At 40.6% G+C, this 72,089-nt stretch overlaps 2 protein-coding genes and 1 pseudogene across 2 annotated transcripts; all 3 read right to left on the bottom strand.

Annotated features, from left to right (window-relative positions):
• Positions 1-5,993: 5,993 nt before the first annotated feature.
• Positions 5,994-7,172, bottom strand: LOC133663818 (trace amine-associated receptor 13c-like). The gene is made up of 2 exons (XM_062068519.1): positions 7,000-7,172; positions 5,994-6,804 (listed from the first exon to the last, which is right to left on the bottom strand). Exons 1-2 carry the CDS (start codon positions 7,170-7,172, stop codon positions 5,994-5,996), a joined length of 984 nt encoding a protein of 327 aa, XP_061924503.1.
• A 25,239-nt stretch (positions 7,173-32,411) lies between these two features.
• On the bottom strand, positions 32,412-33,550 carry LOC133663817 (trace amine-associated receptor 13c-like). Its single transcript, XM_062068518.1, has 2 exons — positions 33,381-33,550; positions 32,412-33,222 (listed from the first exon to the last, which is right to left on the bottom strand). Exons 1-2 carry the CDS (start codon positions 33,548-33,550, stop codon positions 32,412-32,414), a joined length of 981 nt encoding a protein of 326 aa, XP_061924502.1.
• A 14,161-nt stretch (positions 33,551-47,711) lies between these two features.
• LOC133663816 (trace amine-associated receptor 1-like) lies at positions 47,712-49,926 on the bottom strand (annotated as a pseudogene).
• Between the last annotated feature and the right edge of the window lie 22,163 nt (positions 49,927-72,089).

Genomic DNA, 72,089 nt, shown 5'->3' with positions numbered 1-72,089 from the left:
CCACCTCAGAGGTGTGGCTTATCAAGATGCTGATTAAACAGCATGATTATTGCACGTATGTGCCTTAGGCTGCCCACGATAAAAGGCCACTCTGAAATGTGCAGTTTTATCACACAGCACAATGCCACAGATGTCGCAAGTTTTGAGGGAGCGTGCAGTTGGCATGCTTACTGCTGGAATGTCCACCAAAGCTGTTGCTCGTGAATTGAATGTTAATTTCTCTACCATAAACCGTCTTCAAAGGCGTTTCAGAGAATTTGCCAGTACATCCAACAGGCCTCACAACCGCAGACCACGTGTAACCATGCCAGCCCAGGACCTCCACATCCAGCAGGTGAACCTCAATGATCACCTGAGACCAGCCACCTGGACAGCTGCTGCAACAACTGGTTTGCATAATCATAACCAATTGTGTTATTATTAATTATAGTAATATGTATGATGTTATGGGAACAATTTTGACCTATAAATATATTTACTTCAAAAAAGAGGCAAAAAAAAAGATTCCTGATGACACAGCTTTATATTTGTGTAGACATAAGTATTATGCTTCTGTTTTTTTTTGTGGAAAATATAAGACAACAGTAGTGGTGTCTGTCCATCCATCCATCCAGTCATCTTCTTCCGCTTATCTGAGGTCGGGTCGCGGGGGCAGCAGCCTAAGCAGGGAAGCCCAGACTCCCCACTCCGCAGCCACTTCGTCCAGCTCCTGCCAGGGGATCCCGAGGCATTCCCAGGCCAGCCGGGAGACATAGTCTTCCCAGCGTGTCCTGGGTGTTCCCCGTGGCCTCCTACCGGTCGGACGTGCCCTAAACACCTCCCTAGGGAGGCGTTCGGGTGGCATCCAGACTATATGCTCAAACCACCTCATCTGGCTCCTCTCGATGTGCAGGAGCAGCGGCTTTTCTTTGTTCTTCCGGCAAGTTGATCCGTGTGGCCCGGGGACATTGGCGCGTTGCCGGACGCGCCGGCAGAGACGGAAGGGCTTCTACTAGACGGCAGGACGCGTCGATCCCGCAAGCTCCTCCCTCGGACCGATACAGGCTGCAGCCAGCCCGGCCGCTCCCTGATGACGTCTTGGACCAGGAATTTTTTTTCCGAAATTGTGTTTCTTTCGATCACCCGGCCCCAAAAGACACTAAATCCATGATATAACTTTACCAAAACATGTTCTTAGATATCAGAGCTAGTCAGTCCAAGTCACCTGGTAAATTTCATGTTCCGCCCCCCAAGACTCAAGCCCCGCCCACGTCACGGAAATGTTCTTTTTGTCCTCCCACACAACCTCAGGTGGGGGTTGAAGAAAGACTTTTTGAACAAATTAAAGGGGAGGATTCTACCCTTCTCCTGTCCTCCCTCCACCCACCCCTAAAGATGGTTCCAGACCGCAAGGAGTGCGTCTGGTATCCGCTCCTTGAGGGGGGGGCTAGGGCTGGGAGCTGTGCTTGTGGAGTGGCTCAGCTGCGCCCAGCCAGTCAGCAACCTCCGGCCCGGCCACCACCACCGGTTCTTCGGCGTGCCAAGCCGCAACTCCCAGCTAGGCCACCTCCACCAAAGCCAAGGCTAGCGACTCTTCCTGCTCCACGGCTAGAGACCCTTTCTGCTCCATGGCCATGGCTAGCGACCTTTCCTGCTCCACACCAAGTGCCAGTAGCTGCTCCACGCCAAGTGCCAGTAGCTGCTCCACGCCTAGTGCCAATAGCTGCTCCACTCCAAGTGCCAGTAGCTGCTCCACGCCAAGTGCCAGTAGCTGCTCCACGCCTAGTTTCAATAGCTGCTCCACTCCAAGTGCCAGTAGCTGCTCCACGCCTAGTGCCAATAGCTGCTCCACTCCAAGTGCCAGTAGCTGCTCCACGCCAAGTGCCAGTAGCTGCTCCACGCCAAGTGGCATTAGCTGCTCCATGCCAAGCGCCGCCATCTGCCGCACCAAGCCTAGCGCCGCCGTCTGCCGCACCACGCCAAGCCTCGTCGTCTGCCGCACCATGCCAAGCGCCGCCGTCTGCCGTACCACGCCAAGCACCGCCGTCTGCCGCACCACGCCAAGCCTCGTCGTCTGCCGCACCACGCCAAGCCTTGTCGTCTGCCACACCACGCCAAGCTTCGTCGTCTGCTGCACCCACGCCTGCCACACTGACAACGTGCACTGCACCCACGCCTGCCACGCCCTGCTTCCATGCCTGCCACGCCGATGACGCGCCCACCTCCCCGTCGGCCACGGATGTGGCAGTTTCCTGGTCGCCCGCCTCGCCAAGTGCACCCACCTCCCCGTCGGCCGCTCATGTGGCCGTTCCCAGGTCGCCCGCCTCGCCAAGTGCACCCACCTCCCCGTCGGCCACGCATGTGGCCGTTCCCGGGTCGCCCGCCTTGCCAGGTGCAGCGGCATTCAACGCGTCGCCGCCACCTGACTCTCCCTCGCTGGTTGCGGGGACACTTGGTTTGGCGACCTACCGCCAAGTCGTGATGAGCTTGTTGTGTATCATCAGTCAAAGGGAAGGAGGCGACACCAAGGCAGAATGCGGTTTACCAGGTTTATTAAAACCTTTGATGAATGTGTGGGGTGTGTATGCTACCACAAGTGAATGAGTGCGGACAATGTGTGGATTTAATAATGTGAGATTTACCAGAGTATGTTGTCGGTGCGTGTTGAATGAATCTTTTGTCAAATCCAAGGGAGAAGGCGAAGAGGCAGTCAGCGGGGAAGCAAGCAGTCGGGGGCTGGAGAGAGGCAACGATGTCCGTGTCCAAGCAGTGGTCGAGAATCGGGGAAGGCAAGCAGAGATCCGGGAGGAGGTCGTGAGGCAAGACACGATCACGGGCAACAGGGAAGACCCTGTGGAAGACACAAAGGACATCAACACGGGAACGAGGAAGAGCACAAAGAAGGCGAGCAAGGAACGAGGGAAGGGTGCCAGACGTGATGCTTACTCAAGAAGATTGACTACGTTCTGGCGAAGGTTTCTTGGGTCCGCTGGCTTTTATGCCGCTCCCTCTCATCAGGTCCAGGTGCGCAGATGCACAATTGCCTGCAGCCCTGTCGCTGCGTGGGCGTGCTGCACCCAGCGCGAGCAGGGGCGCGTCCGAGCGCGCTGCAAGCAGAAGAAGAAGACAAGCGGTAGAAAATGGATGGATGGATGGATGATATTTTTAAATTTTGCATTAAATTTATGATGTTGAGGAAGTGCTTTCCCATGAAGCCTATTGATTTTACTCTGTATGCATTTAATTGAATTCAAGTTTAGGTCAAATAGTATTGTTTAAAAAAAAAGGCAAAAGCAAACCTGTTAGGGGTAAAGAAGATAAGTTTGGCCGGGGTTTTGAGAACATTTGCTACCCGTAAACTTAATTCTTACTATTCTTAAAGTGACCAAGTTTTGAGCAAACCAATGACTTGCAGTTCAGTAAAATATTTAAAACACATCCATGACATTCTGACTACAAAATTGCATTTATATCAAAGTATAGGGGTATTTTCTTAAGCAAATGTTATTAATGAAAGCAAATAATAAGCTGTGATTAATAATAATTAATCAAGATTGTGATTAATCTGATTTACAGCCCTAATATATATAGTGTGTGTGTGTATATATATATATATATATATATATATATATATATATATATATATATATATATATATATATATATATATATATATATATATATATATATATATATATATATATATATATATTTATATGTATGTATGTGTAAATATAGAGTATATGTGTATATATGTATGTGTGCATGTATATACAGTATATGTATGTGAATATATATATATATATATATATATATATATATATATATATATATATATATATATATATATATATATATATATATATATCTGTATGTATGTACATCTATTCCATCCATCCATCCATTTTCTACCGCTTATTCCCTATGTATGTATGTACATCTATATATATCTATGTATGTATGTACATCTATATATATTTATATATATATAAATATATATATATATATATATATATATATATATATATATATATATATATATATATATATATATATATATATATATATATATATATATATATATATATATATATATATATATACATATATGAATATATATATATATATATATATATAGTTCTAAAGTTAGTGTAGTGATATAGATATTAAATATTTAGGTAATGTAATACATTTGATATCGAAATCACTACACTAACTTTAGTTTTTTTTTTTTTTTAAACTATTTATTCCAATTCTGTGTGATGTTAACACAGTTCAATGAGCAGGAGATGTGTTATGTGTGACGTGTGTTAACTCTCTGTGTTGGTTATAACATATTTGCATCATGAGCAAGAAAGGTTGTTCGGATTGGGTCATAAAAATCAATACTTTGCTCTGGACACTTCCAAATAGACCTCATGGTCATTGACCTTGAACACTAACATCGACCACAAGATGGTGGCGAAATTGCAGCAACTTAATTCTCAGGTAAATAAAATTAAACTCAAGACATACTTCAGGCTTCTTATTAAACTGTTGACGTCTTACTGTCCAGACTGAACACGTCGTCGGGCCACACTTGGCCCGTGGGCCGTAGTTTGGACACCCCTGTTCTAAAATGTCTGTAAGGATGACAGGTTTGTTTAATGTAAATCATTGTTACTGGCTTAATAGTTTGGTCTATTATCTGTTATTGTTTCATAAGCCATTAATTGCAAATCAATCATCCTTGTTCTCCCGCTTGTCCCGCTCAAGGTTGCGGGGGTAGGGGAAGTTAGAACATACCTTTCATCATGTTCTTTCATTTAAGCCTTTTTCCTGTAGCTTTAAGTGGATGGATGACAAAACTGTGTCTACATAATGTATCAGATATTTTTATTTCTATTTCTATCATATTATTATGAACAGACAACATGCAATTGGTCATTGATAGAAAACACGTTTCATGTGTTTATTTTTTATTTGAATAACATACTCCATATTTCATGAGTGTATGTCGTCCAACATTTCAGTGCACTAGTCATTTTTGTGTCATTAATATACTATAGTGCAAAATGTATCTCTAGTTTAATTTTGATTGATACAGTTACATTCGATTGAGGAAACATCCAACTAGTTTCTATGGAATGCTTCATGTTTTGTTTTTTTAACTAAGGCAACAATTGTGATGGTTTATTACATATTGTACTAAATTGTTAAATTTTCTATAAAAAAAAAGTGCAGCAAGAGCATTTTGTAATAACTTTTGCAATGTGTAACACGTTTATTACAAAATGCATTCAATAAATTTAGGGTTAGTACATGTGCCTCACAATACAAAGGTCCTGGGTTCGATCCTGGGCTCGGGATCTTTCTGTGTGGAGTTTGCATGTTCTCCCCCGTGACTGCGTGTGAATGTGAGTGTGAATGTTGTCTATCTGTGTTGGCCCTGCGATGAGGTGGCGACTTGTCCAGGGTGTACCCGTCCTACCGCCCGTGTGCAGCTGGGATAGGCTCCAGCACCCCCGCTACCCCATAAGGGACAAGCGGTAGGAAATGGATGGATGGATGGATGATTACAACATGAGGCATTATGAGGAAATCTTTTACATTGTTACATAATGCATGACTATTCCATAAAGGGGTAGGGTACTTCAAAGAATAAAGGTTGAGAACCCTTTCATCCATCCATCCAATATCCACCGCTTGCCCCACCGCTCTAAAATAAGGGAGAGCTTTTCAAAGAATGGTGCACATGACTGTTTCCTCAAAATGGTATGAAAACATTTCAATAGTGCAGTATTTTTTCATGACGATCTCTATCACAAAGTCTAAGAGTCTGTTGTTGCGTTGTCATTTCCAGCAAAAAGATTCATCAAATAAAATTCACTTTATATGGCCAACGTATACAGGAAAGTACATAAATCCCAATAAAATGTACTCTATCTAGAGAAAAGAGATATCAAATAATGACATCAAGCAACTGGTTAACTGATTTATGTGATCTCCACTGAAAATGAATATGACCCTTTTATTTACAGAATGTTGTCCCCCCGGGAGCCAGGCTGCAGTATGTGCAGGGTGATGATGAGTCTTGTGGCTCTTCTGAACCAAGAATAAAACAAGGCATATATCAAAGGGTTTAAAAGTGAGTTGAAATAAAACACATCAATCACAAGCATTAGAAATGTAGCAACAGAGACACCTGTAAGAGTAACAATGTAAAATGGACAGAAACACATGAGGAAGACAAGGACAAGGACACCAAGAGTCCTGGCTGCCTTCAATTCTGACTTCTTTGCTCTTGCAGCGACTTTATGTTGTGGTTTGACTGATGTAACATGAGTGCGCATGGCTCGGGCCTGAGACAAAGCAACCACAAATACTCTCATGTACAGAGTGACGATGATGCTGAGAGGAAGGATGAAGGTCAAGACAACATCAATAATTCCTGCATTGTTGTCAATAAAAACAGAGTACTCTCCATTGCAGGATTGATACTTTCCAGGATGAGCCATTTGATTTTTCAAAATGATGCTGTTGTAGAGGAGAGCAAAGAACCAACAAAAGCAAACACAAAGTTGAACTCTTTTTACAGTGACTTTGGTGTTATAACGCAGAGGATCACAAATAGCAACATAACGGTCAACTGATATCAGTACCATGTTTCCGACTGAGGCAGACGTCATGAAGTAGGTCACATACTTATACAACAAGCACATGACATCACCAAGAGTCCAACAGGATGTTTGTCGCACTATTTCTCCAGGCATCACCAGAAGGCCCACCAGAAAGTCAGAGACAGCCAGAGAGAGGAGAAGGAAGTTGGTGGGAGTGTGGAGCTGCCTGGAAACAAAGAAGAAATAAAGAAGACAACTTATGTACTTAGTGGACTAAAGAGAATTAAAGGCAAGAGATAATTACAGTTCACACAGAAAATGAGATAGGACATTGAAAACGACACATTGAAGACAGTATAAATGTCATGCAACAGGCTACATTAGGAACATGTTGCTGTGAGCTGTGAAAATGAATAAGTGCCTGAAATGGGAGATTGAGATGATGACCAGCAGGTTGAGAATCGCTGTGAAGATGCAGATGATGGACAACAGAACGCTCAAAAGAACACCTTCAGACCAATGAGATGTGGGCTTCAGGCAGGATATGTTGATGAGCTGAGGAAAGCAGAGCTTTGATTTGTCCTCGATCTCCATGGTCTGGAAGAAGAAGCTTGAACTCTGCCAGATTTCTGTCCAAACCTTTTCTTCATAAATCTCATTTATGTCTTCATCTGTGTTGAATCTCCCCTTCAGTGAGCCGACGTCAATGACTTGCTGAGCTCTCATTGGTGGAGCAAACTGCCACTGTTTGAAGTCCCCTGGATGACCGTAAACACACAGCGTAATACATGAAACATAGGTTGTGAGGCGGACCCAAGTGGGCATTGCCCTTTAGGGGGTTGGATGTTTGGCTGGGGTCAGCGTACCAATAACATACAAACATGATGATAATAATAACATACAAGCATGATAATAACAATAACAATAACAATAATAATAGTAACAGGGGTTAGTGCGTGTGCCTCACAATAAGGTCTTTTTTTCTAGTTTAAGAGCAAAAAGTACATAAAAAAATTCCAATATTTCTGAATGTTTAGTTCCAGTGCCAACAATAATCTAGATGTTATGGTCATCATTGCTCACTGCTACACAAGAAGGTAAATAGACTGAATAAAAATATAAACACAACAGATTTGTTATTGCTCGAATTTTTCATGAATTGAACTCAAAGATTTAAAACTTTTACTATACACACAAAATACCTATTCCACTCAAATAGTGTTCAAGAATCTGTCCAAAATCTGTTAGTGAGCATTTCTTCTTTACTAAAATAATCCATCCCACCTCACAGGTGTGGCTTATCAAGATGCTGATTAAACAGCATGATTATTGCACGTATGTGCCTTAGGCTGCCCACGATAAAAGGCCACTCTGAAATGTGCAGTTTTATCACACAGCACAATGCCACAGATGTCGCAAGTTTTGAGGGAGCGTGCAGTTGGCATGCTTACTGCTGGAATGTCCACCAAAGCTGTTGCTCGTGAATTGAATGTTAATTTCTCTACCATAAACCGTCTTCAAAGGCGTTTCAGAGAATTTGCCAGTACATCCAACAGGCCTCACAACCGCAGACCACGTGTAACCATGCCAGCCCAGGACCTCCACATCCAGCAGGTGAACCTCAATGATCACCTGAGACCAGCCACCTGGACAGCTGCTGCAACAACTGGTTTGCATAATCATAACCAATTGTGTTATTATTAATTATAGTAATATGTATGATGTTATGGGAACAATTTTGACCTATAAATATATTTACTTCAAAAAAGAGGCAAAAAAAAAGATTCCTGATGACACAGCTTTATATTTGTGTAGACATAAGTATTATGCTTCTGTTTTTTTTTGTGGAAAATATAAGACAACAGTAGTGGTGTCTGTCCATCCATCCATCCAGTCATCTTCTTCCGCTTATCTGAGGTCGGGTCGCGGGGGCAGCAGCCTAAGCAGGGAAGCCCAGACTCCCCACTCCGCAGCCACTTCGTCCAGCTCCTGCCAGGGGATCCCGAGGCATTCCCAGGCCAGCCGGGAGACATAGTCTTCCCAGCGTGTCCTGGGTGTTCCCCGTGGCCTCCTACCGGTCGGACGTGCCCTAAACACCTCCCTAGGGAGGCGTTCGGGTGGCATCCAGACTAGATGCTCAAACCACCTCATCTGGCTCCTCTCGATGTGGAGGAGCAGCGGCTTTTCTTTGAGCTCCTCCCGGATGACAAAGCTTCTCACCCTATCTCTAAGGGAGAGTCATTTCAGCCGCTTGCACCCGTGATCTTGTCATTTCGGTCATAACCCAAAGATCATGACCATAGGTGAGTATGGGAATGTAGATAAACCAGTAAATTGAGAGCTTTGCCTTCTGGCTCAGCTCCTTCTTCACCACAACGGATCGATACCGTGTCCGCATTACTGAAGACGCCGTGTAATCGCCCTGGGAAGGGAGATGTTTGAGTTATACAGATACGAGGACACAACTTCGTTCTGCCCACGTCTGTAATGACTGCAAGGAGGAAGTCAGGTGTCCCCTAATATAGCGCCCCCTGCTGGAGCCGTCCAGCTCTTATTAATGCTGGCATTACAATAACATTAGCTCCATATAATACAAATAACGGTGCTTTACTGTTGCCATTAATAATAAACAATTTTAAGTTGCAAATATAAAATGACATAGTAATACAACTCAAGAGCTTACTCTGCTACTTACAATGACTGTATTCTACTAGTACCTAAATTTACATCCTGTCACATACTCCCCCTCAAAATTAAATGTTGTCCTCAACATCCTTACATTTATCATTAGATTTTTAACCACCATTAAACATGTGCCAAGAGAAGTTTACAAGCTTGAACTCTTTTGATACATTCTGTTTTTGCACTTCAAACATGAGTAAAGATGGATTTACAGGCTGGAACTTTTTTGATACATTCTGTTTTTGCAATTCATGAGCAAACATGGATCATACTCTGGAACTCTTTTGATACATTCTGTTAGTTTTTTTACTTCCATAAGTCTTCAACAGTGGTAACTGTTGTAAGTGGGTATCCGTCTACGTACCGTACAAGTAAAGGCGCTGGTCGTTCCATGACGACACTGGTTGTGTCCATATCTGAGGTCTTGCATAAAGGAGTGTTTCAGCAATACTGTAACAGGATGGGGATCCAAATGTATCATATCGGAAGATCTTTGGCGGTCTTCGCTGTCGCTGAGGTCTCTCATATCTCACTTCTGCTTCGCTTCCTCTCGTGTTGTCCATTATAAGCAGCGGTGCCCATTCCCCAGTATCAGGTGAATTGTCACTATGAACATCCTGGTTTTCCTGTTGGTTGTCATCAATGTCCTCTAATGGTACAGGTGTTGCAGCTCTGCTTTGGTCAAGTTCACTCGCGTCGTGTATCATGACAGGCGTCCCTTGAGTTGGTTCTGATTGCTGAGCTGGGAGCCGAAGTGGCGAGTGTATGAAATAGTAATCATCCTCATCATTGTCATCCTCTGAACCCTCTTCCACTTTATCGGTCACTGTCATTTTCCTTTTTAGTTTCAAAGTCGGATGCACTTCAGCTTCCAGCGGCAAGTTGATCCGTGTGGCCCGGGGACGTTGCCGCGTCGCCGGACGCGCCGGCAGAGACGGAAGGGCTTCTACTAGACGGCAGGATGCGTCGATCCAGCAAGCTCCTCCCTCGGACCGATACAGGCTGCAGCCAGCCCGGCCGCTCCCTGATGACGTCTTGGACCAGGAATTTTTTTTCCGAAATTGTGTTTCTTTCGATCACCCGGCCCCAAAAGACACTAAATCCATGATATAACTTTACCAAAACATGTTCTTAGATATCAGAGCTAGTCAGTCCAAGTCACCTGGTAAATTTCATGCTCCGCCCCCCAAGACTCAAGCCCGCCCACGTCACAGAAATGTTCTTTTTGTCCTCCCACACAACCTCAGGTGGGGGTTGAAGAAAGACTTTTTGAACAAATTAAAGGGGAGGATTCTACCCTTCTCCTGTCCTCCCTCCACCCACCCCTAAAGATGGTTCCAGACCGCAAGGAGTGCGTCTGGTATCCGCTCCTTGAGGGGGGGGCTAGGGCTGGGAGCTGTGCTTGTGGAGTGGCTCAGCTGCGCCCAGCCAGTCAGCAACCTCCGGCCCGGCCACCACCACCGGTTCTTCGGCGTGCCAAGCCGCAACTCCCAGCTAGGCCACCTCCACCAAAGCCAAGGCTAGCGACTCTTCCTGCTCCACGGCTAGAGACCCTTTCTGCTCCATGGCTAGCGACCTTTCCTGCTCCACACCAAGTGCCAGTAGCTGCTCCACGCCTAGTGCCAGTAGCTGCTCCACGCCTAGTGCCAGTAGCTGCTCCACTCCAAGTGCCAGTAGCTGCTCCACGCCAAGTGCCAGTAGCTGCTCCATGCCAAGTGCCAGTAGGTGCTCCACGCCAAGTGGCATTAGCTGCTCCATGCCAAGCGCCGCCATCTGCCGCACCACGCCAAGCGCCGCCGTCTGCCGCACCACGCCAAGCGCCGCCGTCTGCCGCACCACGCCAAGCCTCGTCGTCTGCCGCACCACGCCAAGCCTTGTCGTCTGCCGCACCACGCCAAGCCTCGTCGTCTGCCGCACCACGCCAAGCCTCGTCGTCTGCCGCACCACGCCAAGCCTCGTCGTCTGCCGCACCACGCCAAGCTTTGTCGTCTGCTGCACCCACGCCTGCCACACTGACAACGTGCGCTGCACCCACGCCTGCCACGCCCTGCTTCCATGCCTGCCACGCCGATGACGCGCCCACCTCCCCGTCGGCCACGGATGTGGCCGTTTCCTGGTCGCCCGCCTCGCCAAGTGCACCCACCTCCCCGTCGGCCACGCATGTGGCCGTTCCCGGGTCGCCCGCCTTGCCAGGTGCAGCGGCGTTCAACACGTCGCCGCCACCTGACTCTCCCTCGCTGGTTGCGGGGACACTTGGTCTGGCGACCTACCGCCAAGTCGTGATGAGCTTGTTGTGTATCATCAGTCAAAGGGAAGGAGGCGACACCAAGGCAGAATGCGGTTTACCAGGTTTATTAAAACCTTTGATGAATGTGTGGGGTGTGTATGCTACCACAAGTGAATGAGTGCAGACGATGTGTGGAATTAACAATGTGAGATTTACCAGAGTATGTTGTCGGTGCGTGTTGAATGGATCTTTTGTCAAATCCAAGGGAGAAGGCGAAGAGGCAGTCAGCGGGGAAGCAAGCAGTCGGGGGCTGGAGAGAGGCAACGATGTCCGTGTCCAAGCAGTGGTCGAGGATCGGGGAAGGCAAGCAGAGATCCGGGAGGAGGTCGTGAGGCAAGACACGATCACGGGCAACAGGGAAGACACTGTGGAAGACACAAAGGACATCAACACGGGAACGAGGAAGAGCACAAAGAAGGCGAGCAAGGAACGAGGGAAGGGTGCCAGACGTGATGCTTACTCAAGGAGATTGGCTACGTTCTGGCAAAGGTCTCTTGGGTCCGCTGGCTTTTATGCCGCTCCCTCTCATCAGGTCCAGGTGCGCTGATGCACAATTGCCTGCAGCCCTGTCGCTGCGTGGGCGTGCTGCACCCAGCGCGAGCTGGGGCGTGTCCGAGCGCGCTGCAAGCAGAAGAAGACAAGCGGTCGAAAATGGATGGATGGATGGATGATATTTTTAAATTTTGCATTAAATTCATGATGTTGAGGAAGTGCTTTCCCATGAAGCCTATTGATTTTACTCTGTATGCATTTAATTGAATTCAAGTTTAGGTCAAATAGTATTGTTTAATAAAAAAGGCAAAAGCAAACCTGTTAGGGATGAAGAAGATAAGTTTGGCCGGTGTTTTAGCCAGTTGAGGCACGTCACTGCGTTGTGCCTCGCCCTCAACATGGATTGTGCGCAATGACTCTGCTAACTGCTGGCCTGCTGTGCAGTGAGACGGTATTGCTATATGAATTATATTATACATTTCCATAGTTTAGTTAGCTGAGGTATATAATGTACAGTGTATTTTGTCAACAACTGTATGTGTGTAACGTATTTTTAGTGCTGAGCGATCATAAAACTGCTGCCAAGACACACTTTGTGAGGCTCGTATCACAACCCCGCCTCCTGGTGCCGGTTAACACTCCCGCCGCAGAATGCATCGCCCGACGGGAGCGCCACACCAACCAAAGCCCACACCCAAACCCTCCACGTGCAAGACCGAATCCACCCAAAAAAAGTCACTTAACAAGAAGCCAAAAAGTGCAAAAACAACAATGCTCGCGTGGCGCGCCGGAGGAGCCGTGAACAGGGACACAACATTAGGTACACCTGCAGAATGCAGCGCGGATTTCATATTTCATTCATTCACAACGCTCCCGCATTTATAAGTAAAGGTAAGACCATAATAACGTTTTTTTAATTAAATGTGCTTTATTGTGTGCTACAGTTTGTAAGTGTAAAGTTAAAGTTAGGTTAAAGTACCAATGATTGTCACACACACACTAGGTGTGGTGAAATTTGTACTCTGCATTTGACCCATCCCCTTGTTCACCCCCTGGGTGGTGAGGGGAGCAGTGGGCAGCAGCGGCGCCGTGCCTGGGAATAATTTTTGGTGATTTAACCCCCAATTCCAACCCTTGATGCTGAGTGCCAAGCAGGGAAGAATGCTGGTATGAGCTTTTAAACATAACCCGTTAACTGCTGCCAATCAAATTGTGAATAAGATACTCTTTAGGGTTCATATGTTTGTAAATCTGACTGTGATAAAGTCAGTGCCTCACCTGACATGAACGTCACCGCACGCCACTGATATATATATATATATATATATATATATATATATATATATATATATATATATATATATATATATATATATATATATATATATATATATATATATATATATTTATATGTATATATGTGTAAATATAGAGGATATGTGTATATATGTATGTGTGCGTGTATATACAGCATATGTGTGTGAATATATATATATATATATATATGTATGTATGTATGTACATCTACATATATATATATATATATAGATGTACATACATACATATATATATAGATGTATGTATGTATGTACATCTATATATATATATATATATATATATGTATGTATGTATGTACATCTATGTGTATATATATATATATATATATATATATATATATATATATATATATATATATATATATATATATATATATATATATATATATATATATATATATATATATAAATATAGTTCTAAAGTTAGTGTAGTGATATAGATATTAAATATTTAGGTAATGTAATACATTTGATATCGAAATCACTACACTAACTTTAGTTGTTGTTTTTTTTAAAACTATTTATTCTAATTCTGTGTGATGTCAACACAGTTCAATGAGCAGGAGATGTGTTATGTGTTACGTGTGTTAACTCTCTGTGTTGGTTATAACATATTTGCATCATGAGCGAGAAAGGTTGTTCGGATTGGGTCATAAAAATCAATACTTTGCTCTGGACACTTCCAAATAGACCTCATGGTCATTGACCTTGAACACTAACATCGACCACAAGATGGTGGCGAAATTGCAGCAACTTAAAGTGTGTTTGTTTGGACACCCCTGTTCTAAAATGTCTGGAAGGATGACAGGTTTGTTTAATTGAAATCTGACTTGAACCTTCGTCTTGCTTCACGTATCTGTATTTCCCGATGTTTGTATTCGCTGGTTATTTTGCTTTCCTTTTTATTCTTGTCTTTACTCTTTTAGGCAAGCATGTTTTCTGTTGATACTGACATATGAGCAGGACTTAGTTAGTATTGTAGCTCACATAGCTGTAATAGCGCTTGTGTCCTCCTATCTCCCTCCTTAATGTGTAATATGCTAGTATATCTCATCTGTGCTAATTCTATCATTGTTACTGGCTTAAAAGTTTGGTCTATTATCTGTTATTGTTTCATAAGCCATTAATTGCAAATCAATCATCCTTGTTCTCCCGCTTGTCCCTCTCAAGGTCGCGGGGGTAGGGGAAGTTAGAACATACCTTTCATCATGTTCTTTCATTTAAGCCATTTTCCTGTAGCTTTAAGTGGATGGATGACAAAACTGCGTTTACATAATGTATCAGATATTTTTATTTCTAATTCTATCATATTATTATTAACAGACAACATGCAATTGGTCATTGATAGAAAACACGTTTCATGTGTTTATTTTTTATTTGGATAACATACTCCATATTTCATGAGTGTATGTCGTCCAACATTTTAGTGCACTGGTCATTTTTGTGTCATTAATATACAATAGTGCACACTTTATCTCTAGTTTAATTTTGATTGATACAGTTACATTCGATTGAGGAAACATCCAACTAGTTTCTATGGAATGCTTCATGTTTTGTTTTTTTAACTAAGGCAACAATTGTGATGGTTTATTACATATTGTACTAAATTGTTAAATTTTCTATAAAAAAAAGTGCAGCAAGAGCATTTTGTAATAACTTTTGCAATGTGTAACACTTTTATTACAAAATGCATTTAATAAATTTAGGGTTAGTACGTGTGCTTCACAATACAAAAGTCCTGGGTTCGATCCTGGGCTCGGGATCTTTCTGTGTGGGGTTTGCATGTTGTCCCCCCGTGACTGCGTGTGAATGTGAGTGTGAATGTTGTCTATCTGTGTTGGCCCTGCGATGAGGTGGCGACTTGTCCAGGGTGTACCCCTCCTACCGCCCGTGTGCAGCTGGGATTGGCTCCAGCACCCCCGCTACCCCATAAGCCCTCCCATGACTCTTGATCTTGCTTTGTTTTTGGACATCTGGGATCTGTCCTTAAGGGGGGTTCTGTCATGATCTGTGGTCTGGTTCATGTTTTTTGTTATTTTCACATATAATAACAAATTTTGTTATTGTTAATTATAGTAAGATCTATGATGTTATGGGAACAAATTTGACCTATAAATATATTTACTTAAAAAAAGAGGCAAAAAAAAGATTCCTGATGACCAGTGTTGGGACTAACTTACTGCGTTATTTTACCTTATTTTTTATGTAGTATCGGCTAGAAACAGAAGATCTGAGTGTGTTTTATTGGAGAGCTGCAGTGTCGTCCTTCTAAATCTTCCTGTGTCACAAGCGGGAGAAGAGAAGAGGCGGTGTGTGTGTGTGTGTGTTTGTGTGTGTGTGTGTGTGTGTGTGTGTGTGTGTGTGGTGGTGGTGGTGGGGGTGGGGGGGGGGGGTGTCTGTGTTTACTAACAAGACATCATGGCGGAGCTGTCACGCCAATTTTCTTCCCATTACAAAAACCTTCCTAGCCCCCATTTACTTCCGGGGTCATTTCCGCGTACGTCATTTCCTCTTACGTACGTCATTTCCTCTTACTGCCCGTCGCTGGGTTTTTTAAAATTTTTTTATAATATAGTCATTTCCTCTTACGTCATTGACAGCGATCGATAGAATCGATAGAATCCAAATCTCCTGAAAATGGTGGTGTAACTGAATGATATTCGTCTTTATCTTTCCCAGGGGACTTATGTCAAACACCAGCAGGCTTCGAAACATTTCAAGCGGAGTGTTAGGGCCGCTGCTGGGAACTTCTGTCTTCGTGGTAACGTGCAAAACATATTAATTAATATATAATACTGTTAAATGTCTGTACTACTTTAAATCAACATTATTGTTGAAACCATTTCACTAATATTAATTAATATATAACAATGTTAAATGTCTGTACTTTAAATCAACATTATTGTTGAAACCATTTCACTACAATATTGTGTGTGTGTAGAAGAGGTCCTGTACCATGGGAACAGAAGTGTCATTTGGACAGAGGAGGAGAAAGTGGTTGTGTTAACCGAAGCCCATGCAGGCCGTTTTGGACCACGGAGGATGCAAGCGAAGATTGCTCCCCGGTTTTATTGGCGGTCCATCACAAAGGACACATTGGATTGGCTAAGCAAGCTCCTAGAAGGAAGATATTTGCTTTTAATTTTTATTTTTAGTTGAAACACTCAGGTTAGTAGTTAGTAGTAGGTCGCAAAGTGTTGTGGAATCAAATCATATCTACAATATGTTTCCCTTTATTACTGCTTTTAGGTGCGCACATGTCCTGACTGCCAGCGCTTTGAAAAATTAAAGACCGAGTCGCCTAAATTGAAGCCCATCAAGGTCGTATCACCTTGGTACATGGTTGGTGAGTGGGTTTATTCACACATCCCTCACCTTTTCACGCACAACTATACAAAAACTCAGTCTACATTCAAATATTTGCTAAACTGAGAACTGGGATTCATGCTCTAGGTGTGGACCTCTTCGGACCTGTGAAAAAGTCGTCTAAGGGGAACAGATATTGTCTCACTTTGACCGATTATTTCACCAAGTGGGTTGAAGCAAGAACATTCCCAAAAAAGACAGCAGCCAATGTGAAGGAGGTATTCTTTATATTTTGGTGTTTCCACTACCCATGGCCATAATCATAAGGGAAAAAGCCACTAAAGTGCATAATTTATATATATATATATATATATATATATATATATATATATATATATATATATATATATATATATATATATATATATATATATATATATATATATATATATATACAGGTATATATATATATATATATATACAATTCTATTGTAATTATTAGTTGTACTAATATAATTTCTGTGGTGCCCCACAGGCCTTGAGGGACATTTTCTTTACTCATGGTTTGCCTGAAGTTATCCTCACTGACCAGGGCCCTGAATTCAAGAAAGAGGTAACTAAATGGTGGTCTTTGACTATTGTACTCTAGGATTGTAATTCAGTCTGAATGTACTCACATGCTTGAATGCAATATTGAATTCTAACCACAACGTTACTGGTAAAATGTTTCATGATTGTCATATTGGTGATGACCAAGCCAGAACTCATTCCCTTGATGTTACAGAGTTATGGAGGTTCTTCCAAACAATATGGTTAGGCTGGAGACCCTGGATGGAAAGCCCAAGCATATGATGACCCCGTATGCATCACTGAAACCTCTGCGCCCGAGTATGTCAAACTGAATGCTGTTTACAGGCATTTTTGTTCAGAGATCTTAATATCCCTCCCCTGTATCATAATATGCCTCCTCTCTCATTTAGGGACTCACCCTGGCTGGCCAAAGGATTCCCCTTCAGCCCCTGTGCTCCCAGGAGATGCTGAAATGCTGACTTCATCATCGGAGGAGGAAACTGCGGTATTTTTTCAGAAAAAAAGTGTTTATGTGTCCATACATGTAGCTTTCTAACTATTTGTATGATTGACACAGGTCCAGTGTCATTGTTTCACGGACCATACATATGCTGGCCCCACATCACCCTGGAAAAAGGAGCTGCACCCCGACCAGAAACAACTGGTGAGCAGGTTTCAAATTGAGTAAAATTTTGACATTGGAGCCAGTATATGATTAAAAATATATACATTTATTGCTTTGTGAAGTGGCCAAGGTTATCTTCAAGTCGAGTAATGTAAAATTTTCTCATGAACAGCTCGAGTATGTTTTGGCCTGCGATCGTCCAGCTATGGAACTGATCGTTAAAGAGAGAGGGGTGTGTTTAACCCGAGAAGAGTTTTGGTCCCTCGGGTTGTCCAGAGACATGGACTCCACGGTCAGTACTGTAACTGTTATGTTTGTTTCACTTGACTGCTTATTCCATGGATATGTATAACTTTGTTACATCTGTAATGTGATGACAGATGGGAAATGCTTGCCTCCAGCTGGCTCAGGAAGCTGCTCAGAGACATGTATGATTTCTTAGAGCTGCACAACAGAGGCTGCTTTTGGTCATTAAAAAATCTGATTCAATGGTTAATATAAAACCTCACATATCCTCATGTTTTTGGATTCAAAACTGTTCCAGGGCAAAGATGTCTTCATTGCCAACATGTATATTGTACCAACGTGGAAGCACAAAGACGTCGATCCAATGTCAAGCCTTCCAGTGAGTACAATGAAATTTGAATGATAATAGCTACACTAATCTGAAATTTCTTTCTAAAATATTCATAAATGTTTACTACAGAGGGATGCACATCTAAAGGATGCACTCCTCTTCCCAGCGTGGAGCAAGCACAACGGGCCAGAGCATTACCTTCTCTGTGTAAGTGTTGAAAAGAAAAATACTGGAGATATCTTATAATTCTTGTGCAATTACATTATTTATGCCTCTTTCTGCATTGACCATTGTAGGTGTTGAGGCCGGCAAAGAGAGAAATTCTCTTGCTGGACTCTCAGTTTGCCCTTTGGCCATCTGGTTTTGGTGATGAGGTGTACAGAGCCATCTTTAGGTCCCTTTATAATAATCCTGGCCACAGTTCCATTTTGGCCACTTTTTGTTCCAGCCATGTTCTGGTTTTGGCTATGGTTCTGTTCTAGTCATCTTTCCCTTCCCCGCTATGCTCATGTTTTAGACATGTTCTTCTTTCGGCTATGTTCCCATTCTAGCCATGTTCCAGTGGTGTGCTACAGGGGTCCCCAACCACAGAGTCATGGACCAGTACTGGTGAAACGTGATTTTGTTCATGCTTTGGCAGTGTTCTAATAGAATTTTCACTTGTTTATTTACAATTTGTCTTCACGTTTTAATATGCCAAGTGGCTTATTGCATTTTATTTTATTCACATTTGGCTTTTTTACTGCAGGAGCATTGCACAGCACATCGTCCCAGGAAGCTGGAGTGAGCTCACTGGAAAAGACATGCAGGTTATAGGTTTACTCTATAAAATATAAATGTCTTGTAGTAAACCCAAAGGCTGTATACATTTTCTTGGTGCTAATGTGTATTACCAGGAGATCCCACGCCAGACCTCGGGGAATGACTGTGGTGTTTTCATGCTCATGGTAAGTTGAGCATTTTTAAAGAAGAAGAGTAGGTTAAACTTCCCCCACAATGATGTGAAACACAGTATCAAATTACAAAAATATTTGGTTGCAATTATTGCTTCCAGAGATATTCCTATTTATCACATTTCCAGTATTGATGTTGACGGCTCTTTTCATCAATTTAGTAGATTATTACAAAGTAGAGAAATATTTTTTTCATTACACAAATATTACATGTGCTCAGAAAAATGACTATTTTCTATTTTTAGTACTCCCTCTGGCTCTGTACGGACACTACTTTTCACTACAGTGTGGTAAGTATTTAGATATTTAAAAGATTTCAAAATAGAGAGGTAAAAATAATGAACTCATTGTTATATCTGCTCTAGCTGGACATGCAATCAATCCGGCGTTGGTGGTGTGTCCTTCTAATGGAGCGCTTTGGCATTGAAGGGTAGGACAACTTCTTGAAATATCTGATGTATTGTTTATCATGATTAGTAACTGCCTGCGATGAGGTGGCGACTTTTCCAGGGTGTACCCTGCCTTCCGCCCGAATGCAGCTGAGATAGGCTACAGCGACCCCCCGCGACCCCAAAAAGGGACAAGCTGTAGGAAATGGATGGATGGATGGATGGATGGATTAGTAACTGTAATCTGAAGAGCTTTTCTTCAATTTCCCCAAAGGCATGGCCAGAGGTTCTGTTATTGGACAGACAAGGCGAGCGGCCTATTGCAGGGCATTCTTCAGCCAGTCTTTAGGGTATCCAGAAACTCAGTCCAGGCCATCGACTGCGTCATCAAAGATTAACTGAATACAGTACTGGTATGCCATGACACAAAAGTGAATAAATTGTATCATACCTATGTTGCTCCATAAAAAAAAATGATTGGAGAAATATGTAAGCTGGGGAAAAAATAACTGGTTCAAAAATAATAATCTAATAACCTTTATTGGTTTGTACCTTGATGTGGTTTAAGAGCTTTTCACTATAACATGTCTACTTCTGAGGTGACCACCACTTGTGATTATAATTGGCGCTTTGTCCTTTATCTGTGTTCCCCATTCTTTAGGTGCAGCTCGCGCAATGTTTGGAACAAAACATTTGTAAACAATAAAAAAACATTTTACATTGCAGTTTTTTGCCTCATTTTAAAGTCTTGAAGAAATACCCAAGGTTTTTCTTTATTATTATGTTCTTATTCTAAATATTGTCGTTTGTCTGACCACGGGTCATCTGACTTCACTGAGGTACATATGTGCACATAAATGTCATTTTAATTTAGTTCACTTACACAGAGAACTAAAAAAAAACTGAATTTAACGAATACATTTAGTTTTAATAAAGTTTGATAATGTTGATTGATAATGAATTAACTTATTGTACACTGTTATTCATTTCCGCATATTTCCACGAGTCAAATGTGCAGTCAGGAATATCCTCAAATTAATTTGTCAGATTAATACTTGTCCGATTAATACAGACGTTTTGTTAACGCTGTATTATAAAAAAGAGTCAAACGAAGTGCTATCGATCGCTGTCAAAGACGTAAGAGGAAATGACGTAAGCGGAAATGACCCCGGAAGTAAATGGGGGTAGGAAGGTTTTTGTAATGGGAAGAAAATTGGCGTGACAGCGCCGAAGTCGAGTTTCTTAACATGGAGATATTCTCACTACTTTTCTTTTGTCGAGCACAAAGAAAATACAATTTTAGTTAAATGTAAGTTGTGTCTTGGATCAAACATCATATCTACTGCCCAAAACAACAATTAAAATCTGCTGAAAAAGCTACAAAAGCAACATGCTTCGACGAAGCTAGTAAAGAGAGACACAGACTCCGATGCCACTTCACCTCCACCTCCACCTCCACCTCCACCTAAGGATTTTAACGGAGGGCCTGCTAGCCAGGACAACGTTGATAGAGCCATTGCAGCGTATGTTGTAGAAGACATGCAGGTTATTTCTACAGTGGAGTCACCCGATTTCAGGTAGCTAATTAGCATGATACCGGCGTCAAACAGCAAATGGCACGGAAAACATGTTCCAAGTACCTGGACAGTGAGGACATAAAAATGGAAAGCGAGCTAAAGAAAACACTCCAAACTCTATCTCTGCTCATCATTCATCACTGAAGGTACACACTTTGTCAATTCTCTTATATACTGTTGCTCTTTCATTCTAGACTTCTGGAGTGTTTGATTATTGGGGACGGCGTGGCGAAGTTGGGAGAGTGGCCGTGCCAGCAATCTGAGGGTTACTGGTTCAATCTCCACCTTCTACCATCCTAGTCACGTCCGTTGTGTCCTTGAGCAAGACACTTCACCCTTGCTCTTGATGGGTCCTGGTTAGCACCTTGCATGGCAGCTCCTGCCATCAGTGTGTGAAAGTGTGTGTGAATGGGTGAATGTGGAAATAGTGTCAAAGCGCTTTGGATTTCCTTAAAAAACAGGTAGAAAAGCGCTATACAAGTATAACCCATTTACCATTTACCATTTTATCATCACATCACTCTAAATGTATAGACTATAAAGTTCACAAACATAAAGAGGGATCCTAGTGGGCCAGGCCAATCTTTCCATATCTCTAAACTAAAACTGGGTAAATGCGTAGAGTGTTCTGGGCTTCAGTACAGTGTTGATCTCCTGAAGACATGGTTTTATTTCACAATTCCTTGAGAGAAAAAAATGCCTGGTTAGGCTTTGTGTATGTCATGTGTGCCTTCCTTGGGTCAAGCCAGGTTTACAGCTTTGTTGTTATTATGCTGTTTGTTACTTATGTATGTTATGTTGCAGCTATTTATAATAGTTTTGTCAATTTGTTCTTGAAATAAATTGGCCCTTTGAAACATATCTTTGTCTTTGTGTGTTGTATGTAGACCACATGGCTTAGCAAAGTTCAGTGATGCAAATGCATGTCAAGTTGATCAACAGATTGTATTATTCTCCAGTGCAATAAAAGTACTGAAATGAAGGCTAAAAGGGCATTAATGGGAGCCTTAAAAAAAAAATAAAGAAAAAAATAAGTAACTAAATAGTTACTTTTCACAGTAACGCATTACTTTTTGGTGTAAGTAACTGAGTTAGTAACTGAGTTACTTTTGAAATAAAGTAACTAGTAATTGTAACTAGTTACTGGTTTCCAGTAAATAACCCAACACTGCTGATCAATCAGTCAATCAATGTTTAATTATATAGCCCTAAATCACGAGTGTCTCAAAGGGCTGCACAAGCCACAACGACATCCTCGGCTCAGATACCACATCAGGGCAAGGAAAAACTCAACCCAATGGGACAATGAGAAACCTTGGAGGGGACCGCAGATGTGGGGACCCCCCCTGGGCGACCGGTGCAATGGACGTCGAGTGGATCTAGCATAATATTGTGAGAGTCCAGTCCATAGTGGATCTAACATAATAGTGAGAGTCCAGTCCATAGTGGGGCCAGCAGGAAACCATCCCGAGCGGAGACAGGTCAGCAGCGCAGAGACGTCACCAACCGATGCACAGACGAGTGGTCCACCCCGGGTCCCGACTTTGGACAGCCAGCGCTTCATCCGTGGCCACCGAACCTGAGCCCCCCTTCCACGAAGGAGAGGGGGCAGAGCAGAAAAGAAACGGCAGATCAACTGGTCTAAAAGGGGAGTCTATTTAAAGGCTAGAGTATACAAAGTAGTTTTAAGATGGGACTTAAATGCTTCTACTGAGGTAGCATCTCTAACTGTTACCGGGAAGGCATTCCAGAGTACTGGAGCCCGAATAGAAAACGCTCTATAGACTTTTTTGGGGCTCTGGGAATCACTAATAAGCCGGAGTTCTTTGAACGCATATTTCTTGCCGAGACATATGGTACAATACAATCAGCAAGATAGGATGGAGTTAGACCGTGTAGTATTTTATACGTAAGTAGTAAAACCTTAAAGTCACATCTTAAGTGCACAGGAAGCCAGTGCAGGTGAGTCAGTATAAGCGTAATATGATCAAACTTTCTTGTTCTTGTCAAAAGTCTAGCAGCCGCATTTTGTACCAACTGTAATCTTTTAATGCTAGACATAGGGAGACCCGAAAATAATACGTTGCAGTAATCGAGACGAGACGTAACGAACGCATGAATAATGATCTCAGCGTCGCTAGTGGACAAGATGGACCGAATTTTAGCGATATTACGGAGATGAAAGAAGGCCGTTTTAGTAACACTCTTGATGTGTGACTCAAACGAGAGAGTTGGGTCGAATATAATACCCAAATTATTTACCGAGTCGCCTTGTGTAATTGTTTGGTTGTCAAATGTTAAGGTGGTATGATTAAACAAATGTCGGTGTCTAGCAGGACCGATAATCAGCATTTCCGTTTTCTTAGCGTTGAGTTGCAGAAAGTTAGCGGACATCCATTGTTTAATTTCATTAAGACACGCCTCCAGCTGACTACAATCCGGCGTGTTGGTCAGCTTTAGGGGCATGTAGAGTTGGTTGTCATCAGCATAACAGTGAAAGCTAACACCGTATTTGCATATGATGTCACCTAGCGGCAGCATGTAGATGCTGAAGAGTGCAGGGCCAAGAACCGAACCCTGGGGAACTCCACACGTTACCTTAACATAGTCTGAGGTCACATTGTTATGGGAGACGCACTGCATCCTGTCAGTAAGATAAGAGTTAAACCAAGACAAGGCTAAGTCTGACATACCAATACGTGTTTTGATACGCTGTAATAAAATATTATGATTGATGGTATCGAATTCAGCGCTAAGATCAAGAAGCAGCAACATAGATGACGCAACAGAATCCATCGTTAGCAATAGATCATTAGTCATTTTTGCGAGGGCTGTCTCCGTACAGTGATTTGCCCTGAAACCGGATTGAAAGGGTTCATAGAGATTGTTAGACGCTAAGTGTTCATTTAGCTGCTGTGCAACAATTTTTTCGAGGATTTTCGAAATAAACGGAAGGCGGGACACTGGCCGGTAGTTTACCATTAGGTCAGGATCGAGGTTAGGTCTTTTGAGCAGAAGATGAATAACCGCTTTTTTGAATGCTAGGGGAACAGTGCCAGAGGAAAGTGATAAGTTTATAATATTTAGCACTGATGGACCTAATATTACAAAAAGCTCCTTGATAAGTTTCCCAGGAAGTGGGTCAAGTAAACGGGTTGTTTGTTTTATCCCAGTTACACGCCATAGCAATTCCTCTAATGTTATTTCATCAAAAAGAGAGAGACTATTTTGGAGGGCAATATCCGTCGTATATACAGTCGTATCTGTGTTAATAGAACCCGGTTGTAGCTGGGATGCGTTGTCTTTGATCTCCTTTCTAATGAGCTCAATTTTCTCATTAAATAAATTCATAAAGTCATCTGCCGAGTGGGTGGAGCTACTGGGAGGAGTCCCTTGTTGGGTTAGCGATGCTACTGTACTGAACAAATATTTAGGATCGTTTTTGTTGAGGCGGATGAGATTTGAGTAGTATTTAGCTCTAGCTAAGGTAAGCATGCGTTTATAATTTATTAGACTACCACTCCATGCTTGATGAAAAACCTCAAGTTTAGTCGCGGGCCATTTGCGTTCTAGCTTTCTACATGATCATTTAAGAGCTCTAGTTTCTTCTGTAAATTAGTTGTAATTAGTTGGTCCATGGAGGCCACGCCCACTTCCTGGACCCCTCACTTCCGGTCATAAAACAATCCCCCACAGCCGCCGGTGGCCCCCTTTTTTTGGTGGGCCTAAATCTCGCTGGCAGAGTCTGTAGGAGTTTGGGCCGCATCAGGTATTCCACAAGAAAAGCTATGTTAAAAAAAATTCTAAGTGGATCAAATGTCTTTTTGACATTTAACACAAAAAAAGATAAAAACATCCATCCATCCATTTTCTACTGCTTGTCGCATAAATAAACAAAGTAAGTAAATACATGTTTGGGGATGTGAAATCTAATTTAATTCCACTTGGTGTCACTGTCGCATTTAGTCGACACACGGAGAGTGCATCGATGCATGGAGAAGGCCATTTCCGCAATGTGCGTCATTTCCGCATTTTTTCTTTTCAGCAGTACGGATAATAGCCTGGTAGCAGTCTCCTTTGTTTTTGCGCTCGATGTTGATTTCTTTAATGACGACATGAACACCATGGCTATTGTAGATGGCACAAAGTACCGGGATAGCGAGCGCAAATAGGCGACTGCTCCTGGAATGTCATCCGCCGTGCTGTTAGTGGAAAAAGAAGCGGAAATGACGTAATGCTGTAGTTGTAAACCCATGATTTGTTGGTGGTGAACCCCAAGATGCAGAGATGGCAGGCGTAGCGCAGGAAAACATGACTTCAATGTCAAAAAGAAATGCAGGGAAAACAGGAACCGGGATAACAGGAGACAGCAAACAGGATACCAGGAAACCAATCATCGAGCACTGACTGGAGGGCGAGGCAGGCATAAATAGCAGCCAGCTGTTTGACAACAGGTGTGGCCAGCAATCAGCAGCAGGTGAGGGGAAACAGCACTCAGGGAGACAAGCAGGAAATGGAACCAAAATAAGGGCACTGACAGGAAATAAACACCAACCCAGGAAACACAACCTGACGTAAATGTGACAGATCGTCACACTGTCATGGACATACTTGCCAACCCTCCCGTTTTTAGCAGAAGAATCCCGATATTCAGCGCCTCTCCCGACAACCTCCCGACAGAGATTTTCTCCCGACAAACTCCCGGTATTCAGCCGGAGCTGGAGGCCACGCCCCCAAAAAAAAAAGTCTGCCGCAGCTGCGATTGGACCTGACCAGCCTCCGGGTACAAGTACTGGAGTACCAATTGCTTGCCAGGGAAGATCTTCCCCAGGAAGCAAGGATTGACCGGTTTTGGGCCATGCTAGGGAGAGATGGAAGATTCCACACTCTCGTGCATTTGATGAAAGCACTTTTGTGCGTGCCACACAGCAATGCATCATCAGAGAGGGTGTTCAGCATGGTTAGAAAAATAGTGACAGAGAATAGAAAGAGAATGGACAATTCAACCCTTAACAAAGCATTGTACTTTCAAGTACAACAATGAGTAGATGAGTGTTGTGTGTGTGTGTATATGTGTAAATAAATGAACACTAAAATTCAAGTATTTCTTTTATTTATATACATAATAAAATAAATAAATATATATATATATATATATATATATATATATATATATATATATATATATATATATATATATATATATATATATATATATATATATATATATATAGCTAGAATTCACTGAAAGTCAAGTATTTATATATATATATATATAAAAAAATAAAACGTGATGGGTCGTGGCGTGGTGAAGCTTGGCGTGGCGTGGCGAAGCTTGGCGTGGCGTGGCGAAGCTTGGCGTGGCGCGTCAGGCGGCGAAGCTTGGCATGGCGGGTCTCGGCATGGCGGGTCTTGGCATGGCGGGTCTTGGTCTTGGCTTGGGTCTTGGTGTCGTGGAGCTGCGACTGTCGGCACTTGGCGTCATGGAGCTGCGACTGGCTGCGACTGGCGGCACTTGGCGTCGTGGAGCAGCGACTGGCGGCACTTGGCGTCGTGGAGCTGCGACTGGCGGCACTTGGCGTCGTGGAGCTGCGACTGGCAGCACTTGGCGTTGTGGAGCTGCTACTGGCGGCACTTGGCGTCATGGAGCTGCGAAAGGCGGCACTTGGCATCGTGGAGCTGCTACGGGTGCTAGCCGTGATGCTAGCCTTGGAGCTGTGACAGGAACTTGGCGTGGAGTGGCTTGACGTGGTGCAGGTACTGGTGGTGCTTGGCGGTGTGGAGCAGCTACGGGCGCTAGCCGTGGTGCAGCGACAGGTGCTAGCCGTGGAGCAGCTAGCCGTGGTGCTGCTACTGTCGCTGGCCTTGGCGCTGGTGCTAGTCCTGGTGCTGGTGTTGGCCTTGGCACAGGTGCAGGTGGAGGTGGCCTAGCTGGTGGTTGTGGCTTGGCAGACCGAAAGACTTGTGGTGGCGACCGTGCTGGAGGCTGTGGCTTGGCAGGCCAAAGAACTGGTGGTGTCGGTCGTGCTAGAGGCTGTGGCTTGGCGTGACGATGCTGAGCCACCCCACCTGAACAGTTCCCAGCCCTAGCCCCCCCCCTCAAGGAGCGGATACCCGACGCGCTCCCCGCAGTCTGGAACCGTTTTTTGGGGTGGGTGGAGGGAGGTCAGGAGGGGGGCAGAATCCTCCCCATTAAATTGTCCAAAATGTCTTTCTGTTTTACCCACCTGGGTTTTATTGGGTGAAAAAAAAGAAAAATGTTGTGATGTGGGCGTGGCTTGAGTCTTGGGAGGCGGGGCATGAAATTGGGATGACTGTGATTGAGAAGCTCTAATTTTCAAAAACAATGTACTGGTAATGCTTTATCATGGACATGGAGTCTTTTGCTGGAGGGAGTGAAAACAGGAACTAAAAAGTGTCCAAAAACCAAGCAAAACATAACTAAACAAAACATGATCACAGACATGACAAGATGACGTGCAGGAAACCTACAATAATGCGTGTCCTTGACCATATTTAGACAAATGTATGCATTTAGAGAAAACAATACCTTAGTTTTTAGTTGTTTACTCTGTAAACCAAAAGCATAACTACTCTTGTCATCTAAGACGTCCAACACAAATTTAGGAACACACATTAAGGTGAGTTGAGTTCATGAAAAGTTTTACTGCACATAAACATTGCCAACTGTTCCCAAACAACACATATGTCATTGTTTTTTTGTCAAGATATAGATAGATGCTGTTTATTAACTGTAGGTAGAGAAAATGAATAATAATAATTATAGGGGTGGGCCAAAGAAAAGGCAAACTAAATAAAAACATACAGTGGGGTGCGGGGACCCCCAGAGGTAGTTGTAGGGTGTCCGCAGCAAAATGACAGATAGTTAATAGTAATGTTAATAGGTCCATTTATACACTCTCAGTTACATTAACATTGATATTATACATGTGGGCCCATAGATATAAATGATGATACATGTAACTTTCATGTAGCAAGCTACTTTTGTTGTGTAGTTTGCTACAATTCTCCAGGGATAGCTTCATTTAATCGAGAGTAACCTTTTTGCTTAGCTTACCATGAATTGATTAACGTGGACCCCGACTTAAACAAGTTGAAAAACGTATTCGGGTGTTACCATTTAGTGGTCAATTGTACGAAATATGTACTGTACTGTGCTGTCCTAATAAAAGTTTCAATCAATCAATAAAAGCTTGCTACATTTTCCAAGTAGGTTGCCCTTGAAAAACGTATTTTTTGAAGTGTTGTGAATGCAGCGCCATGGGAGTAATGTCCGCACGTGCCCAGTAGAAACTAGGCAGCCAGCCAGGCAGGGAAGAAAACTCTCCATGGCAACACTGCTGTAACTTTCACTCGTTGACAAATGTTTCTCTGCTTGCATCAAGCCCGGTCAATGTCCCGCCCGCGAGAGCCATATACCCCACCGTGATTGGTAGGTTTGTTCAGCTTGGCACACAACACTGTATAGTGCCATTCATATAAAACTTGCGGGCCGCACTAACATTAAACTTTTACATTAAGGTGGGGGCCGCAAAATATCATCTCGGGGCAGCAAATGGCCCAGGGGCTGTGAGTTTGAGACCAGGATAAACAGTATGTTGTCCCCAAAGGGGCCATGCTGCAGCTTGTTTAGTGACAATGTGTCCAACAACTCTAAAAAATCTGGGGTAAAACATGATGTTTATACATGGGTTAGAACAGGAGTTGAAGTAAAACAGATATTGGACATACTTTGGCGATGAAAAAAAAGGTTCTTCAAATAAAAACTGTCTAAAACAGACAAAAACATGCGAGGGAAAAACATATTAATAGAAACAAGGTTGAGAACGACTGCTCTAGAATAAGGGAGATCCTTCAAAGAATGGTGCACATATTCGTATTTCCTAAAAATGGTATGAAAACAGAGTTTGCATGTTCTCCCCGTGAGGAGTTTGCATGTTCTCCCCGTGACTGCGTGGGTTCCCTCCGGGTACTCCGGCTTCCTCCCACCTCCAAAAACATGCACTTGGGGATAGGTTGTTTGGCCACACTACATTGGCCCTAGTGTGTGAATGTTGTCTGTTGGCCCTGCGATGAGGTGGCGACTTGTCCAGGGTGTACCCCGCCTTCCGCCCGAATGCAGCTGAGATAGGCTCCAGCACCCCCTGCATCCCCGAAAGGGAAAAGCGGTAGAAAATGGATGGATGGTATGAAAACAACTAGGCCTAGACCGATATTCAAGAAGTCAATTAACCGAACGCTAAATGAAAATTAAGTCTGCAATTTTTCTAGCATCGATAACCGTCATGTACATGCATGTTTACGGGCTTCAAGAGTATTCACTCTTTTCATCGATTTTGGGTTCATATGGGAATAAAAAGAAGGGTGTGAATCTTCTTGTCTTTCATTAGCATCACAATAAGTTAGCCCCTGACCAACAGCGTAGCGAATACAGAGAGCAAAATAATCGCAAAATCAAATACCACTGCACCAATGTGGGAATATTTAAGTTTTAAACTTTTGGAAAAAGAAGAGACTATCAAAACTGAGAAGCCAATTTGCAGAATTTGCGCGAGACTGATGACAACAACAAAAAAATCAAACACAACAAACTCGGATGCTCACCTGAGACAAAACTACCCGACTCAGTACGGTAAAAGACGTTTGGTGAACAAGGTGAGTGTAAACAAAACAGTGCAAAATAGTGTGCACTCACAGAAAGTGTGGATCAAATCACGAGACATCCCCAAAGACATGCTGCATTTAATACTGTTGATAAACTAGCATTCTGAAAAACTCGCAAACGTTTGACAGACATTTGTCATGTTATGTTGGCCTTCCTCGCTCGGAATCAGCCAAACTTTACTTTTATTTGCATATAAGCTGTTTATACATCTGCGTATACTTACATTGCTATACCTATATCATCACTGTGCACTTTTGTTTACAAAGGTCCTAACTTGATTGTGAGTAAAGTAAAGTACAGTACAACTCTACCTATCCCTACATGTTCAATGTTAGAGTGCAACTTTGTTTGTCAATACTTTATTTAGCCATTTTATTTTTTGTTTTGGTTGTGTACAGTATATTATGAGGGTCCCCCACCCCTTCCTCAACAGAAACATAACCTATTGTATTGCTTTTGGCTATGATTTTTATTCAAGTGCAAATTTTTGCTTATACAGTATATTATATTTTAATTGTCGGTTTGTTTTATTTAACTTGGAGATGTAAAAGTTTACATTCCAATTACAATGATAAAATGAACGTGAAATACTAATGTATTGCATTTGACAGGATATAATTGCATTATTATTATTATGTATTATCATAACTTAAAGGCCTACTGAAATGATTTTTTTTTATTTAAACGGGAATAGCAGATCCATTCTATGTGTCATACTTGATCATTTCGCAATATTGCCATATTTTTGCTGAAAGAATTTAGTAGAGAAAATCGACGATAAAGTTCGCAACTTTTGCTCGCTGATAAAAAAAGCCTTGCCTGTACCGGAAGTAGCGTGACGTCACAGGAGGCAATATTCCTCACAATTTTCCTTTGTTTACAATGGAGCAAGAGAGATTCGGACCGAGAAAGCAACGATTACCCCATTAATTTGAGCGAGGATGAAAGATTCGTAGATGAGGAACGTTACAGTGAAGGATTAGAGAGGCAGTGATGGACGCATCTTTTTTCGCTCTGACCGTAACTTAGGTACAAGCTGGCTCATTGGATTCCACACTCTCTCCTTTTTCTATTGTGGATCACGGATTTGTATTTTAAACCACCTCGGATACTATATCCTCTTGAAAATGAGAGTCGAGCACGCGAAATGGACATTTAAAGTGACTTTTATCTCCACGACAATACATCGGAGACACACTTAGCTACTGAGCTAACGTGATAGCATCGTTCTCAAATGAAGATAGAAACAAAATAAATAAATCCCTGACTGGAAGGATAGACAGAAGATCAACAATACTATTAAACCATGTACATGTAACTACACGGTTAAAAATTCTCAGCCTGGTAAGGCTTAACAATGCTGTTGCTAACGACGCTAAGGCTAATTTAGCAACTTAGCAACCGGTGTTGTGCCTGAAACCTCACAGAACTATGATAAAAACATTAGCGCTCCACCTACGCCAGCCAGCCCTCATCTTCCCATCAACAGCCGTGCTCACCTTTATTCCAGCGATCGACGGCGCGACGAAGGACTTCATCCGTGGGTTTGGCGGCAAGCATCGGCTAGGCGTCTGCTAGTCCTTGTTGTGTTGCTGTAAGTATTGTACTTAGCCGCTAATACACCGATCGATCCCACCTACAACGTTCTTCTTTGCAGCCTCCATTGTTCATTAAACAAATTGCAAAAGATTCACCAACACAGATGTCCAGAATACTGTGGAATTTTGTCGAAGAAAACAAGAGGTTTCTGTATCGGGTTCGACGGGGTCCAACCACTTCCGTGGATTCTGTGACGTAACGCGCATAAATCATATCCAAAGAAGTTTTTCAACCGGAAGTGTGGCGGGAATTTTAAAATTGCACTTTATAAGTTAACCCGGCCGTACTGGCATGTGTTTCAATGTTAAGATTTCATCATTGATATATAAACTATCAGACTGCGTGGTCGGTAGTAGTGGGTTTCAGTAGGCCTTTAAGTGGTTAACTTGGTCTCAAAATACTATTGACAATAATATATTTTATTGGCAATAATTTCTAGGTCAATATATCGTCAGCAAAATTTGTTATCAGCCCAGGCCTAAAAACAATATTTAAAAATCTAAGTATTTTTTTTATCACAGATTCAACAGTCCGTTTTGTCATTTACAGCGAAAAGATTCATCAAATAAAATTAACTTCAACTCAAAATTTGACCAGTGTATAAATCATTCAGCGCTTAACTGGGTGTAAATACAGCAAAACTCATTAATACATACATCTACAGTTTAGAAAATATACTGCCAAACCACGCTAAACTACTGGTTACCTGATTCATGTGATCCACTGTACTGAAAATGAATATGACCTTTTTATTTACAGAATGTTGTCCCCCCGGGAGCCAGGCTGCAGTATGTGCAGGGTGATGATGTGTCTCATGGCTCTTCTGAACCAAGAATAAAACAAAGCATATATCAAAGGGTTTAAAAAGGAGTTGAAATAGAACACATTAATCACAAACACTAGATATGAAGCACTAGAGACACCTGCAAGAGTTACAATGTAAAATGGACAGAAACACATGAGGAAGACAAGGACAAGGACACCAAGAGTCCTGGCTGCCTTTAACTCAGATTTCTTTGCTCTTACAGCGACTGCATGTTGTGGTTTGACTGATGTAACATGAGTGCGCATGGCTCGGGCCTGAGACAAAGCAACCACAAATACTCTCATGTACAGAGTGACAATGATGCTGAGAGGAAGGATGAAGTTCACAACAACATCAATAATTCCTGCATTATAGTCAATAACAGCAGCACACTCTCCATTGCAGGATTGATACTTTCCAGGATGAGCCATTTGATCCCTGAATATGATGCTACAATAGAGGAGAACAAAGAACCAGCTGAGACAAACGCAAATCTGAACTCTTTTTACAGTGACTTTGGTGTTATAATGCAGAGGATCACAAATAGCAACATAACGGTCCACTGATATCAGCACCATGTTTACGACTGAGGCAGACGTTATGAAGTACGACAAATAGTTATACAACAAGCACAGGACATCACCAAGAGTCCAACAGGATGTTTGTCGCAGTATTTCTCCAGGCATCACCAGGAAGCCCACCAGAAAGTCGGAGACAGCCAGAGAGAGGAGAAGGAAGTTGGTGGGAGTGTGGAGCTGCCTGGAGACATTTAAAGAATAATGAAGACAACATTTGTTCTTAGTGGACTAAAAAGACAGAGTTCAACACAGTTCAAACAGAAAATGAGATAGGACACATTAAAAAAACAGTATAAAAGTCATGCAGCACGCTACATTACGAAAATGACAAATAAGTGCCTGAAATGGGAGATTGAGACGATGACCAGCAGGTTGAGAACCACAGTGACGATGCATATGATGGCCAGCAGAACACTCAAAAAAACACCTTCAGACCATTTAGCTGTGGGCTTTCTGCAGGAAATGTTGATGAGTTGAGGAAAGCACAACTCTGTCTGGTCGTCCATCATCAGCAAGAAATGTGAAGTTCGAACGCTGACAGATTTATGTCTAAACCACTCCCTTATACATTTAATTTCTGTCTTCCTGGATGTTCATTCCTCCCCTCATTAAGCTGACATCATTGACTCTTTGAGCTCTCATTGGTGGACCAAACCGCCACTGTTCGAATCCCACTCAATGAACGTGAACAACAAGTGTTGTAATACATGACACAGTGTGTATACTTGCAGGACTGGGTGGGCCTGGCTCATTGTTAACTAAGGTGGAAAGGTGGTGAGGAAGGGGCCAACTGGACACTGTAATATGCTGTGTCTTTGAGAGTGTTGGTGCTGGGTGATTGGCTGGGTTCAAAGTCTTCTGCCATCCGGATACAATTTATGATCCTTAATGTCCCTAATGTAACTACGTAAAGAAAAAGGACCATAAGAGCCCCTTTTCCACAAAAAGTCCAGGAACTTTAAGTTAGTGGAAACATTTGTTCCTGGAACTAAACGGATCTTGTCAACCTGTGTGGTCTGCGTTTATACCACGCTTCAAAGTTCAGGGTAGTACAAATCAGGCTCATAATGTATGAGAAAGTGGTATATTCCTACATTGATCGCATTTGTAAAGAAACAGACAATATTTGTTCAGATGTATTTATTATTATTATTATTACTTTTATCATTATTTATGAATCGTACTATTTTTGCATTAAAAGATTGCAGTTCGTACAAAATGCAACTTCTACACTTTTGACGAGAACAAGAAAGCTCAATCATGTTACGCCTATACTGACCCACTTGCACTGGCTCCCGGTACACTTAAGGTGCGACTTTAAGGTTGTATTACTTACGTACAAAATACTAAACGGATTAGCAGCATCGTAACTTGCAGATTGTACTGTACCCGATGTTCCGTCCCCCAAATCTACATTCCAAAAACTTCGGCCTGTTAGTGAACTCCCGAGCCCCCCAAAAAACTGCATTCTCTGCAATGAATTAAAGTCCCACCTTTACCTCTAAAGGCCTTAGTGGCCACATGGACAGCACCTTTTAGCTCTTATTTCCAAAATTGTCTACACCACTGAATTGGGGTCTTATGCCGACATATGGACACTTATACTGCTATCTGGTGGTGTCAGAAGAGTATAACATACAGAGGAATTTGGAAAAAAAAGTGTAAAAAAAAAAAATTAGCATGTCACTACACAGGAAGTACACATTTGTGTACTTATGGACTAAGTACATCATATCAAAAGATGATTTTTAGTTTTTATTCTAATTAGGGTCCAATAAGCCCAAATAGCAAAGAGAAATAAAAAAAAACATGTAAACAAACAGCTTGGGCCTTAAGAGGTTAAAACTAATTTATGTACTTTAGCCTTTAAATCAGTGGTCTCAAACACGCGGCCCGCGGGAGACGTTATTTTGCGGCCCCCACCTTAATATGAAAGTTTAATGTTAGTGCGGCCCGCGAGTTTTAAATGAATGGCGCTTGACAGCGTTGTGTGCGGAGCTGAAGGAATTTACCAATCACGGTGTGGTATAAGGCTCTCGACAATAACGAGGGCGTGCCGTGATGGCACTGCCTTTAGTGTGCTCTAAAAACTGTCACCGCATCATCTTTTTCTCCATACTAACAACGTGCCGGCCCAGACTCATGTAGTATGAGGCTTCTGCAGACACACGCAAGTTATTGCAAGACATACTTGAGGAACAGTCATACATTTCACACTGAGGGTGATCATATTTTATTTTATTTATTTTTTAACACTGTTACAAATACACGCCACACTGTGAACCCACACCAAACAAGAATGACAAACACATTTTGGGAGAACATCCGCACCTAAACACAACATAAACACAACAGAACAAATACTCAGAATCCTTTGCAGCCCTAACTCTTCCTGGCTACAAAAACAACCCAGCTACCCCCAACCCTGCCTCCTCCCAACCCCGCCCACCTCAACCCCCCCCACACACACTTGTGGGAGTATTTCAATACACGGCCTAATAATGTTGTTGTATGCACACTGTGTCGAGCGGAAATGGCCTATCATAGCAGCACAACGGCTATGAACGTACATTTGAAAAGAAAACCATCAACCATCAACTAGTCAATGGTCCGCGTGAGCATACGTTGTCATCATTACACAAAAACATGAATGTGTCATTTGTATCTGCTAGGGGTGTAACGGTACGTGTTTTGTATTGAACCGTTTCGGTACGGGGGTGTACCGAACGAGTTCCTAACCTAAAGCTAAAGTCTTAACAAGCTAATTTGCTCCTTCTGCCTCTGTCTTAGCACGCAGCATTGTCCCACCCACACAACCATCTGATTGGTACACAGAAAGCGCTAACAGCCAATCAGCAGTGCGTATTCAAAACGTTACCAGCCAATCAGCAGTGCGTATTCAGAGCGCATGTAGTCAGTGCTTCAGCGTCGAGCAGATAGGTGTTTAGTAGGGATGGGCGATACCACACTTTTAGGATTCGATACAATACCAATACTTTTTCTTGCATTTTCATCGATACCGATACCATTAATTTCTTATTGGCAATTTTTGTCAGTCAAAAATATTATTACTATTGTTATTATTTAAGACAAATCACAAGACAAATACAGACCATTTATACCACATTCATTATGGTCAATATATAATAAAAGTAAAATTAAAATAAATAACATAAATATGAAAAATAAATTAAATATAAATGATAAATGGGTTATACTTGTATAGCGCTTTTCTACCTTTAAGGTACTCAAAGCGCTTTGACAGTATTTCCACATTTACCCATTCACACACACATTCACACACTGATGGCGGGAGCTGCCATGCAAGGCGCTAACCAGCAGCCATCAGAGGCAAAGGGTGAAGTGTCTTGCCCAAGGACACAACGGACGTGACTAGGAAGGTAGAAGGTGGGAATTGAACCCCAGTAACCAGCAACACTCCGATTGCTGGCACAGCCACTCTACCAACTTCGCCACGCCGTCCCTATAATAATAATATATAATAAATATAAACAAAAATATACACATTTTCACTTTTCTTATTTCTCAAAAAAAAAGTGTTGGTAGAAAAAGCTTAAAAAAACATTTATTCATAACAATATTATGTTTCAAACCTCTTTGTGGAAGTAAACTTATAACACTTCTCTGAAGCAAAGTCAATAATTTCCTTATCACAATAAACTAAGATTTTCTTGTCCTATAAACCTGCATACGAAAGACAGTTCCCTGAGAAAATGAACTTGGAAAAATTATCTACAAAAATGTCTGACACCATCACACCTTTAGTGTACTCGAGATATGTCGTCACACGTCACACTTTTCTGAAGTCTCAGATTGCTGTTCAGGAAAAGTAACAACGCTGTCGGCTGGCTGTGTGTGTGTTGCACGTTGACGACGCTCATTCGCTGTCTCCTGTGACGTGACTGGGCCAGATCTATACTCTGCCAGGTACAGGGGTGTCCCAGCACATAGTAAGTTAAGTAAGTAATCAAAAACATCTGAAAGTGATGCTTGCACCCCCCACACGCCGTTTTTTGGTTTATATCGATACTTTTTTCAGAAAAGTGATGCCAAATGAGTAGCGTGTGAGTATCGATATATCGATACCACAGGATCGATAAGCACATCCCTAGTGTTTAGCAGGTGAGCATCAGGCAGCGGACTCTCCCCAAATGATAATAAACACCTCCCAGTCAACTACTAGTAACATAACTATGAGCCTGTTGACCTTCTAGAAACTTAAACTGCAGCTCAGCTCACTCGCAGTCCTGGCTTGAGGTGAAGGCTAATTACCTCTCAGTTCCAGCCACATCGACCCCTTCTGAGCGCCTATTTTCAGCTGCTGGGAATATTGTAAACAAGAAAAGAACCAGAGCATGTAGACATGCTAACCTTTCTTCATTACAACTGTTAGTCACTCACTGGAATGAGTAGAATTGGTTATTGTGTACTGTGTTGGACTGGATGTTTATTTTGCACATTTAAAAAGCAATACTTAATGTTTACAGTACTCCAGAATATTTAGATTGGCACTTTTTTGTATTGGATGTTTATCTTTATTTTTGCACATTTTAGCAAATAAGCAATACATTCACCTTTGTTGAAATGTTTACACTGTTGTTCCAGAATATTTCGTTTTGCACTTTTTTGTATTGGATGTTTATCTTTATTTTTGCACATTTTAAAGCAAAATAAGCAATACTTTTACTTTTGAAATGCTTATACTATTGCAGAATATTAAGATTTGCACTGGATGTTGACTTTTATATTTGCACATTAAAAAGCAAATAAGCTACTTTTAATTTTGTTAAATGTTAAAAGTTTTAAATGTTTACATTGTTACAGAATATTTTGTCATGTTGTTGTCAATGTTGACTGAGTGGCCATACTTCTTTTTTTTTGTAAATAAAAGCCATGCCTTTTGAAAAAACTGGCCTACATTTATTTTTTCATCTTCATTTTAAATAAAAAAATAATCGGTAAAAGGAAAAATAATCTATAGATTAATCGAAAAAAAATAACCTGTAGATTAACCGATTAATCGAAAAAAATAATCTATAGATTAATCGATAGAAAAATAATCGTTAGCTGCAGCCTTAATGTTAGCCCGTTCGGGGCTAATTGTGCTACCGTAACTGTAAACTCCACAGCGAGCCACCCCCCCCTCCCGTTGGCTCCAGACATGCAATATTTCTTTGTTGAGCACAGGGGCACCCAGACGTGTCTTATTTCATTTCATGTCATTTTTATTTATCTCCTTCATTTATGTGCATCTTTGATCGATAGACAATTATACCTTAATTATTCAATTATACATTTACACACCAATGCCTGAGAGGGAGCAGGATGAAGAAAAATCTTATATTTTTCTGCCCCCTTCAACATAATACGTAGTCTTACTTAATGATATCATATAAACCAACAATTACATCCAAATATAACGAAAACAAACAAAAAAACACATAAAAAATCAAAAGAAGTGCAAAACTTCATGATGTACAAACCTAACAAAAAAAACAAAAAAAGTAATATACACCTCACGGGATGATACAAAACAAATACAGAACCAGGCAAAAAATAAGAAAAATAATAAATATAAAGCAAAATGTAAACACTTATGGCTGTCCATATGATCTTATTGTTCTGTCTTTATATTTTTTTTTAATTGGAATATATTTTTACAATCTTTTATCTCATTGTAAAGATAATTCCATAGTTTAACCCCCGCCACTGATACACACATTTGTTTTAAAGTTGTCCTTGAATAATGATGTTGGAAATTACTTTTTCTTCTATGCTCTTCATTCTCAGAAGTAATGACAAACATTTTTTGTAAATTTGCTGGTAATGTTTTACTTTTAGCCTTAAACATGACACATAATGTCTGTAACTTTACTAGCTCCTGTAATTTCAATAAACCCGAATTTATAAAGTTCTAAGTAATCTACTTTATGAATAATACTTATAGCTCTTTTCTGTAGTTGATACAGAGAAAGTTACGGTGCACAAGGAATACAATTTGAAACGTCATTATACAACCAGACATGCTGAGGAGTATGCAAAATACCAGGGAGATGAGAGAGTGAACTATACTTGTATAGCGCTTTTCAACCTTTTTTTAAGGAATTCAAAGCGCTTTGACACTATTTCCACATTCACCCATTCACACACACACATTCACACACTGATGGCGGGAGCTGCCATGCACATGAGCTGGCCATGAGCTGAAGCAGGCGCTTGCTGTGGTGCTGGCACGGGGACCAGTCTGGTTGCTGGTACAAGGACCAGTCTGTGAGCGGGTGCTGGTACGGGGACCAGCCTTGGAGCGGGTGCTGGCTCGGGCACCAGTCTTGGAGCGGGTACTGGTTCAGGGACCAGTCTTGGAGCGGGTGCTGGTTCCGGGACCAGTCTCGGAGCGGGTACTGGTTTGGGGACCATTCTTAGAGCGGGTGCTGATTCGGGGACTAGTCTTGGAGCGGGTGCTGGTTCGGGGACCAGTCTTGGAGCGGGTGCTGGTACGGGGACCAGCCTTGGAGCGGGAGCTGTTTTGGGGACCAGTCTTGGAGCGGCTACTGGTACGGGGACCAGCCTTGGATCAGGTGCTGGTACGGGGACCAGCCTTGGAGCGAGTGCTGGTACGGGGACCAGCTTTGGAGCGGGTGCTGGTTTGGGGACCAGCCTTGGAGCGGGTGCTGGTACGGGGACCAGCCTTGAAGCAGGTGGTGGTGGTCTGGCTGCTGGTTGAGACTTGGTCTGCCGAAGAACAAGTGGTGGTGGTCTGGCTGGGGGCTGTGGCTTGGTCTGCCGAAGAACAGGTGGTGGTGGTGTGGCCTGGGGCTGCGGTTTGGCCTGTCGAAAAACAGGTGGTGGTGGTCGAGCAGGCGGTAGCCGTTTTTCTGGTCGAAACTGTGCCACCCCACCAGCACTGACCTCAGTACTATCCCCCTTCCGAAAGTGGATGCCAGACGCTTCCCGCCAAATCAGGAACAGTCACAAAGGGTAGGAGGCGGGAGGCCAGGAGGTAGGTAGATTTTTCCTCCTCTCTAGAGTATCTAAACAGTCCATCTCTCATTCCACCATGAGATTGAGGAGGAGGGCCAGAAAAAATTTCCAGAGCGGTGGGCAAAACAAGAGTCATAGGGGGTGGAGCCAAAGTCACTCGGGGCGGGGCTGTAGTTACTCAGGGCGGGGTTAGAGTCACAGGAGGTGGATATTGAGTCACAGCGGGCGGAGCTTGAGTCACAGAGGGCGGAGCTTCCCGGCAGCACGTCGAAGCCCTTCTGGGAGGTCTTCATTCTCTCTGACGCGACTGGCACGTGCAACGATGTTCCCGGGCCAGACAGAGTCTATGGAGACCAGCGAACCCTCGGGGCCTCACATCATCTTCTCCAGCTCTTACGGCGTTGGGCAGAGGGTCTCTGCTACCATCGCGTCCATCACGTTCCATGTACCGGGGTTATACCCGCAGTCTGTGTCGCGGGGATCGGACATCAGGGAGTTCCATGCCTCCAAACGTTCAGCCGCGTGGTATGTCTCCTCCTCCTCATCCTCTGAGGAATACCACGACGGCAGCAAATCAGCCTTCAAACGTTCAAAAATCTTTTGTTTTTGCAGGGTGGAGAGAGACACTCCGCCTGGCCGAGTAAAATCACAGCGTTTAGGACGCATGGTGACAGGTAGGGAACCGTGGGAATCAAGAAAGGGGCAGGGACTAAGGTAACTGGGCCATCTGGTTCCTAATCAATTGGCCAGAACGTACTGTTATGTGTACAGGAGGAAGGAGACGGCACAGACAGGAGGCACGTCATATAAGCTCTATTTATTTATAAGTCCAAGGTGGCAAGACCAGCTCGGAGATCCGGGAGACAGACGTGAAGTCGAGGGGGGGGGGGGGGAGAGGCGTCAAAAGTCCGTGTCCAGGCAGGAGGTCGAGATCCAAGATGCAGCCAGGAAACCAGAGGAGACGAGACACACAGCTTGTGACGTGGGAACAAAGGCAGGCTGCAGAGAGGCGACAAGGAGGACACGTGACCAATCAACACGGAGGGGGAGAAACACAGAGAGAGAATGCATAGAGCTTGGTTAGTCGGCTTACTGTACTGGAACAGATGACTACGTTTTGGCCCCGAATAGCAGGTTGTGCTGCCTTAAGAAGGCAGGAGAGCTCCTCAGCGACAGGTGTGTAGATTGCTGATTGATTGCAGCCACTGGCTGCAGCAGGAGATGAGCGCCCGTGGGCGTGTCCAGAGGCGCGCTCCGCGGAGGCCATTGAGGAATGCGCAGCGGCATGCGCTTATGCCGTGACACATATGGGATCTTTTTCAGCTTTTCTTTGCGCGGATGTGTGTTTATATCAGGGGATGTCGTGAGTTGGTGACCATTATAAATGGTCCTAAAAAGATTACCCATAAAGGGGACTTATTGTGGAAAACCAACTTTTCTTACCTGTTTGTACCTGTTTTTGTGTATTTGGGATCTGCATAAGTCCCAAAAAATTCTAAATCAAACCATGGAGGCATAGCTGAAATATTTATAAAAAAACAATCACCCCTACCTTCATAATCCCTCCAAACAATCCGTTTGGAATTTGCCCCAATTGTGACATTTTTCCCAATTGTGCAACAGCAGATATCTCCATATATGGTAGAAATTTACCAAACTGCTTTGCGCGAGTCCGCCTTTGTAGTCTGCGCTGTAGTCAACAAACGCCTTCTTTTTCACTATCCTCTTGTGGGGCAGACTAGCTCATAAACGCGCATGCATCCTCCGTCGTAGCCATTTCTAATAGAAGTTCAGACCTTTATCTGTCAGTAGACTCGTTATGGAAGCGCTAAAAACTACAACATGAATGATAAAGAGAAGACGCAGTAGAAGTGGAACAACGTAAATAGGAACGCCTACAAAACAATGAAAAATGTTGACTGAAGAACCACCATTACATGTTATGTAGACCACAAGGAAGTAGTTTAAATGTAGAAAAAATATCATAATATGACCCCTTTTATGCTTTTCAGATGGAAATGTAAAAAATAACTGAACAGGTACATTCGCCCCCTAAAAATGATTTAACAACAGATTAGTAAAACTGGTCTTTAAAAGTTGAATACTTGTGGGCAAGGCAAAGTTTTTTTTATGTTAATACCAGCGATTAAAAAGGCAAAGACAAATACATATCAACAGCTCTTTAAAATACTTTAATTCCAGTAGCTAAAAGTCGATCGAAAGATTAAAAAGTAAAATAGTTCTCAGCTCTAATTTCGTGCAGTGGAAGACCCTTTACATGTTCCAGCTGCTTTCCTTTTGCGAGGGGGAAAAGAGTCCAGAAAGTGTAAAATTGTAAAATTCTTTATTCACCATATAAATCTCATTTGTAAAGTTACGAATGACTTAAAGTTAATACTATTTGCAGATGATACCACAATTTGTTCAGAAGAGAACACAAAGAAGTTAACGAATAGCTTAAAATTATGGTTTGATAAAATTGGACTATCCATAAACCTGAATACATAATGATTTACAGTAACAGTGGAAAATGTACTCAAAAACAAATACAACTCCAGAGAATAGAACCGTAGACCATGGGTCACCAATATCAAGGGCTAACAGTTTGATACACACTTCTTAAATAAAACATTTGCGCAGTTTATTTTTTTAATTATATTTTAACATAGTGGAGAGGGGCGTGGCCTGCGGGCCTGCAGCAAAGCGGAGTGTGCCAGGACCGGCTTCGAAATCAGCGACAGGTGCGTAGATGGCCCACCTGGGCCTTTTTATCTAATCACCTGTCGCTCTGTTATAAGCAGCAGCCAGAAGGAGAGACGGAGTTGGAGCTGGAGGGGAGCTGGCGTGAGAGCAAGAGCGAGACTGAAAGAGACTAAAAGACAATTGCTGAAAAGCAACCGGGGACATTACGTCAAAATAAAACAATATCGTAACCCTGAAACGGCCTCTCATGTCGGTGCTTGGTGGTCTGAAGAACCCCCTAGAGGGCAACCTCCACAATCATTAATGAATAATGATGTGTATCTATGTGCAGACCTTTACCACGGTCACAATTTCTCAAATTAACTATCAGAAGTGATTCAAGGAGGTAAGAAATATCAACATGCAACACTATTTCTATCAATACCTGCAATTAGGTTTTTCAAATGATCTCACTTTTACAACATTTCGTGTTTTTTTTTAATAAGGAATCTGTAACGGGAACGAGGACGAGGAGGCATGGTGATGCGCAAATTGTTCTTCCGAGATGATGCAGCAGGAACTCCGGAGACAGCGTGCAGGTAGGAAACAATTTATTCCAATAAATCAATCACAGACAAACACACAAACACAATGAGAGCGTGTGTCTAGCACAAGGAAAGCTAACGGAATAGCTAATGTGAAAACACATAAGACAAAGCTTAGCTCAAGGAACACAAGGGACTTACGTAACAGTTGCGTAAAGCAAGCAAAAGCACCAGACTGAGTGAGGGGAAAACCAGGACTAAATAGCTCTCTGATTAGTGTACGGCAATAGGAGAGCACCCGGAACACTAATCAGAGGCAGGTGAAAACAATCAGCACCCACGACAACCAAGAAACACAAAACAGGGGTGCTGAAACAGAACTTAAACCACAAGTGAATGAAAACCCAAAATAAACTATGATCCGGCACCGGATCATAATGGAATCAACAATTTAAAAAAATAATTAACAATGTCCCATCACGTTTGTACAAGTATTATTAAATATGAATCAATATCAGTTTTATTTGAGGCATGACGATATTATGACATGCGTAGTGCCAGCGTTGAGGACTGCTGCTTTCAGGCACTGTTGAACATAACGCGACTCCTCTTTAAACGTACAAGCATGAAATATATGTATTTCCTTGCCATCTGTGTACTTCAGGGACTTCCAAGAATTGACAATTCTATCAAAATATTGGCAATTTTAGGACTGGGTTCTAATAAACTACTAGCTTAAGCGAGAGTAGTGAATGCAGCATTTTAAAGTTGAACCTGTCAACAAGAAAAAGTAATTCCCTTCCCCCACAAGTGTTTAATGGTGTCTTATAACTCACTTATGTGCTTCAGTGAGTCAATCGGGCCATAAATGTCATGTTCAGCGGGGTTCCCAAGGTGACTTGGAACTTCTGATCAGGAGACGATGAGGAGTCTTGTTGACTGCTGAGGTTTTGTCATGTACACACAAGAACAACAATCAGTTTATCCGTTTATTCATATTATAGAATATTTTATTTAATTCAATTTGTTTCAATATTTTCATTCTCAACTATACGTCAAAGCATGTGTGATTCAAACTAATAGCAACACAATAAAATAACATTTCTGGCGCATTACAATGGTTTAGTTTAGTTTATTAAGGATCCCCATTAGTCTACACCGCAGTGGAGACTATTCTTCCTGGGCTCCAGACAAAAAACATCACACAATCATAAAACAAAAGATTAAAATGCAGTACAACATTACAATGGTGAGTGTGCTATTTTTAGAACAGGCAGGGTGACTCATATGGTCCTGGGGGGCGACCTGGTGACCCCTCGCCTAGACATTGACAGGGTAAATGACAATATATTTCCAGGCATTATACTGATGAAATGAGCTGTAAATACAGTACTTCCATTATAAATAAAGCAAAATATGATAGGCTCCAGCACCGCCACGACCCCGTAAGGGACAAGCGGTAGAAAATGGATGGATGGATGGATGTTCTGGACCAAAAATCACTATATATTCTCTACTGCTCACTGGTGATACCATATCTGAGTTATTGTGTAGAAATATGGGAAAATAATTACAAAAGTACACTTCATTCATTAACCGTGTTTCAAAAAAGGTCAGTTAGGAGGACATGCAAACTCTTTGTCTACTAAGTCAAAAATATAATTTTTTTTAAAAAAATATAAATTAGAAAATGTTAACTTTTTTAACATAGCAGTATGTGAAATTAAATTACAGAAAAGATTAAATGGAAAACCTTAAAGGTACTCCAAACTAGGGATGTATACCGAGTACTGGTATTTTTTGGTACCGGTTCCTGATTAGCTTGGTCCATCGGTGAAGATTCTGGACTAACGATACTGCTATTGGTATTTTTTTATCCAGCTGACTGACATAATTATGACACACTGTTATATTCACTTCAGCTGCCGCTGCTACACATTAAAATCAGCTTTGAATAATGACAAATAAGGGAGCAACACCAAACAAAGGTTTGCAAAAAAGCAATACTCCTTCCTCAAAAGTTCCTCAAAGTCACACAAGCTGTGACAGTTTGAAGTGAACTCACTTTACTCACGACGAGTCACGACCTCCTAGCGATCCATTAATCCACAGGCCATTACTAATCCACTCCAAAATTGAAAAAGTTGAGGTAATATAATCATCCATAAAGTTGCTTTGAAGCAATATGCATCCACTGTGACTGACAGGTCTCTGGTTGCCGTCTGACGTCACTCATTTGTGCCGTGTTTGCGTGCCAATAAAACACATCTTGCTTAAATGTTTTTCAGTTTGTTCTGTCTCTTGACTCACTGAGTCTTCTTATAATTATAGTACACACACACATTGATCGTTAGCTGTCAACATCATGTCTTCCTGTCCGTCATTCAAATACGTCCGTGTACAACATTAACACAAGTAACATTTTATATTGTTAAAAAATATACGTTTGTACACTCACACAATATACTAGTGATTGTGTCGATTTATATGATATATTTGATAAATATATTTCCAGCTAAATGTAATTGCAATGAATAGAAACACAAAGATTGATCTGTGTGGTCTTTACAAGAAGATGACATAACTGTATTTGACCTTGGACTGCACACATAGTTGACTTATTTAAAACTTAAAAAAAGCAGGTGTTGATAAAGAACTTCCCTGCTCTGAGACGTTACATTACATCAAGTTGGAGGTGTTCAACCTTGTGTTCTAATATAAATTGTAAATAAAATGCATTTTTTTCCATCTAGATTTCCACAAATTACCTATAGTACCGACAAGAGTACCGGTATCAATAAGGAATATCGATAAGGGTATCGTATCGATAAAATCCGAACAATAAGCTTTGACACTATTTCCACACTCACATGATGGCCGAAAGCGGCCATGCAAGGCTCGAACCACGACCCATCAGGAGCAAGGGTGAAGTGTATTGCTCAAAGACACAACAGACGTGACTAGATGACTAAAATTTATGTACCGGTAACTAAATCATTTGCCTTTGAATTTTGGGAACTGAATTTTTATTTTTTTACATAAATTTATGCTGATAATTTTATTGATTAGAAATGTGCGTGTTTAAAAAATATATTTGTCAAAATACAGTGTTTTAAATTCAATGTAGAAAAACTAGCATTTTAAAAAATGCGCAAATGTTTGACAGACATTTGTCATGTTATGTTGGCCTTCCTCGCTCGGAATCAGCCAGACTTTAGTTTTGTTTGCATATGAGCTGTTTATACATCTGCATATACTTACACTGCTATACCTATATTATCACTCCGCACTTTTGTTTACAAAGGTCCTAACTTGATTGTGAGTTAAGTAAAGTACAGTACAACGCTACCTGTCCCTACATGTTCAATATTAAAGTGCAACTTTGTTTGTCAATACCTTATTTAGCCATTTTATTTTTTGTTTCGGTTGTGTACAGTATATTATGAGGGTCCCCGACCCCCTCCTTAACAGAAACAGAAACTATTTTATTGTTTTTGGCTGTGGTTTTTATTCAAGTGCAAAATTTTGTTTACAGAGTATATTATATTTTAATTGTTGGTTTGTTTTATTTAACATGGAGATGTAAAAGTTTACATCTCAATTAAAATTGTTAAAATTAACGTGAAATACTAATGTATTGCATTTGACAGGGTATAACTGCATTATTATTATGTATTATCATAACTTAAGTGGTTAACTTGGTTCCAAAATACTATTGACAATAATATCATTTTTTGGCAATCATTTTTAGGTCAATATATCGTCAGCAAAATTTGCTATCAGCCCAGACCTAAAAACAATATTTAAAAATCAAAGTACTTTTTCCCTGACTACATTTATCACAGATTCAACAGTCCATTTTGTCATTTACAGCGAAAAGATTCATCAAATAAAATTCACTTCAACTCAATATGTGACCAGTGTATAAATAATTCAGCGCTTAACTGGGTGTAAATACAGCAAAGTCATTAATATATACATATGCAGTTTAGAAAATATACTGCCAAACCACACTGAAGTACTATATTCATGTACTGAAAATGAATATCCATCATCCATTTTCTACCGCTTGTCTCTTACAGGGTCGCGGGGGTTGCTGGAGCCTATCTCAGCTGCACACGGGCAGAAGGCGGAGTGCACCCTGGACAAGTTGCCACCTTATCCATCGCAGGGCCAACACAGATAGACAGACAACATTCACACTCACATTCACACACTAGGGTCAATTTAGTGTTGCCAATCAATCTATCCCCAAGTGCATGTCTTTGGAGGTGGGAGGAAGCTGGAATACCCGGAGGGAACCCATGCAGTCACAGGGAGAACATGCAAACTCCACACAGAACGATCCCGAGCGCAGGATCGAACCCAGGACCTTCGTATTGTGAGGCACACGCATGCACTGTCCCACCGTGCTGCCTGAAAAGGAATATGACCTTTTTATTTACAGAATGTTGTCCCCCCAGGAGCCAGGCTGCAGTATGTGCAGGGTTATGATGTGTCCTATGGCTCTTCTGAACCAAGAATAAAACAAGGCATTTATCAAAGGGTTTAAAAAGGAGTTGAAATAGAACACATTAACCACAAACTTTAGATATGAAGCACTAGAGACACCTGTAAGAGTTACAATGTAAAATGGACAGAAACACATGAGGAAGACAAGGACAAGGACACCAAGAGTCCTGGCTGCCTTCAATTCTGACCTCTTTGCTCTTACAGCGACTTTATGTTGTGGTTTGACTGATGTAACATGAGAGCGCATGGCTCGGGCCTGAGACAAAGCAACCACAAATACTCTCATGTACAGAGTGACAATGATGTTGAGAGGAAGGATGAAGTTCACGACAAGATAAATAATTCCTGCATTGTAGTCAATAACAGCAGCACACTCTCCATTGCAACAACAAGCACAGGACATCACCAAGAATCCAACAGGGTGTTAATAGCACTATTTGTCCAGGTATCATTAGGAGGCCCACCAGAAAGTCGGAGACAGCCATTGAGAGGAGAAGCAAGTTAGTGGGAGTGTGGAGCTGCCTGGAGACAATCAAGGAATAATGAAGACAACATTTGTTCTAAGTGGACTAAAAAGACATAGAGTTCAACACAGTTCACACAGAAAATGAGATAGGACACATTGAAAAAACAGTATAAAAGTCATGCAGCACACAATATTGTTTAATGAAATTAAACAATGGATGTCCGCTAACTTTCTGCAACTCAACGCTAAGAAAACGGAAATGCTGATTATCGGTCCTGCTAGACACCGACATCTATTTAATAATACCACCTTAACGTTTGACAACCAAACAATTACACAAGGCGACTCGGTAAAGAATCTGGGTATTATCTTCGACCCAACTCTCTCGTTTGAGTCACACATTAAGATTGTTACTAAAACGGCCTTCTTTCATCTCCGTAATATCGCTAAAATTCGTTCCATCTTGTCCACTAGCGATGCTGAGATCATTATTCATGCGTTCGTTACGTCTCGTCTCGATTACTGTAACGTATTATTTTCGGGTCTCCCTATGTCTAGCATTAAAAGATTACAGTTGGTACAAAATGCGGCTGCAAGACTTTTGACAAAAACAAGAAAGTTTGATCATATTACGCCTATACTGGCTCACCTGCACTGGCTTCCTGTGCACTTAAGATGCGACTTTAAGGTTTTACTACTTACGTATAAAATATTACACGGTTTAGCTCCAGCCTATCTCGCCGATTGTATTGTACCATATGTCCCGACAAGAAATCTGCGTTCATAAAACTCAGGCTTATTAGTGATTCCCAGAGCCAAAAAAAAGTCTGCGGGCTATAGAGCGTTTTCTATTCGGGCTCCAGTACTCTGGAATGCCCTCAGTTAGAGATGCTACCTCAGTAGAAGCATTTAAGTCCCATCTTATAACTCATTTGTATAATATAGCCTTTAAATAGACCCCCCCTTTTTAGACCAGTTGATCTGCTGTTTCTTTTCTTCTCTCCTCTTCTCCCCTGTCCCTTGCGAGGGGGAGTTGCATAGGTCCGGTGGCCATGGATGAAGTGCTGGCTGTCCAGAGTCGGGACCCCGGGTGGACCACTAGCCTGTGCATCGATTGGGGACATCTCTGCGCTGCTGACCCGTCTCCGCTCGGGATGGTTTCCTGCTGGCTCCGCTGTGGACTGGACTCTCGCTGATGTGTTGGATCCACTGTGGACTGGACTTTCACAATATTATGTCAGACCCACTCGACATCCATTACTTTCGGTCTCCCCTAGAGGGGGGGGCGGGGGGGGGGGGTTACCCACATATGCGGTCCTCTCCAAGGTTTCTCATAGTCATTCTTGACGTCCCACTGGGGTGAGTTTTTCCTTGCCCGTATGTGGGCTCTGTACCGAGGATGTCGTTGTGGCTTGTGCAGCCCTTTGAAACACTTGTGATTTAGGGCTATATAAATAAACATTGATTGATTGATTGATATTAGGAAAATGACAAATAATTGCCTGAAATGGGAGATTGAGACGATGACCAGCAGGTTGAGAACCACAGTGACGATGGCGATGATGGCCAGCAGAACACTGAAGAAAATACCTTCAGACCATTTAGCTGTGGGCTTTCTGCAGGAGATGTTGATGAGTTGAGGAAAGCACAACTCTTCCTGGTCGTCCGTCTCCATCATCCGAAAGAAATGTGAAGTTCGAACTCTGACAGATTTATGTCTGAACCGCTCTCTTATAGATTTAATTTCTGTCTTCCTGGATGTTCATTCCTCCCCTCATTAAGCTGACATAGTTGACTCATTGAGCTCTCATTGGTGGACCAAACTGTCACTGTTTGAATCCTACTCAATGAACGTGAACAACAAGAGTTGTAATACATCCCTTCTCAAGGTTTATTCTTTTTTCCCATATGGGATTTTTTTCAGCTTTTCCTTGCCTGGATGTGTGTTGAGTTTAGGGGATGTCGTGAATTGGTGACCATTATAAATGGTCCTAAAAAGATTACCCTTAAAAGGGACTTATTGTGGAAAACCTGTTGGTACCTGTTTTTGTGTATTTGGGATCTGCATAAGTCTCGAAAATTCGAAAACAAACCATGGAGGCATAGCTGAAATATTTATAAAAACAATCATGTATCCTTTCATACTCCCTCTAAACGATCCGTTTGGAATTTGCCCCAATTGTGACATTTTTCCTAATTGTGCAACAGCAGATATTTCCATATATGGTAGAAATTTATCAAAGTGATTTGCGCGAGTCGGCCTTTGTAGTCCGCTCTGTAGTCATTTAACACCTTCTTTTTCACTATTATCTTGTTGTGGGGCAGACTGGCTCGTAAGTGCGCATGCATCCTCCGTCGTTGCCATTTCTAATAAAAGTGCAGACGATACCACAATTTGTTCAGAAGAGAGCACTAAGAAGTTAATGAATAACTTAAAAATATGGTTTGATAAAAATGGACTATCCATAAACTTAAATACATAATGATTTACAGCAACAGTGGAAAATGTACTCAAAAACAAATACAACTAGAGGACATAGAGCCGTAGACCAGTGACGTGCAGTGAGGTTTTAGGTTGGGGAGGCGCTGACCCGCTAGTCAGATTTACAAACATACAGTATGATGCTAAGTCACTGACCCACTAGTCAGATTTACAAATATACAGTATATGTCACTCAAGATGACGGCGCCCTGCTCAGCTGTGGCTGCAGAGGCTCATGGTAGTAATAGAACATTTTGGCAAATATACCGGCAATGTTCCCTCTAATTGTTCATGTGTCTGAGCAAACACAAAAACTCCCTGAGCATTCAGTGGAGCACATGTGAGCAACATCACACGTGGCACTACCAGCAGCCCACCTGTCTCAAACCAATCTTTTATAATAACACTCAAATGAGGAGTCATTTTCATGAGATTATTTTGTAATATTAGTGATTTGGCCCACTTGTAATGAAAATAAAAGAAATCTTGTTTTTCATAAGCTATGGATTAGTATTGTACAATATGTCTGGGTGGGGGTCCTGCTTTGGAAATCATTTGTACCCCTTTCAGAGATCACATTTAGTTGCCCTTAAACATCCTCATGTTGCACAATGAAATGTAAGCATAGGATGAAGTGTGCATCCCTATAACTTTCTCTAGTAACAGCATTCCATGATTAATATAACTAAATTAACATTAATAATAAATGGCAGTAGAATAAGCACACGTATGACTGAGGAGTCATACTGTAACTTTGTGTGGTGTTTGAGTTGTTCGACTTTTTGTGTGGCCATAAACGCACCAGTGGCTTAGTGGTATGCGTGTTGGTGACAGATGAAAAGTTGGTTTTGGCCTGGTTTGTACGGCAGAAAATGACTACTTTTTCGAGATAGAAGTTTTTTACTCATGTTTTTGGTGTGGTTATGGCCGAATATAAACAGTTTTGCTCAATGAAGTGATCGATATAATTCCTGTCCTCGAAGCATCTCGATAGACGTTACAATAATTGAACGGTGTTGACGAACACCGTTAGGGCCGCTTATTGTCACAGTCACTCAGAGTTGCACTGCAAAATTACACAGAATAAATGTGTTTATTTTGTTTAGAATTCAGATGGGATTTGATTTGGTGCCCGGCATATATTTGCTGTGCGCAGAGGATGCTTGAGCAGTGCGCAATTGCGCAGCCGCGCACCTTAGAGGGAACGTTGTATACCGGTATATTCTGTGAATTTAATGGCTGGCTTCCAGCGTGGACATTTTGTGGTAACATACGACCGCCAGCCAATTTTGGATGTGGATAGATCGGGCCGTATTGGACCGAAAGATGCGTATACGTTGGACCTCCTCGCTAGCATCGGAATACTACGCCGGCTACATCCAGCGGCCTGTGAAGCAGCGGAGCCTAGTACCAGCGGGGACCGTCGATGGATGAGACGTAAGCGGTGTGATCGGAAGCAGAAGCAAGGTTGCCGAGCGGGGCTAACAACAAAGCTAAAGGCTAATCCTCACAGAACGCCGCTTCCTTCCATCCTGCTTTCAAATGTCTGCTCCCTGGAGAACAAACTGGACTACCTTAAACTGGATCTATATGCAAGATGCGAGATGAGAGATTGCTGTGCCATATTTCTCACAGAAACGTGGCTGAAACCATCCGTTCCGGACGAGGCAGTTAGCATCGAGGGGCTAACTATGTTTCTGTCGGACAGGAGCAGAACTCTCACTGGTAAATCCCGAGGCGGTGGTGTTTGCATATACATCAATAACAACTGGTGCTACAATGGGAAGATAGTCTCATGTCACTGCTCTCCCGATGTAGAAATATTAACTATAAAATGCCGGCCATTTTATTTACCCCGGGAATTCAGTGCTATGATCTTCACAGCAGTGTACATTCCCCCCAGTGCTAACACCATAGAAGCTTTGAATGCTTTGTACTGCTCCATCAATGAACTGCAATCTACAAACCCCGTTTCCGTATTTAGATGTAAATATAAACGGAATACGATGATTTGCAAATCATTTTCAAACCATATTCAGTTGAATATGCTACAAAGACAACATATTTGATGTTCAAACTGATAAAACATTTTTTTTTGCAAATAATCATCAACTTTAGAATTTGATGCCAACAACACGTGATAAAGAAGTTGGGAAAGGTGGCACTAAATACTGATAAAGTTGAGGAATGCTCATCAAACACTTATTTGGAACATCCCACAGGTGTGCAGGCTAATTGGGAACAGGTGGGTGCCATGATTGGGTATAAAAACAGCTTCCCAAAAAATACTCAGTCTTTCACAAGAAAGGATGGGGCGAGGTACACCCCTTTGTCCACAACTGCTTGAGCAAATAGTCAAACAGTTTAAGAACAACGTTTCTCAAAGTGCAATTGCAAGAAATTTAGGGATTTCAACATCTACAGTCCATAATATCATCAAAAGGTTCAGAGAATCTGGAGAAATGGCCGGAAACCAACATTGAATGACTGTGACCTTCGATCCCTCAGACGGCACTGTATCAAAAACCGACATCAATCTCTAAACGATATCACCACGTGGGCTCAGGAACACTTCAGAAAACCACTGTCACTAAATACAGTTGGTGGCTACATCTGTAAGTGCAAGTTAAAGCTCTACTATGCAAAGCGAAAGCCATTTATCAACAACATCCAGAAACGCCGCCGGCTTCTCTGGGCCCGAGATCATCTAAGATGGACTCATGCAAAGTGGAAAAGTGTTCTGTGGTCTGACGAGTCCACATTTCAAATTGTTTTTGGAAATATTCGACATCGTGTCATCTGGACCAAAGGGGAAGCGAACCCTCCAGACTGTTACCGACGCAAAGTTCAAAAGCCAGCATCTGTGATGGTATGGGGGTGCATTAGTGCCCAAGACATGGGTAACTTACACATCTGTGAAGGCACCATTAATGCTGAAAGGTACATACAGGTTTTGGAACAACATATGCTGCCATCTAAGCGCCGTCTTTTTCATGGACGCCCCTGCTTATTTCAGCAAGACAATGCCAAGCCACATTCAGCACGTGTTACAACAGCGTGGCTTCGTAAAAAAAAGAGTGCGGGTACTTTCCTGGCCCGCCTGCAGTCCAGACCTGTCTCCCATCGAAAATGTGTGGCGCATTATGAAGCGTAAAATACGACAGCAGAGACCCTGGACTGTTGAACGACTGAAGCTCTACATAAAACAAGAATGGGAAAGAATTCCACTTTCAAAGCTTCAACAATTAGTTTCCTCAGTTCCCAATCGTTTATTGAGTGTTGTTAAAAGAAAAGGTGATGTAACACAGTGGTGAACATGCCCTTTCCCAAATACTTTGGCACGTGCTGCAGCCATGAAATTCTAAGTTAATTATTATTTGCAAAAAAAATTTTTTATGAGTTTGAACATCAAATATCTTGTCTTTGTAGTGCATTCAATTGAATATGGGTTAAAAAGGATTTGCAAATCATTGTATTCCGTTTATATTTACATCTAACACAATTTCCCAACTCATATGGAAACGGGGTTTGTACATATATATATATATATATATATATATATATATATATATATATATATATATATATATATATATTTATATATATATATATATATATATATATATATATATATATATATATATATATATATATATATATATATACATATATATATATATATATATATATATATATATATATATATACATATATATATATATATATATATATATATATATATATATACGTATATATATATATATATATATATATATATATATATATATATATATATATATATATACATATATATATATATATATATATATATATATATATATATATATATATATATATATATATATATATATATATATATATATATATATATTCCCTCACACACTATTTGACTAAAAGAGTGTGCACTTGCCGCACTCTCGCCCGACACCGCGGCGCAAGCGCGATGATGTCACGTTATCGATGGACAATATGATTTGCCTGAGCGGCTAGAAGACCCTGAGAGTAACAAGCCGTAGAAAATAGATTACAAAGCACAAATTAAAAAAAAAAACCTTGAGACTTCCTGCAGGCCGCATTTTGGACGCTGGCGGGCCATATTCGTTCCGCGGGCCGTAGTTTGGGGACCACTGATCTAAACTTTACCGCTACCGGGTATTTTTTTAATACTTTTATTGTAATATTTTCAGAATGTGTTTATTCTATTTTTGGCCAAAGTAAAACAAAGAAAACAATCAAAGTTGTCTTTATTTTTTAGTTTTAATGCCATGATTTTAATAGTCCGGCCCGCATGTGTGCGCAGATTTCCTTCCATGCGGCCCCTGAGCGAAAATGTATTGGACACCCCTGATGTACAGTATTACAGTATATGTACCAGCTTATTTTCTGTCCTCGGTCCACACGCATTTGAATCAAATCTGGCAGCTCTGCCGTGTGTCTCCCAGTATTAATGACTTCTTGCTTTGATTGAAAGTCCAGTCTTAAAAAAATCCTTATTTTAGAAATCAAATCCTCCATTTTTAGGGCGAAAAAGCATCACAGTTTGCGGGAAGTGTAGCAGTTGTTGTCTGTTGTTTTCTATTCTACTTATTAAGGGTTAACCGGTGTTGGCAGTTCATGAACTTTTGATGTATTGCCCCCTACTTTGAGGCAGAGGTACTTGCTGCCTCATGACCTGCCTTTTCCCCGTGGCAACAAGTAGGCGCCCCCTCGCACGCACACCCTCAATACACTTTGTGTGTAGCCGTGGAGGCACCACCTGTGTCTGCCTCACTTCTCGTCTGCCGCGTTATTTTTTTTTATCAGGAAACACAGACTTTCTGTGATTTTGACCATATAAATTATGAACATGTACAGGAACCACACCAAAATCACATAGAAAGCATAGACCAAAAGAGAAATATGAAAAACTTATTTTATTTTATTACTTAGTTTTTGAACATCTCAAGCTTTTTATCCACCGGGGGGGATCAAAAAAACGAAAGAAGATGCTGTGATGCCAAAAAATATCGACGTAATCATAGTAGTATTGACTAGATTAGTGCCTGTACTTGATATCATTACAGTGAATGTCAGGTGTTTACATTTTGATGCCGGTGAGCTACAGTTTGTAGTGATACATGGTTTAGCTATTCCTCGTCCTGCAGGGATGATACTTGTACGAAACATACTTTATTTGTCAGCATGGAGGTGAGGATTAGTGATTTAGAAGTAGCTAAAACACTGCAGACGGCGGATGGTCGTTACCCGCTAGCTAGCTAGCCATGTCTTAAAGCACCTCTTCCTGAGGGCATTTCAGTATTATAACTTCACCTTTATCGTTAGTTTTTACACCAAAATTCATCCGTTCTCCCTTTTCTGTCTACACACTGTGTCTGCTTGTAAGTACTCCGTGATTGTGTGCCGCCGAACATGCTCGTCTGCTCGTAAACCAGCAATGTCACGACGTGACTTGGACGCGGGCGCAGGGGGTGCAGGACCGGTACGTTTCAGAGACGGTATTGTTCCGAAAATGATTCATTAGTATCACGGTACTATACTAATACCGGTATACTGCAGAACCCTAATTGTAAGCCAACTCAAACAGTATGTTAAATAGATCAGTCCATCAAATGGTCATCATGAAATATGGTAGAAATATAACATGACACTAAATAGCATTAACATTAAAAGGTATGCACACCAAATTGTCAATAATAGGAAATGTCCAATAAATAACATTGCTCATTATGTTGGACTTATTAACCTCCGTGATCTCACACTGAAGCAGTCTCGGATTTTCACAATAAATAGACCCACCTGCAATAGATGTAATGCAGCCTATGCCAATACAGGTGATTTTACAAAAGTACATTTTTAGATGGCCTTTATTGTCATTGCACTGTTCATAAAGCCATGCCATTTTTATTTGTACGTTTTTTTTTAAACTTATTTGATATCCCTGTTGCCTGTGTTTGGTTTCTAGATTGGCCACTTCAGTGGTTGGAGCCCAACCCATTGGATCATACTACCTACCTGTCTCTATCTATATGACATTTTGAAATCAGTCCTCTAAAGTTGAAAGATGCATATTCTATCATTTTACTATTATCTATAAATAGTGATAAATGTTTTTCGCTGGATGGCCTCATTTAAACATTGTACGAAGACATGTTAACAAGCCTGTTGGGAGAGAAACAATGGTTGTCTCAAATGTTGTTTTCACACCTCTAATTGCAGCATGGTGTCATCATTGTATGCTAATGCATGCAGGTGTGAACGAGCATCCACTGAGAGTGTCAGTGTGATGCTATTATGCTGCAAAACATTGCTGACTGACACGCTCGGAAAAACTCAAAGGAACATCCTTGAGGGGATGCGACAAACTTAACTCACACACACACAAACAACATACATTGTCTAAAAAAGTATGTCTTAATTACAATTAATGAAATGTAACGTATTTCAACATCTGGATGAATGGAAATATTGTAAACTCTGTAAATAATTATGTCGCAATACTTAAGTATACAGTGAACACTCAATGCAGGAATATTTTATTAAACTATTTTGGGGTCCACATTTCCAGAAAGCTAAGGACCAGCTTGGGACCAGACTCCTCCCTTCAATATTAGTCTTATTTTATATATTCCGGAAAACCAGTGTGTTCTATAGTAGACATTCAATTTTGATCTATTTATTTTGACTTACATGAGCGCTATTCTGTTTTTAAGGACCCTCTTCAAAAAAGCTATTCAAATATCATTTCTTTGACAGCATTCTACTGGGTCGCCACTTGAATAGCCCAAATGATAAAAAAGAGTGGGCCTAAAATAGAACCTTAAGAAACACTACTAGTATAACTAAACAAGTTGAACAAATAACTACTGACTGCATGTCAAGTAAACAAGCTACAGCAACAACTTAGTTACATTAATCACATTACCAAAAAAAGATGTGTTACTGCCAACAAGGAGAGGACTTAAGATGCCTCAGTTTTGTAAATTACAGGTTCGGACCCAAGCAAGGTTAAAATGTCAATGCAAGGATCTGCCAATGTGTTTACAGTGGTCCAAGTTCCTCTATACAACAACAGCACTCTAGTGTTTTTATGAATTAGCTGCGAAAATGTTTGTGACCAGGGGCCGGTATGGTGTCATTCGTGTTGTCAGATTTGGTACCAGGTCCACAAGTTGAACAGCCCTGACTTAATGCATTTGTCCACATATCATAATCATTGCATACTCTCTACAGCAGACCTGGGCATTCTGCGGCCCGCGGGCCGCATCCGGCCCTTTGTGCGTCCCTGTCCGGCCCGCGTGAGGCCAATTATAAATTACAAAATAAATTTCAAAAAGTATCTATGTCGAGTGTGCAATACAACAGTGCTGCTTTTGTTTTGAAAATCGTTATTTGTATTACTTCCGTGTGGACGTATGCGTGTGCGTGATTGTGAGTGAATGTGAACAGATGCAATCATTAATTACAAAATAAAGTTGAAAAAACATCTATGTCGTGCGCGCAATACAACTGTGCTGCTTTTATTTTGAAAAGTATTATTTATGGGCGTGTGTCCGTGTGTAACCTGCGAGTGAAGGTGCACATGCAGCGACAAGTGATGCACGGTTTACACCCGAGACGCTAAAAAGAGAAAAGTTGATGAAGAATGGCGTGTTTCCAACAAGACATGGACTGCCATGCAACGTTCCTTCTAAGGTGCGTGCCTGCGCAATTGCGCAATGCTCAAGCGTCTGCTGCGCGCAGCAAATATATGCCGCGCACCAAATCAAATCCCATCTGAATTCTAAACAAAATAAACATATTTATTCTATGTAATTTTGCAATGCAACTTTGAGTGACAGTGACAACAAGCGGCCCTAACGGTGTTCGTCAACACCGTTCAATTGAACACCGTTCAATTATTGTAACGTCTATCGAGATGCTTCGAGGCCAGGAATTATATCGATCACTTTATTGAGCAAAACTGTTTATATTCGGACATAACCACACCAAAAACATAAGTAAAACACTTCTATTTTGAAAAACTAGTCCTTTTCTGCCGTACAAACCAGGCCAAAACCAACTTGTCATCTGTCACCAACACGCATAGCACTAAACCACTGGTGCGTTTATGGCCAACAAAAAGTCGGACAACTCAAACACCACACAAAGTTACACTATGACTCCTCAGTCATACGTGTGCTTATTTTACTGTCATTTATTATTAATGTTAATTTATTTATATTAGTCATGGAATGCTGTTACACACACTATGTTGAAGTATTACTATTATTATTAATTATTATTATTATAATTATTATGTATCTTACGGTATACATCAAAAATAATATTGAGCAAAATTTAATTGAAATATTGTCGATGTGGCCCTCCAGCAGTGCTCGGGTTGCTCATGCGGCCCCCGGTAAAAATTAATTGCCCACCCCTGCTCTACAGTGAAGAACACTTAAAAGGTTGAATTTATTGCCCTTCAATTCTTGACTTTTACAATTTGGTAACATACTTGTACTAGGATTATCAACGTTCTGAGAATAACAAATGCTTTAGCAGCCGTAATATTAATGCTGCTACAACTACGACTCTCTCTTGCCTACTGCCCTTGGTAATGACACCGTTCCCAAATGTGGGCTCTATCGATTGCTTTACTGACGCCTTTATTGATGCCTGGCACAACGCCATTGTTAGTATGTATCGTTACAACCAAAAACGGCCCCGAAGAGGCGTAACCACTGGTTGACGAAAGAAACTAAAGCTCTGAAACAATCACGTAGAAAGCTGGAACACAAATGCCGTGCGACTTAATTAAAGGTATTCTATCTGGCATGGAGTGATAGTTTAATAGTTTATAAACACGTGCTTACCTTAGCTAAAACCAATAATTACTCCAAGCTTGCCTTAGCTAAAACTAATAATTAATCCAATCTTATTCATTTAAATAAAAACAATACTAAATATTTGTTAAACACAGTTGCATTGCTAACCCAACAAAGGCCTTCTCCTGGCAGCTCCACCCACTCGGCTGACACCTTGAGGCAATCGTTTTTTAAGAAAATTGAGCTCATTAATCTCCTCTTAAAGACACTACCTTCCAGCTCTAACTGGATTCTATAAATGGCATATGTAAATGTGAGAGCAAATGCTCTCCAAAATAATTGCTCTCAATTTATAATTAAATGATAAATGGGTTATACTTGTATAGCGCTTTTCTACCTTCAAGGTACTCAAAGCGCTTTGACAGTATTTCCACATCCACCCATTCACACACTGATGGCGGGAGCTGCCATGCAAGGCGCTAACCAGCAGCCATCAGGAGCAAGGGTGAAGTGTCTTGCCCAAGGACACAACGGACGTGACTAGGATGGTAGAAGGTGGGGATTGAACCCCAGTAACCAGCAACCCTCCGATTGCTGGCACGGCCACTCTACCAACTTCGCCACGCCGCCCCTAATTTGAGGAGATAACGTTAAAGGAACTCTCACGACTCGTTAATGGGACAAAAAAAACGTAATATCTATTTGACCCACTTTCTGGGAAACTTATTAGACAGTTGTTTTAAATAGTAGGGCCATCAGTGCTAAAAATTATGAATTTTATTATTAACTTATCATTTTCGTCTGGTGCTGTTCCCATAGCGGTTATTTAATCTCTGCTTTAAAGACCAAACCTTGACCTTGACCTCCTGCTAAACTACCGGCCAGTGACGCACCTCTCGTTTATCTTCAAAATCCTTGAAAAAATTGCTGCACAGCAGCAAAATGAACACCATACTTAAGTATTGAGAAAGCTGGAACGCAAATGGCGTGCGACTAAACTTGATATTTTCCATCAAGCTTGGAGTGATAGTTTAACAACTTATAAACGCACGCTTACCTTAGCTAAAACTAATTACTACTCCAATCTCATCCGCCTCAATAAAAGCGATCCTAAATATTTGTTCAGTACAGTAGCATAACCCAACACGCTCCACCCACTCGGCAGATGACTTTATTAATTTCTTTAATAAGAACATTGAACTTATTAGAAAGGCGATTAAAGATAACATGTCCCAACTCCAACCGGGTTCTATTAACGCAGATACGAATGTATGTATGATGAAATAATCTCTCTCTTTTTGAAGGAATAACATTAGAGGAACTACTGCACTTGTAAATGGGACAAAACAAACAACATGTTTACTTGACCCACTTCCTGGGAAACTTATCAAGGAGCTGTTTGTAATATTAGGACCATCAGTGCTAAATATTATAAACGTATCACTTTCCTCTGGCACTGTTCCCTTAGCATTCAAAAAAGTGGTTATTCATCCTCTGCTCAAAAGACCTAACCTAGATCCTGACCTCATGGTAACCTAACGGCCGGTGTCCCACCTTCCCTATATCTTGTAAATCCTTGAAACAAAAAAAAAAAAAATCAGCTAAATGAACACTTAGCGTCTAACAATCTCTGTGAATTTTGGTTAATGGTATCCGTAGTACTGACGTTAATAACTTTAAGTTAATTTTTTGTAGTGCGCCTTAAATCATCACATCTAGGAATTGATATGATGGGGATCTTGAGATTATTTGCTTGGTGCCGCGATAGATTTAACGCGTCATAATTTGCCGCCTCTGGCACAGTCACTACAGAAAATACATTATGTGAGTTATGTATTATTCGACGAGAAATGCTATGTGTGCAGGGTTAGTTGTAGCATAACTGACTCCTCACCCGGACTAGCAGACACTGTAATTGCCTGTGTCTGAGCTTTCTCTAGTGTAGTTAGTCAAGTTGAACTCAAATAGCACTCTATATTTTTGGAAATAAATAAAATGCAGGCCATCTTTCCCAGAGCTAACAAGTCAAGACAGGCATCTAACATGGATGTCTTTTGTCACCCTTACTCTTCCTTCTGGGTCATGAGGGAAATAATTGAAGGGAAGATACATTGAATTCAGTGGACAATCTGAGAGCAGCTAGATGATCTTTAATTTGTGGATGATATAGTTGTGTTCTTTCACTCACACACACACTTCATATCTAATTGAATCTAACCTGCTTCATCACGTTATTTGTATAATTCCATTTCTTCTCAATTTCAATAGGTATACTGTATTCTAAGCTAACTCATGTGAGAACTAAATCAGTCTATCAAATAATTATTATGATACATGGTAGAAATACAATATGACCCAAAATAGCATAAACATGAAAAGGTATGCAGAGCAAATTGTCAATAAGAAATCACCATATAAATAACATTGTGACTAACATTGCTCGCTATCTTAGACTTACTATCCTCCGTGATCTCACAGTGAAGCAGTCTCGGATTTTCACAATAAATGGACCCACTTTCAATAGACACAATGCAGCCTGTGCCAATACAGGTGATTTTTCAAAGGTATATTTTTAAATGTCCTTCATTGTCATTCAACTGCTCATAAAACCATTGCATTTTTATTTGTATGTTTTTTAAACTTATTTAATAGCCCTGTTACCTGTGATTTAATTTCTAGGTTGGCCACTTCAGTGGTTCTCGGCAGGCATAAGACATTGAAACAACGTTGAGAACTTGTTAAATTAGGTTCTGACAATTAATATATTTATATGTACGCTGGCTGCGTGGTGAGGTCAACACGCACTAATGGAGAACGTTAGAACAGTTACGCCTGATGTATGACACAGATGCATGCAAGTGACATCTATGAGTAAAGCATCCAAATCCTTCGAACTGTTACGTTATTGAACCAGCAACAAAGGGCACATAGAAACATTACAGTGGCGACGAGGACTCAAATGGATATTTGCGTGAAGACTGTTTGAAAGAAAAGGAGGAAGTTCCAATGCTGAACACTTACAACTCGCAATGTGAGTTTTAAAGTCAAAAGCTAACCAGTCAGTAATGCCTGGTTCACACCAACGGCGCTTGCCGCGCTTTAAAGCGGCGAGCAAAGCGCCGTCATTTTTGTCAATTTTTCCACGAATATCCCGATCTCCGAAGTAATGTTATGCTTTGATACGCTCTGATACGAATTCTTTCCCGCTTTGTTACCGTTCCTCACGATTTGATGCCGCTTTGATCCCGCTTTGATACGCTTTAAATCACGCTTTGATACGTTTTATAGATAGATAGATAGATAGTACTTTATTGATTCCTTCAGGAGAGTCCCTCACCCGTTTTTTTTCTAAGTGTCTGATCGAGAGATTATTACGCTTTATTGAACTTTATTACGCTTTGATGCGATTATTATTTTGTGAATTTGATGAATAAATTGCGTGCGCACACATAATATAATAAAAAAGAGAAATATGACAAATAAGTAAAAAAAAATGTGAAAAACTCAGTATACTAAGTTTTCCCCACATTTTTTAGATTTATCTATTTATTTGATTTCTCCTTTTGTTTTATTATATACAAGATAAAACACATAATGTAATAAAAAAGAGAAATATGATTAAAAAAAAAGTTAAAAAAAATGTGAAAAACTCAGTATACTAAGTTTTCCCCACATGTTTTAGATGTATCTATTTATTTGATTTTTCTTTTCGTTTTATTATATACAAGATAAAACACATAATGTAATACAAAAGAAATATGATAAACAAATAAGTAAAAAAAAATGTGAAAAACTCAGTATACTAAGTTCTCCCCACATTTTTTAGATTTATCTATTTATTTGATTTCTCTTTTCGTTTTATTATATACAAGATAAAACACATAATGTAATAAAAAAGAAATATGATAAACAAATAAGTAAAAAAAAATGTGAAAAACTCAGTATACTAAGTTTTCCCCACATTTTTTAGATTTATCTATTTATTTGATTTCTCTTTTTGTTTTATTATATACAAGATAAAACACATAATGTAATAAAAAAGAGAAATATGATAAACAAATAAGTAAAAAAAAAAGTGAAAAACTCAGTATACTAAGTTTTCCCCACATTTTTTAGATTCATCTATTTATTTGATTTCTCTTTTTGTTTTATTATATACAAGATAAAACACATAATGTAATAAAAAAGAGAAATATGATAAACAAATAAGTAAAAAAAAAGTGAAAAACTCAGTATACTAAGTTTTCCCCACATTTTTTAGATGTATCTATTTATTTGATTTCTCTTTTTGTTTTATTATATACAAGATAAAACACATAATGTAATAAAAAAGAGAAATATGATAAACAAATAAGTTAAAAAAAATGTGAAAAACTCAGTATACTAAGTTTTCCCCACATTTTTTAGATGTATCTATTTATTTGATTTCTCTTTTCGTTTTATTATATACAAGATAAAACACATAATGTAATAAAAAAGAAATATGATAAACAAATAAGTAAAAAAAAAAGTGAAAAACTCAGTATACTAAGTTTTCCCCACATTTTTTAGATGGATCTATTTATTTGATTTCTCTTTTTGTTTTATTATATACAAGATAAAACACATAATGTAATAAAAAAGAGAAATATGATAAACAAATAAGTAAAAAAAAAAGTGAAAAACTCAGTATACTAAGTTTTCCCCACATTTTTTAGATTTATCTATTTATTTGATTTCTCTTTTTGTTTTATTATATACAAGATAAAACACATAATGTAATAAAAAAGAGAAATATGATAAACAAATAAGTTAAAAAAAATGTGAAAAACACAGTATACTAAGTTTCCCCCACATTTTTTAGATGTATCTATTTATTTGATTTCTCTTTTTGTTTTATTATATACAAGATAAAACACATAATGTAATAAAAAAGAGAAATATGATAAACAAATAAGTTAAAAAAAATGTGAAAAACTCAGTATACTAAGTTTTCCCCACATTTTTTAGATGTATCTATTTATTTGATTTCTCTTTTCGTTTTATTATATACAAGATAAAACACATAATGTAATAAAAAAGAAATATGATAAACAAATAAGTAAAAAAACATGTGAAAAACTCAGCATACTAAGTTTTCCCCACATTTTTTAGATTTATCTATTTATTTTATTTCTCTTTTTGTTTTATTATATACAAGATAAAACACATAATGTAATAAAAAAGAGAAACATGATAAACAAATAAGTAAAAAAAAAAGTGAAAAACTCAGTATACTAAGTTTTCCCCACATTTTTTAGATTTATCTATTTATTTGATTTCTCTTTTAGTTTTATTATATACAAGATAAAACACATAATGTAATAAAAAAGAGAAATATGATAAACAAATAAGTAAAAAAAAAAGTGAAAAACTCAGTATACTGTTTACCACACATTTATTATATTCATCTATTTTTTCAATTTCTCTTTTTTCCCGTTATATTATGTTTTATATCTTCATTTCTTTTATTTCTTTGTCATCTTAATAAATATCTATATTTCATTTCTTATGCTAGTTGACAATAATAAAAGGCATTTCTTTTAAATGTAACATATTCTCTTTATTATTAAGGAAGATGTTATCAACATGTACAGCAACATGTACAGCAAGCAACAAACTTGACCAAACAAAAAAGCACAAATAGTATCACTGTTCACCAATCAGGTTACATAATGTGGGGTTCATATGACAAAGGGTACATTATGTTGTATGAGATGATACAAGAGAGTGGATCAACATTGTCCACAAAGTAGAACGTTAAGAACCATTTTTGTTTACATTTTCATACAGAAAAATTATAGACAGTAATGTCAAACTGTAACATCAAACAGCAAACTCACAGGAGTACAGAAACAATGATCATCGTATAAAAAAGGCAATGATGCAAAAGAGAATGGATTAATCCTGTGTTGGTTTTACATAAAGTTTCAATGTCACTAGTCAATATCACAGTCACTTCCTATTTGTAGTTGTAGACTGGGGTCCGCGCTTTGAACCAAGATCTGTTAAGCTTTCCTACGCTTTGAGTCAAGCTTTGCTGAGCTTTGTCACGCTTTGTCACGCTTTGATACGCTCTCGGCGCTTTAATCCATTCTTGACAGAGCGCCAAATTTTTTTAAACCGTTTAAAATTTTTTGCCGAACTTGCCGCATGTCCTGCTTCACTACAAGCTTTCCCACGATCCATTACAACCCTCACGCTTTAATCACGCTTTGTTACGCTTTAACGCCGCTTTGCATGCCGCTTTGCATGCCGCTTTGCATGCCGCTTTGCATGCCGCTTTAAAGCGTCGTCAAAGCGCCGTTGGTGTGAACCTAGCATAACATTGAGTGGATGCTAAGAAACTAGCAACGTAAAAAAATGCTCAACTCTGCCATAGCAAACCATGCCGCTATTCTGCTGACACAGAGCTTGATCCAACTTCAGTCGGGACAAGATGGAGTAAGTGGATCCAACGATCTGAAAACTATTTGCAATGAACATTGTGAATGATGGAAGATAAAGGGCTTTGCTTCTGCACTTAGCTGGGAAATGTGTGCATGACGTATATGACACGCTTGCAGGTGAAGATGATGATTTTGAAACAACCAAAACGAAACTTGATGGATACTTCACCCCGAAGAAAAACACTCAATATCCTGTGAACAAGTTTAGGAAAGCTGCACAACGACCGGGAGAAAATCTGGACACACATCACATGAGGTTACGCATGCTATCCAAAGACTGTGAATTTACCGATGTGGACAGTGAGATAAAAGCACCGCTCATTCAGAGCTGCACTTCCTCAAGACTCCGCAGGAGGACGCTTAGAGAACCTGAAACGATGCTGGTAGCGCTGCTGAGTTTTGGGAGAACGCTGGAAATATGAAGAGCAGCAAGCTGCGGGCATGGAACAAGGCGCATCCCCTGCTGTTAACGCACTTGAACACAAATATAAATCGCAAGTGAGTGATCAGACGGGAAATACAAATGCTACAAAGACACCCAATGCAGAGACTGTGGGGGGCAATATCATCACAGGGGAGACTGTCCAGGAAAAGGCAAGGACTGCAATGCATGTGGAAAACCGAACCATGGTACACGCAGGGATTCATCAAGCAGTGATCAGTATGTATTTTCAGTAAATGGTGAAGCCTGCCCCAAACACCCCAGAACACACATACTGCTCAATGATGTGCAAGTTGAAGTGTTGATTGACTCTGGAGCAGCAGGTAACATTATCAGTGAAAACATATACAAAATGCTCAAGCCACAGCCAGAAATTTGTGCTGCCAAAATCAAGATCTTTTCATATGGGTCCAAACATGCTTTGCCTATTATTGGTGTTTTTGAGTGCTGTGTGAAAGCAAAGGGCAGAAACACGCAAACAACTTTCTATGTGCTGAAGGGCAGTGGAAAGTCTCCTTTGAGCTATGACACAGCTAGCAAATTTGAATGAATCCAGATTGTAAATGCGGTGGACTCCACCATCAGGAGTGTGTCAGACAAACTGATTGACAGTTATCCAAAACAACTGGCATAGGCAATCTCAAGGATTTCAGTGTGACGCTACACATCAATCGAGATGTACAGCCAACGTGTCAACAACACAGAAAGGTGCCACTCCACATCCGACAGAAGGTCGAAAAAGAATTACGAAAGCTGGAAGACATAATCGAACGAGTGACCGGACCAACTCCTTGGGTCTCTCCAATAATTACCCCACCAAAGCCTTAAGACCCAGATCAAGTAAGGATCTGTGTAGACATGCGACAAGCAAATGTGGCAATGCAACTGAGCTAAACGTTGCACGGGTCTTTTCAAAATTAGACCTCAACAAAGTCTACCATCCGCTAGAGTAGACCTGGGCAATTATTTTGAGTCAGGGGCCACATTGGTCGGTAAAAATATATCTGGGGGCCGGTGTGTGTTATGTGTGTGTATATATGTATATACACACACACACACACACACACACACACACACACACACACGTACACACCAATCATACTGTAGATATGGCATGATAACTGCAGGTTATGTCCGTGTAACAGAGGAGTGACTGACTGATGAATGTGTGAAAATATTTCCAGGCCTTTCTCTTTTGTTTCTGATTTTTAAAATGACACTGAGTTTGTTTTTTTGACACAACATTTTTGCTGTAAAAAAATGTCACACATTCTGCTGTATGTGAGCCTGGTTCCCTTTTTTAAAGAACACTTTAAACTTGTGGAAGAAATTCCTAAAAATGCAGTAGACAAGCGTAAAAGCTAAACACACAATACAAAACACTCACAATATGACTGATAAAAAGTTTAAAAAATTAATATGACAGATCACCTCAAAAAATTGAATGGAATTTTACAGCCTTTTCGCTGAATAAAATAATGTACATGAAAATGAATAATGTGAGTGAATGACTTGTTTGACATTTGTTTTGAAAATAAAGTCAGCTTGGTTTTAAAAGCTCTGACATTTGTGTACATTTCATGTACAAATTGGTCTTTGCCTTGTAGCTTCACATTTGGCTCATTCATGTGTGCCAGTATGTCCACAGCAAACGCAAAATCACAAAGCCAATCGGTGTCACTCAGCTCAGGGAAAGTGTCATATTTTTCAAGTTGCTCCAAAAATGAGATAATCTCCTGTTTCAACTTAACCTGACTCTCGCCAGATCCTTGTAGTTCGCTGAGCTCCACACAAGGATCTGGGCTCGAAGGCATTGCAAACTCCTCTAAGATAGCAAAAAATAATGAACCAATCAGGATCGCCGAGCGGGATTTCATAGATGTGACGTAGCGCCGAAGTGACTGTTTGATTCAAACAACAATGGCGGCACGCAGCGAGTAGTCGTGTGCTGACATCATACTTGCCAACCTTGAGACCTCCAAATTCGGGAGATTTTTGGGGGGGGGTTGAGGTGGACGGGGTCGGGGGTCGGGGTCGAGGTGGGCGGAAAAACAGGTTGGGTATTGAGAAACTTACATTTATGAATATAAAACTTAGCCAATAGTATAATGAGGTTGCAAAGGTAAAATTCCTTTTCAAATGTTTTTTCATATAGTGTAAATGCAAATATCACATCTTTAAAACAAAACACACATTTTTCATAGGCAAGTGTGGGAGTCGGTTCTGAAGTATGAAGTAAAGAGACGTAACTTCGTCACCTCGCCTGGTTATTGACTCCAACCTAAAATATTACACTGCCCATACCTACGCTCCTTCAAAGGCTGTGCTACTGGCTGCAAAGCATTGCACTTTCAAATACAACAATGAGTAGAGAGGAGTGTTATGTGTGTATATGTGTAAATAAATGAACACTGAAATTCAAATATTTATTTTATTTATATATATATATAAGAAATACTTGAATTTCAGTTAATTCTAGCTATAAATATACTCCTCCCCCTTAAACCCACCCCCTGGCCCCGCCCACCTCAAACCCCCACCCCCCCCCAAAAAAAATCTCCCGAATTTGGAGGTCTCAAGGTTGGCAAGTATGGGTTGGAGTCAATAACCAAGCGAGGTGATAAAGTTACGTCTCTTTACTTCATACTTCAGAACCGACTCCCACACTTGCCCATGACACATTTGTGCTTTGTTTTAAAGATGTGATATTTGCATTTACACCATATGAAAAAAAATTTGAAAAGGAATTTTACCTTTGCAACCTCATTATACTATTGGCTAAGTTGTATATTCATAAATGTAAGTTTCTCAATACCTGACCTGTTTTTTGTGCCTTTAAAAAAGATTTAGAACTCTACATTAAAACACTCTCTGTCATGATCCGTGGTCCGGATCATGTTTTGTTTAGTTATGTTCTTTTAGTTTTGGACTCCTTTTAGTTCCTGTTTGTGCACTTCCTGAGTTTAGTCACCATGGTTACTTATGATTTTCACCTGCCTCTGTTGTTTGGGACACACCTGGGTCTAATCAAGAGATTACATTTTTAAGCCTGCCTTTTCCGGTCACCCATCGTGGCTTCATTGTTTGCTTCACGCTAATGTCACGTAAGTTTTGCTTGTTCCCTAGCCTATGCTAAGTCTTAGCTTCCCGTGTGTTAGGCACGCTTGCCTTTTTGTTGTTTTGCCTGTATTTTTGTAAGTTGGATGATTTATGAAGAATAAATAAAATCCTACCTTCACGCTGTCGTCCGGAGCCGTCCATTCTGCATCTTGGGAGAACAACCGCGCAGCAAGCTGCACCCTCGATCGTGACACTCTCTACCTCTAACAACCAAAAATCTGTGAAAACGATGATGCTGTGCTCCAAATTTGGATTATTTACGGAACTTGTGTGAGCCTATGGCTTTACATTTTGTTACATATATATATATATATATATATATATATATATATATATATATATATATATATATATATATATATATATATATATATATATATATATATTTTGCATTCTTCTTTAGTTGCTTTATTGAGTTTACAATCCCCCTGGAGCTGTTTTGTACTGTTTTTGTACGGTTTTTGTACTTGTTTTGACTTGTTTTGATTATTATTATCATTTTTTGATTGTATGTAAATGTTGAATGTTATAAATGAAGGTTTTGAAAGAAAAAAAAAAGACTCCCACACTTGCCGTCAGGCGGTGCGCAATACAACGTAAACCGTTGGCCTACCAAAAAGTAACCACAGAACACTATACCGTATAGTGTTGTTCTGTGGTTACTTTTTGGTTAGCCAAGCGGACTTGACGACAGGCTGTCCTCACTCAGTTCCGCACGGACCTGGAGGTGGCTGGAAATCGGGAGAAATTCAGGAGAATGGTTGTCCCGGGAGATTTTCGGGAGAGGCACTGAAATTCGGGAGTCTCCCGGAAAATTCGGGAGGGTTGACAAGTTTGGCTGACATTGATTCTGCTATTGCAACTGTTTTGTGACATCAATCGTCTACTGACATTGCTGCGTTGTTTCAGTAAAATTTCTCAAACTTTTCGCTCTGTCGTTATCCAATATGTCGGCTGTTCTGTTTTGGATTTCCCAGCGTCGCTCCCATCAGCGTCACGGGTTGATTTCGATGTGAGTGGTTGAAGTAGCACGTCATTCAAGATAACGGACAAGTGGTTTATCCAATCACATACAATAATTTTTTTACAAGGCCCTTCCTTCTCAAATACATCTCCTATTGAGAAGTCCCAGATCCTTGTGTGGAGCTCAGCAAACTACAAGGATCCGGCAAGAGTCAGGTTAGTTTTAGCTCCCACAAACGTTGACATACTTTATCCAAACCTAACCAGCAGATGTTGGAATGTTAAAGCAAGTCCTGGTGGTCGGCGTCAGTCTCGTCAAGAAATAAAATAAACTGACAATGGTGAAGTGCCCTCACGCGGATAAAGTTAACAATCTATTATCTATTATTTGCGGATGATACAACAGCGTTTTGTTCAGGAGAGAACACACAGGAGATAATACAAATAATAGCAGAAGAAATTAACAAATTAAAAAGATGGTTTGACAAAAACAGACTATCGTTGAATCTCAGTAAAACTAAAATAATGGTATTTGGTAACAGTAGAAGAGAAAGTCAAACACAAATACAAATAGACGGAATAGAAATTGAAAGAGTAAATGAAACCAAATTTCTAGGTATAATGATTGATGATAAATTGAACTGGAAATCTCACGTAAAAAATATACAACATAAAGTAGCAAGAAACACGTCAATAATGAATAAAGCAAAACATGTTCTAGACAAAAAATCACTTCATAGTCTATATTGCTCACTAGTGTTACCATATCTGAGTTACTGTGTAGAAATATGGGGAAATAATTACAAAAGTACACTTCATTCATTAACGGTGTTACAAAAAAGATCAGTTAGAATAATACATAATGTTGGATATAGAGAACATACAAATCTTTTATTTATTGAATCAAAGATACTGAAATTCCACGACATAGTGAATTTGCAAACAGCTAAAATTATGCACAAAGCAAACTATAACCTGCTACCCAAGAATATACAACAATTCTTCTCAACAAAAGAGGAGAAATATAATCTTAGAGAAAAATGTAATTTAAAACATTTGTACGCACGTACAACACTTAAGACCTTCAGTATATCAGTATGTGGAATTAAACTATGGAATGGATTAAGCAAAGCAATCAAACAATGTACTAATATGATCCACTTCAAGAAACTCTTCAAACTTAAAGTGTTTACAAAGTACAAAGAAGAAGAACCATGACAAACATTTTCAATTTATTTCATCCATTCATTCATTCATTCTTAAAGTAATCTTACTTATCTCATCATATGAAATATGACTTTCTTCACCAATTATTATTATTAAATTCTTACTATTTTTATTGTGATTACATATGGAGTTTATTGTGAAAAAATTGAGAACAGGAAGTGAATAAAAAAAGTTTCAGCAACTGTTATGTAAAGAAAAGGGGTAGGATTAAATAAGCTCTGCTTCTTCCTACTCCTTTTCGAGCATGTTGAAAAGAGAAACTGGAAATTGTGATGTATCATGTTGTATGCTTGCATGTTCGAAATAAACTCA

This window comes from Entelurus aequoreus, linkage group LG13 (assembly GCF_033978785.1).
Source record: "Entelurus aequoreus isolate RoL-2023_Sb linkage group LG13, RoL_Eaeq_v1.1, whole genome shotgun sequence".
NCBI classification, from domain to species: Eukaryota; Metazoa; Chordata; class Actinopteri; order Syngnathiformes; family Syngnathidae; genus Entelurus; species Entelurus aequoreus.
This window is presented reverse-complemented; position numbering and strand designations above follow the sequence as displayed.

Coding starts and splice junctions, on each gene's coding strand:
- LOC133663817 (XM_062068518.1), bottom strand. CDS start 33,550: ATGATGGACGACCAGACAGAGTTGTGCTTTCCTCAACTCATCAACATT. Junction 33,223..33,380: donor GTCTCAATCTCCCATTTCAG/GCACTTATTTGT, acceptor AAATGTCTCCAG/GCAGCTCCACACTCCCACCA.
- LOC133663818 (XM_062068519.1), bottom strand. CDS start 7,172: ATGGAGATCGAGGACAAATCAAAGCTCTGCTTTCCTCAGCTCATCAAC. Junction 6,805..6,999: donor ATCTCAATCTCCCATTTCAG/GCACTTATTCAT, acceptor CTTTGTTTCCAG/GCAGCTCCACACTCCCACCA.